This window comes from Saccostrea cucullata, unplaced genomic scaffold (assembly GCF_032062105.1).
Source record: "Saccostrea cucullata isolate Sc308-1 unplaced genomic scaffold, CSIRO_AGI_Scuc_v1 ctg297, whole genome shotgun sequence".
NCBI lineage: Eukaryota > Metazoa > Mollusca > Bivalvia > Ostreida > Ostreidae > Saccostrea > Saccostrea cuccullata.
In genome coordinates this window covers 673119-745207 of record NW_026929962.1, presented here as the reverse complement: position 1 = coordinate 745207, position 72089 = coordinate 673119, and the positions used below count along the sequence as shown (strand labels likewise).

Here is a 72089-nt window from a genome sequence, read left to right as displayed (position 1 = left end):
TTGGTAAGTACTAAAAGTATTTTACTATTGATAACTTGTGACTTTAGAATTTAATTCAGTTCGCAAGTACATGTATCTAAAATCAACTCGAGAATGCCGCCTTCGGTTGGAGGCGGCGATTTTCCAGTTTTCGTAATGGCGCCGCTTCTGATGTTTTCCTGTACCGTAAAATATCAAAATCGTTATAAAAAAAAGCCTGGAAAACGCCATATATGTCGAACTAGTATGAATGTTGCAGCCATACTCTGCCTAATCATTTCTTGTTTGTAAAACCAATTAGGTGGAAAACATCATAGCCTAATTTGCCTTAACTCCTGATATTTCTTTGGTTCTCTCTCACTCTCTTTTTTGTTTTGTTTTAATTTTCATTTTTAGGGGGTTTTTTAAAGTTTTTTTGAATTTATTTCTGCTATTCAAATTTTTGCTGATATTTAAAAAAATGAATTTTTAGATTTTATTGATCAATTAAGGTATCAATTGACTATAATGCCTTTAATTACATGTAAATGAAAAATAAAAGGATATTTTATTTATAGATTACCTCTAGAATTTAAGTGAAGATATTTTATTTTTTGTTTTTCGTGTATTTAGTTCAGCAATTAAAATTTTTGTTGATTTCTGCAATAAATTTGGATTTTTAGATTTTATTGATGAATCAATGTATCAATTGATTATAATTCTTTAACATATTTTTTTTTAGATTAAGATGACTTTAAAAATTTAAGTGAAAATTCAAGTTTCTTTTTGAATACCAGTTTTTTATTTAAAAAAAAAATTTATATTAATTGTCTTACCATAAGCCTAAGAATTTTGGAAATCATTCCGTAAATTTATTCATAATATTTTGCAGAATAAAAAGGATTTTTTAATCTTATATACTGGTTGTTATAAGTAAAAATTTATGACATACTCACTTAACCAACATAAAGAAATGTCTCGTAATAAGGAAGCCGTGTGAACAAAGTAACTTCCTGTATCGAAATCACCTGTATTTCCCAGGTGATCCAGCGGTTTATGCGGTAATCCCCCCCTCGCTAGCTGATTAGCCAGAACCAGGATTTATGGTGCTTTCGCGCAGTGATATTTCAAAAATAAAAACCGTAAATTTTGTAATAGAAATACATTGTACAAGCTATTTGTTTACAGTGACTATAGGCTAGATTATTCTATAAATTGATAATTTAAAATTTTTATTTAAATCTTTAAAAAAAAAAAAAAGGATCAGAAAGAAATCAAAGGAAGGCGAACCTTTTAAAGCAAAATAATGCCAGACAGTTTATTAGTCATAATATTGATTCCAAGGTCAACTTATAATTCAACTTAAAACTTGAAAAATTTTAATATTTTGTTTTAAAAATTATAAATATTACAAAAAAGTAAAGGTTTTCTATTTATCTTTTGTCATTTATATTTCAACTAAATTTTAAAGCTTGAAGACGTCAACATTCAAAGATAATTGGTTAAATTGAAATATCTTTTTAAAAAATCCTTTTATTAAATCTAAATATTATAATGATATCAGGAAAAGCTAAATTTTCATACATTCTTGTATGCTGAAATTTTACGAGTCTGTATATTTTTTTTAAAATGTAATTTAGGAGAAATCTATTTTCAAAAAATCAACAAAACATTTTTAAAAAAAAAACTTTCAGGATTTCGCCATTTCAGTGGTAATTTTATGTCATAATAAAAGGGACTTTGAGCTTAAATACAGTATCATTATTATTTTTAATTAAGAAACAATTCATTTTTTTTTTTATGTTAGAATTATTTTTGGCTTTTAGTTCGAATTTAATTCAAAATGTTGGAAACTTGAAATTAAATTATTTTTCAATATTTGGAAGGTCATAGTTGTCATATCCATACGTTGATATTAAAAACATACAAATATGGACTTTTGATGGTGATTATGGTTTGTTATTCTCTAGAGAATATCAGTATTGACCTAGGCGAGGTCGTACGATGATAGGATTGACAAACAAACTTCAGGGATAGCCATAAAAGTTTTATCAAATAGTTTTTAGGACAAATTTCACAAAAAATCTTCTGATAACATTGGTCGAAGGGAAAGTTTGGAAAAATCAAAGAATAGGGGGGTATTCCCTTGTTATCATCAATATTTCATTAACTTTCCTAACTTGCTCTTGCTTTCTATGCCAAACAGAAACGAGAAAATTCAAAGAATTGTGTTCCCCTGCTTTTGGTGTATTTCTGAATGAAATATTATTTTATTTATAGCATATTGTGTCAAATATGAACGCCCTATCATATATCATTCAAAAGTTATCACAAAAGTTGATTTTTCTGAAAATTAGATCAAACATGAGGATCAAGGCCAAGAGGTCAGATATCATAGCATGCTCGGAAATATCTTGCCACGGATAATGAACATGTCAAATAAGAATGCCGTATCTCTTCTCTATCAAAACTTATAAAGGAAAAAAATATAAAATTTTTGAGAGGAAGGTCAAACGTAAAGGTCAATGTCATGGGATAAAAGACCTATTTAGAAAGGTATTGTCACAAGTAATATGCAAGTGAAAGGTGGAAGCCCTAAATCTTCCCAACTAAAAGTTATGACCAAGGTTAAAGTTTTCGAAAAGAATGTAAAACTTCAAGGTCAAGGTCACGAGATCAAAAATCAGAGTATTTAGAAAGGCCTTGTAACAGGTAATACCCATTTTTAATATGGAAGCCCTATTTCTTCTCATTTAAAATTTTAATTTAAAGTAAAATTAAAATATTTGGAAAGTAGGTCAACCTTCACGCTGAAGAAACGACGACAGACAATGGAGAAATAGTGATTAGAAAAGCTCACGTGAGTTTTCGGTTCGGGTGACATAAAAAATTAAAAATACAGAAAGGATATCAACTATGGCACGCAGACAATGCCTCTATCCTCTATCCAGGGGAGGGGGGAATGTTTATATAAACTCATAGCTACTTGTTAACGAAGTATCGACTGGGAATTGTCTCACTTTTGAAAGTGGCACCAAATGGAAATAAATTGAAAATCAATATTAAGAAAACAAAAGTTATGTCATGAAAAACCAAACAAACAACAAGAATACAGGTAGATGGAAACAACCTGAGCAGCACAACAACATTTAACTATCTTGGAAGCATAGCAACATTAGAAGGGGGTGCGGACAGAGATATAGAGGCCAGACTAAGTAAAATTGTGGGTGCTTTCACCATCTTTAACCACTTGATGAGACAAGCACTAGGAATACGTTAAGTATTTCAGTGATAATTTCTTTTCAGCTCTTTCAGGGGTGTCAGGAGCAAGACCGGGCTAATTATTAGCTAACCTGAAATTTTTAATATTGTAAACTGAAATAGGGTACAAAGGTTAACTACGTTTAATAATGTTTCGAACAATTAGTGAGGCAGCAAAATGGGTCCATAGAGCTATTACATGTAGAGTAATATGTTGTGGTGGGGTCACCAGGTGGTAACAAGAGCATTTTAAATCTTTCAAGCAGGTATAATACCCTTATTTATGAAATGTCCACCAAATCATTACTGGGGCAAGGAAGAGGGAACCTAAGGCGATCATTCCCCACTTTCAGAATGGGGCTGCAGTGGTACCTCCAAGTGGTGCCAAGTGCGTGGGGCATATTTCCAACATTCATGTTTTATTTATTGTTGGCCTACTGAACTATAGATCACTGGGGATAGAATAAGGGCCTTAGGGAGTATCCTTTAACAACGTTTTGGGGGATTTTAAAGACTGGAAAGGGCCTGTTAGCTAAAACTTTGTTGTATTTTATCATTGCATATTGGGAAACGGAAAAATATCAGCTATTATAGCCCTTATCTTTGAAGTGTCCACCGAATCATTATTGAGGCAAGGTAGAGGGGACCTAGGGCTATCATTTCCCGGTATCAGATTGGGGTACCACTGAATGGTGTGCCAAGTGTGTGGCGCATATTTCCAGCATTCATCTTTTATTCAATATTGGCCTCTTAAACACCCAATTTTATGTTAACACCCCCAAAATCTACCTGATTCAAGATCAATAACTTACCGCCTGTCAATCATTAAAAAAAACAATAGCTTCTGATTTGATTGACAGGCCAGCTACCCGTGCTACCTGATAGTCTGAGTTTGTGTGTTTTGGAAACGATTGCCAGGTCACCAGTCTAGACGAACTCCAAAAACGGCGTTAACGGAAGTGAGAATTTCAGTCCAGAAAAGACTCCAAAAAACGAGTCCAACGCATGCGCAGTTATATAAAAAACGATGAAAAATCGTGAAAAGTGGGCTCTTACAAAAAGTGTTTTTGCAAAAAATTGGATTACCTTACAATAATGTAAGTTCTCAGAAATGATTAATAATAAATGGTTTTAGAGAACGTATTTGTTAGAATTTTGATTTCATGTGCAAATAGTTTTTAATTTCAAGTCAAAGTTGACCAACTTCGAGGTTCAGCCAGACATCGTACAAGTAGGATACAAAATACAAATTAAACAGTCTTAATCTTATGAAAACATCTCTGTGGTTGATAATTTGTTTGTAGTGACTAAGTTAGTCATTTTAGAACTACTTTTACTGATTTGAGAAGTTTTTTTGTAATTAAGGAACGCTTGCGAATTTTCAGTTCGAATTTCCTCTGTCTTTCATGTCTATCGTTTAGGAATGAATTTCAGCATGTTTAGATCAGCAATGAGCAACTGCATTGTAAATACATCTTATCAATAATCAAAAAAGTACTGAATTGATGGTTTTTATCATAAATAAGAGTCGATTAGGTGACAGTTACATGAGAATCCATTCAGTTTCCACATTTCTTCGTAGCCTTTTTGAAGAAAGTTCACGTTTCAAGTTAGATCAAATACAAAGAAAAATAAACGTTTGGGAATTAAATATATAATAATAAAAGGGGAAAATATGTAAAATTGAACAATGTAATATATCTGTTGTAACTGTTAAACATTGACTGAATTTTTACATATTTGTAATATAATATTTCGTCACATAACCCTGTATGACATCTGAATACTGAGAGCGTTAGTTATCAACATCGCTATATACCTAATATTTTCACATATGAATAGATATAATCATGAAATATTTTTAGAATTATGATCTATGAGTTTAAGAACGAAAAAAATCATTCTTTTAAAATTACGGTAAAAAAGTCTTCTCAAATCGAACCTGTTAATATCTCTGCTCCGCCGCCAAAATTGTGCAGTTTTTCATTAAAAAAATACTATATAAGTGTCTTAGAAATAAAATATAAGTATCTTTATAGTGGGAATGGCATAAAATTTAAATCAATGGGACAATGAATTAAGTTAGAAAATTAATTCTTACCGACTTTATTGAATCCCGGTGTCGTAAGTATATCCCAAATCACTATTATGCAAGAATACAGAGCGATAAATAAATCAATAACCACTAAATAATTTAATGGGTACAATTATTTATTCAACAAAAATTAAAATCCAGTCACAGTTTACTTAATACAGCCATTATTCAGTCGTATTTGTGGAGAAAGCGAACGACAATCTATCGTTTGTTTACACCGGAAGCCATTTTGCCGCAATGCATGACGGAGCCAAAGACTTCTTTTTTGGAGTTCACGCCGTTTTTGGAGTTCGTCTAGACTGGTCACGCATCAAACACTTTCATGTACCCGCCTTGTATACACAGGGGTTAAAAAAAGAATCTTGGTTAAATTTTATTTCAAAAATAATTTAGAGTAGATAATTAAAACTTGACTTCAAAAAATATTTTCTTTCAATCTCAGCGGCTGTATCGTATATTAGGCGATATGTCTTCCAAGATATCTTCGTAGAATTTAGACGGTCCGTGTACAGAAACGCTATTTGCCGATTAAAATTATAACAAATTGAAATATGATAAATACGAAATATATTTAACACAAGCATGTATAAAAAATTCTTTCATCCCATGTCTTATCTATGTATATATGAATACAATCTACACCTTGTTCCGTTGTAAAGTTCTGAAATGTCAGAAACATGAGTTTCGAGATTTTAACTTTTAGTTCGAATATCCTAACGTCTGTCAACACCCTATATGCAAAATAAAAAAGTATATATATAAAGCCAAAGATCAATCCTTAAAAGTATAAAAGAAATCCTGCAAACAATAAAAAATTTTAAACACACGAACACCCGGAAATGGTGAATATTTTCGACACTATTGTTGGTCAGAATGTAAGCAATATTCCTATCGCGGTACATTGAGTATGTTCACACGACGGATAGGCCTATGAATGGATTTTTTTTTTTTAATATTTACACAAGTTTAATTAAAAAAGATATGTTTACTTTGTAGTTTTCTTTTCTTTAATTTCACAATATTTTTTAAAAATATAAAAACGATATATATATTTTTTAATTTTTTTTTCCTCATAAGATATCGCTGAAAGTATTTATAATTAAATTTTATATAGAAATATTTCAATTATTTCAAGTAGTTTCACTCAAATTTAAACACGAAATACGGAATGTTGACCCTGATTACCACAGACAGACTTCCTGTGTAATGTTACGTATACACAGATTTTTGACATCTTGGGTATTGGGGGTCTCCAGGTAAATAACACCACTGTTACTTGGACCACTCCCCCTCCTCAGGTAACCGTACGGTAAAAAAATTGGGTCTTTAAACAAACTGTCACTGGGGGTGGGTTAAGGGCCTTAAGGGTATCCCTAAAGCAGCGTTTCTAGGGATCTCAGGGACTGGAAGGGCCAAATAGCTCACCTGATTTTTTTTTAAATTATACACTGAGATACCCATTAAGTTGAGCTATTATACTCCTTATCTTTGAAGTGTCCACCAAATCATTACTGGGGCAAGGTAGAGGTGCCCTAAGGCTATCATTCCCCGCTATAAGAATTGGGTTGTAGTGGTAGCACCAAGTGGTGCCAAGTGGGTGGGACATATTTGCAGTATTTATTTTCATCCATTATTGGCCACTTGAACAAGCTATAAAGGGCAAGTAGTCTCAAAATCATTTACAGCAAGTAATCTAACATGTGAATTATTGCAATTAAAAATTGTTGATTGATTTTGACACCCAGAAATGAATTTATCAATAATTATAGATTGAACATTAGTTACGTCTCAAAGAATCAAATATATATGTATTGTTCTGGTGTATTTGTACATATAGAATCATAGTTTTTATCAAAAGCAGTAATATACTCGCATAAAACTAATATTTAGAAATCAGGGTTAGCCACGGGAACAGGGAAGATCTTGAAAGGTCAACGCGAATGGGTGAATTAAACCAACATAGTTCACACGTTGACCAACAAAATAATCAGTAACAGCCAGTTTATCTGACCAGAAGTTATATTGGCGATTATATCGGTCAAACTTTATCTATTGGTCCCTGAGGAAGAACTCGTGCTTGTTTCTAAGAATTCAGGTGATTTTGACCTTTACAGCTATATTTTAAATATATTCTCACAGAGAAATTTTACTTCCTAGCAAGATATATATTGCAAACATGTAATCACTATCTATACACTTTAAAGAAGATACAAAACAAGAGGTCCATGGACCACATCGCTCACCTGAGCACATGGGCTAGTTAAAAAACACAAATCAGCTCAGTATTGAAACGTTTACTTGTTGAGGGAGGGGGATTTGAATTTTCTATTACTTGAGAATGTCACTATATCAATATCAATAAAGCATACATGTATAATTTTGCCCCCAGACAATTTTTCAATAAATTTAAATCTTAAAGCACTTGCTGATGCTTACATGTCAAGATTACATGAGAAGATTTTTTTTCCCTATATATTCTTATGGAAAACTTTGATCCCTCATTTTGGCCACAACCTAACCCCAGGGGTCACGATTTGAACAAACTTGAATCTACACTGTCTAAGGATGCTTCCATAGGAGTTTCATCTTTCCTGGCCCAATGGTTCTGGAAAAGATTTTTAACAGATTTTTCCTATATATTCCTATGTAAAACTTTAATCAGCCATTGTGAGCCCCCCCCCCCCCCCCCCCCCCCCGCCTACACCCGGGGATCATGGTTTTCATGGTTTGAACAAACTTGAATCCACACTACCTAAGGACGATTCCACATGAGTTTCGTCTTTCCTGGGCCAATAGTTCTGGAGAAGATTTTTTCAAGTTACCATTAATTTTTCATTAAATCATAATTATCTCCCCTTGGAAGAGGGTTTGGCCCCTCATTTGAACAAACTTGAATCCCCTTCACTTAAGGATACTTTGTGGCATGTTTGGTTGAAATTGGCCCAGTGGTTTTGGAGATGAAAATGTCAAAAGTTTACGACAACAATGCCAACAGACAACGGACAAATTTTGATCAGAAAAGCTCACTTGAGCCTAAAAATTAAAACCTCCAAATTTTGAGCTCCTGTCCTTCTCTGCAATGGAATTTCTTTTTAACCTATGACCTTGTCCTTTCCCCATAACATTTCTTTTCATAACCTCTATTATTATAATTATTGCATTTGAGAAAGTTTTAATTTCGCTATATCAAAGTTGCCATATGGGGATATCAGTGTTTCACAAATATATATTGTTTTCAATTCAAAATACCCTAGTATTTTGTCGAAAAGTATACCAGCACACAAAAAAAATCATTCCATCTTTTATTCAATATGATTAAGATATAATTAAACATTGACATCTTCAACATATTCAGAATATGAAAAAAAATCTGGTACAATTAAAATATCATATTTACTAGCATTGAAACAACACAGATCAGACATTATAATGCAAAAACATGTAGTAGAAAACCTTCAATCATATTTTGTAAAAACTTTACTCCAATAATAAACTCACAAGGTTTTCTTCTGAACATGTGACATGAAATTCATGACATGACTGATTTGATTGATGTACTCAAATAAAATTATGCAAAAAAAGAATGAAGTTTGAATCTCAATAGCAGAATTTATTTGTTTGGCCTTGAAACACTTTACAATCACTGACAGAGCATAAAGTCTGCCAATTGACAGAATTTACAAATTTTTTACTTCTTAAGTTGTATTTATACAAACAAATACATGTAACTACAAATAGAAATACATTAACAAAATACAGACATGTTACTGGGGATACAATGAAAACAAGAGATGTTTGTAAAACACTTATGCCCCCCTCCCCCCAAATTGGAATTTTCCAAGTCCAAAGGGGCATAACTCTGTCAAAAATGATGCGATCGTACCCAAAACAAGAGGCCCAAGGGCCTTGAATCGCTCTTCTGATAAATGATACAATCTATCCGAAGACCCAAGATGCATCAACTGACACAGTTTGATGATTCTTAGCTAGTTAGGGCTGAAGATATTTAAATGTAACTATAAAATACTATAAGTAGGTCATGGTGACCTACTTTTTGATGGAAATTTCCTGAGGACACAAGATGCATTAATTGACAAAGATTGATGATTCTAAGCCAATAAGTACTTGAGATATCCAAAAGTGGGTCACAGTGACCTACTTATTGGTCAACATTCTCTGAAAACCCAAGGTGCATCAACTGACAAAGTCTGACAATTCTTAGCCAATAAGTACCCTAGAATACTTAAATATAGCCATAAATGTCACAAGTAGGTCACCGTGACCTTTTTTCGATGATCATTCTCCAAGAACCCAAGATGCTTCACATAACAAAGTTTGATGATTCTTAACCAGTAAGTACCCGAGATACCTAAATATAGCCATAAAATGTCAAAAGTAGGTCACTGTGACCTACTTTTTGGTCGACCTTCTCCGAAAACCCAAGATGTATCTACTGACAAAGTTTGATGATTCTAAGCCAATCAGTACCTGAGATATTCAAAAGTAGGTCACTGTGACCTACTTTTTGGTCGACATGCTCCGAAAACCTAAGATGCATCTACTGACAAAGTTTGATGATTCTAAGCCAATAAGTACCTGAGATACATAAATCTAGCCATAAAATGTCAAAAATAGGTCACCGTGACCTACTTTTTGATTGTCGATCTCCGAAAACCTAAGATGCATCAACTGACAAAGTTTGATGATTCTAAGCCAATAAGTACCCGAGATACTTAAATCTAGCCATAAAATGTCAAAAGTAGGTCACTGTGACCTACTTTTTGGTCGACATTTTCTGAAGACCAAAGATGCATCGACTGACAAAATTTGATGATCATAGGTCTTATAGTATTCAAAATATGCCTTTTAAACAATTTGAAAACAAAAGCCTGCAAAGTTCAAAAAGTAGGTCACAGTGACCTACTTTTTAATAAATATGTCTTAAGGCCCCAAGATGCATCAACTAACAAAATTTGGTGATTCTAAACCTCTCGGTGTCTGAAATAATGGGATTAAATGTTTTACAAAAGATTACCCATAAAATTCAAAAAGTAGGTCACGATGACCTACATTTAAGTTAATGTTGTTTGTGGACCCAATATGCACCAACTGACAAAGTTTAATAATCATAGGCCTTAAAGTGTCCAAAATATGCCTCAAAATCAATTTGAAAACAAAAGCCCGTAAAATTTAAAAAGTAGGTCACCGTGACCTACTTTTGTATTAACACGATGTGAAGTCCTAAGATGCATCAACTTACAAGATTTGATGATCCTAGTCTTTATAGTAAGCAAAATATCAACGTTTTTATTACGTGTAAATTTTTGTCAACTTTGAAGTGACCTTGAGACCACACCCTTTGCCCCAGGGTGATGCCTTGAACAATTTTTAATCTTCAACATATCCTGACCCTTGTATGTAAGTTTGGTGAAAATCTGCCTGGTGGTTCTGGAGGAGAAGATTCTTTAGCAACCAGTACTTTTGGTTTCATTTTCCTGATTATCTCCCCTTGTTTTAGGGTCCCACCCCTAGTTTTAGTATAAATGGTAGCCCTTGGGCCAAGGATACCCTGTGACAAATTTGACAATGATTGGCCAAGGGGTTCTTGCGTTATGGCCCATATTCTAAAAAGTTAACGCACACCGCACGATGCACACCGCACAAATGGCCATAGCATTAGCTCTTTGAGCCTTTGGCTCAGAAGAGCTAACAAAACTTGACCTAGATATTCATTTGATTAATCTGTATACCAAATTTCATTTCAGTATGTGCAACCTCTGCATAGAAAATGAACAGAAACTGCAAATAATTGGAATTTTTCTAAGTCCAAAGGGCCATAACTCTGTCAAAAATGGTGCAATCATACCCAAAACTACTTGACCAATATATTCATCTGAAAAATCTTTATACTAAATTTCATTTCAGTATGTGCAACCTCTGCAAAGAAAATGAACGGAAACTGCAAATAAAAGGAATTTTTCTAAGTCCAAGGGGCAAAACTCTGTAAAAAATAGCGCGATCGTACCCAAAACAGAACTTGACCTAGATATTCATCTGAAAAATCTGTATACTAAATTTCATTTCAGTATGTGCAACCTCTGCAAAGAAAATGAACGGAAACTGCAAATAATAGGAATTTTTCTAAGTCCAAGGGGCATAATTCTGTAAAAAATGGCATGATCGTACCCAAAACAATACTTTAGCTAGATATTCATCTGATAAATCTGTATACCAAATTTCATTTCAGTATACGCAATGGTTGTGAAGAAAATGAACAGAAACTAAGTGGACCGACTGACAGCAGCAAAGCAATATGCCCTCTCTTCTTCGAAGGGGGCAAAATTATTTTTGAACCTTACTCCCTTGTCAAAAGGGCTCAAATATTTAAAGGAAAACACAAATTGTTTAGCAAATTTGTAAGCAGGTATAAAATAAGGAAAATAAAATTGGGGAGAACCCTTTATACAGTAATAATGCTTGCTCATAGTATTGTTGTATAACATTCCATTTCTAAAACTCAAGAGCATTTGCATATGGCACATACCTGCTAATATGAACATCTAGATCTTGTTTAAATTGTTCAATACATTAAAGCAAACAAAAGACCATATTTAGCACATATACATGTAATTTATAAGAAAAAATAACAAAAACATACAGTGCAAGCATTTGAATGCATTACATGTGCACTGAGATCCTAGGTAATAAAGCATTATTTCTCACTGTTCTTAGTACACTTCTCTCCTGAAGTTACACATTTTCTAGGATCTGGAGAAATCTGGGGCTGGGTGTCCCCGCAGTGTCTGAACACTTCTGATTGGACCTGTAATCAGTCCTTTATCACCTGTCAGTTATTTATAACACTTCAGTCCTTGGCATCCCCGATTCCATCAGCGTTGATAGCAAACATGGCTTCGGCCTCAGGTAAACACGGAGAGTCATAAATTTTACAGATCCTTGTCTCTCCTCTCCCTTTTCTAAGATATAACCTAAAAATAGCATAATAAAAACAGCATAATATGCCAGTCAAATAATTTCAATTATTTTAAACAGTTTTGAGTGCTAGAAAATCATGTCAATGACTTGATTCAAAGATCTTCATGCTTTTTCCATTCCTTAAAGTATTTGCTGTTTATACATCTCCTGTGGTGTAGGCATTAATCATAACAAATATTATATCATAAATTTCTATACAGGTTGTGTTAGACCTTGTCAAATGCCCATCGTATTTAACAAAATCTACTAAATAAGTCTTGACAACTTAATCTTTCCAAATTTATTTTGAAAATAAATTTTAAGGCTGGCCATCAAATGACATATGCTATAAAATGACCAGCAGTTCTATTGTCTAAAACTTAGGCTAGCCAACAAGAAATATTAATATTTTGATTCAACAGGCTGACCCATTTGCCCAATTCCCAAGAGATATAGATAACACCTGCTTCATCAGAGACGCTCTACCATTTAGCTCCTCACACTATAAAACTCATTAATTTCTCTCTAATTTGACTGCAACTTTCTGTTATCAAATTTTTCTTGACCAGTGCTTGATAATTATACCCATGAGAGAGATAGAATTTCTCTTATAACAAACATTACATTTGTTATAGATTGCTGTAAAGTATATGCTGAAATTTTCTTTTTTTAATTAATATTTTTTAAATAAGGATACTGCAATACTCTTACATTTTTCTGGGATGTGTATATGAATAGTAAACAGACACAGTTTTTTTTTTCTTTTAAATTTCACTTAAAATATGTCGTGACACACCTTCTACCTTAGATGCATAAACTGGCCAAGTTTGATGATTCCAAGTCTAATAGTTTTCTAGTTATGAGCCGGAAAGGATTTTTCCATATTGGGCTATAACTTCTCAAGTAAAGGTCAGAGCAACCTACTATTAATGTGCGACACACCTTCTAGCCAAGTCCCAAGATGTACAACTCTAGGCCTAATAGTATTAAAGTTATGAGCCAGAAACGAAAAAGCTAACAGATGGACGGACATGAAGCCTATAACATAATACGTCCCGTCTTAAGACGGGCATATAACAAAATACTGTAAACCAACTATTATTCGTGTCATCTTTTATTTGCAATTCTTCAGTTTTAAATCAGTCTGGGATGATTAATTTTCATGAATAACAAAACATTTGCTACAAAAACAGAGCAAAATAAATGGTTCATGGCGATTAATATTCGTGATTCAAAATAGGTCATGAAACTCACGAATATTTCTCGCACAAGAATAAGAGTTGGTTTACAGTGATGAAATTAGATGCAAGTTCATGCAGGTTCACTTTATGCATAAAATGACCCTGTCCTTATATAAATTAAATGGCTATGACCCACTGTCTCATTTCATATCTCAAAATAAAATAGACTTGTTCTCATTTCCTAAAACAAAATTTCTACTTGAGAATCCAGCTATTGGAAAACAGGCTTTGTGAAAATGCGTGGTTCTTGAATTTTGCGGAAAACAAGTGTATTTATCAATCTTCAGCAAAGAATTAAAACATGAGGATTGCCCTTGATCCAAAAATGAAACGTTTTATGCTCTTTTAAAATCCTGCATCTAAGCAAATTTGACTGTTCATCTCTTACTACATCATCCATGCAAATTTGATAGGCCTAATAGTTTCTTAACAATAGACGTGCACCCAAAACTAAAACCTGGTCCATTATCTAGGAAATGTAGGTTCAGATCCAGCAAGTCCATTAGTGTGAATCCCTAGATGTATCATTAGTGTGCATTCATGCAAGTTAAGTCAACATAGGTCTTATAGTTACTTGGAAATGAGGACTGCACCAAAAACTTTAACCTGTATCAAAAACTTTTATCTGGTCATTTCTTTGCTGAAATTGCAGCATCTGAAGCACACTTGAAGTATCTTCCAAGCCTCTTTGATTAATGTAGGGCAGATAAGTACTTCAAAGGAAAACTGCACCTAAAACTTTAACCTTGGAAGCAGATGTCAAGGTTATAACATTCATCATTGAATTGAGCTATTAACAACACTGAAAGCTCTTTTTTTATACAAGTTATTATAATAAAGTAAATACCTAGTAGTTGAAGCATGTGCTATGATGTTTCCCCCAATAGGCTTTTTAGGATCAGCAGTAAACATGGCAGCTCCATCAACCTGTGCTACAACCTGATTGGTTATCACCACAGCAACTCCGAACTGAAAGTGTAAGCATGTTTTTTTGAATCTTGCATAGTCTTTTAATTTTAAGCTACATTTTAAAATGCATTAGAAAAAAATATTTGGCCTAACATTTTTTTTGTAATAAACAAATAATTGCATGTTGTTATGTGTGATAAATGGGAAGTCAAAAAAGACTTAAGTCGTAATATCTTCTCTCTTATTCTTTTATACATGTACGTATATTTAGTCCAAACAATTCTATTCTCCTTTCCTCAAGAATACTATTTAATAATCCATTGTATTACTGAGAGCATCAAAGATTTTTATTCACCTACTGATGAAACTAGAAAGGACTAGTTTCCTTCTTTTCCGTCTGTCTTTCCCATTAGGGATTTCTATATTTTTTTTAATGCTTGGATATTGCGCTGATTTTGGGTGTGTCTGTGTGTTTAACTTGATGAGTTATAGACTAATTTTGCATTCTGTTCCGCTTCCAATGATTTTCGATGGAATTATAGTCTTTTTAATGTTCTAAGGTATGGAAATCTGGTTCCACTTAAATACTACATAAGCTGTCATTCCATAAAATAATCAATGAAGTGAAAAGAATGCAAAGAGTGGGGTGAGGGGGATGCAGAATGGGACAGAATGACAAATGAACAGATGGAAAAACTGACAGAAAAGAAGGAAACTTAAATCATCAACAGAGGTAGCAGTAGAACTGTAGCTCTCTAATTGAGAAAATTCAGACAGAAAAAGCAAAAAGCTACAGATCAATGCATTGTAAAAACCTTTGATTTATGCTGCCGATTTTTTGTCACTCACTTCAGGTATTATTTCTTGTAGTTTACGCTTTTTTACACTTTTTAAATGATATCTGATAATTAATCATAAATTTTACTCTAATTATTGATACTTTATTTAACTTTCAATGGTCCAAAACAGTCCTCTGTGGATTTGTAATGTCTGTTTAAAAGATTCCCATTTTTACGTTCACTTCCACAAAATACCCTTCTTGAACCGTTGAAAGGTAAATTAACATTTAGGAATAGGAATTAAATGTATGGTTAATTATCGAATATCATTTAAAAAGCTGGGAAAACATCAAATATAAGAAATGAGCCTGAAGTGAGCAACAAAAAAATCAGTGGCGTAAATCAAGGTTTTAACAATGCATGGGTCTGTAGCTCTCCGCTTTTTCTGTCAGAATTTTCTCAAGCAGAGAGCTACAGTTCTGCAGCTACAACAGAGGGAACTAAAAAGAATTACTTTATCTCTCTTATCCTTCCACAATTAACAATTTTTGTAGGCAGAATACTCTCATGCAATCAAATAAAAGTTTTAATTATCATTAAAACAATTCTGACTTATTGACAAGTAAAAACTGAAAAACATTAAAAATAAAGTTTTTTTTAACAGTATGTTTAGATCAATTTTACCTCATCTGCTAGTCTAAGAAGCATCCTAAGGAAGCGGGCCAAGTGCATCTGTCTGGCTGACAACTCCCCTCTCCCTGAGTAATCTGTTCTGTATAGAGCTGTAGCACTGTCCACTATCAACAAGGCATACCTAGAGACGAACAGGCAAAATAGAACAAAAAACCTTCAAATATATATCGATAACAAACCCTTCAAATATATGTAAGTAACAATGTTATTGATATACATTTGAAGGGTTTGTTATTGATATACATTTAAAGGGTTTGTTATTGATATACATTTGAAGGATTTCCTAGAGATTCATTCAAAGTACTGGTTTACAATAGAAACTCTTTAAAATTAAAACTGTGACTCGTTACAGAAATCTAATTGACATTTTAATTAGAATATTCCCTACCTTGACTCTGCCATCATGGCAGCAGCTTGTATTAACAGTTGTGATTGGTGATCACTGTTGTAAGCTCTGGCATAAGCCACATTGTCTAGTACATCACTGCCCGACAGACCATACCTTCAAGTCCAAAATTACTTCATGTTTAAACAAATCTTTATAAGTTAATTGAATTAAACCTTAATATAATATAAGCAAGGAACATAAACTTCTATAAGCAAACATTACTTTATCAGTTATTACACTGTACTTCTTTTCCATTTTGTCAATAAATAAAATGTGATACAATATTTTACTGAAACAATTACAACGAAAAAATAACTTCAGAACAACGATCAAAATGAATTCAAGTAAAAACCTTTCTGCTACAGCAAGCAAACGCTCTGGACGAAATGTTCCTTCTGTATCAACATACATAGCCTTTCCTTCTCCCCCTCCCATGTCTATAGGAAGCTAAAATTGAACTTCTTCAGGTTTTAATAATGTATTGAATTTCAAACAAATAAACTTCATTAAAATAAATATGTAATTTTGACAAATTATGTAATATATTTCCCCAAAAACATTTAGTGAATACATACATAACAAAAACACACAGAATATTCAATATTCTTTCAAAATGAATTTTCTATTTTCATTTTTTCTACTTTAACATGATTTTTCAAACACAAAAATTTGAAAAGTAAAAATGGATTTTGAAAAAAATTTTAAAAGTTCTTTTAAGATAGGTTAATTAAACATCCTAACTAGTGCTAAAGCACATTGACACAAACCTGACAAGTTACAGCAAGTGTGTGACAAAGCTGTGTCTTCCCTGTTCTGAATTCACCAAAGATTTCTGTTATGGACCCTGTCTCTATACCTCCTACAAAAATAACATGCATTGAGAGTTTATGTAGACATTGAGCTTTTAAAAGAGGGAATCTACCTGGATTTCTAACTTGGTTGGCAGACTCAACAAAAAAGGAGGGCCTTTGCATGAAAGTTTTTCTGCTAAATAACCAGCAAAAAACCTATTCTAAGAAAGAAATTGCTTTGACATGAACTTTTTAACAATTTATTCCCAAGTTTTGGGAGAAAAAATTTGACTGACATTGAAGTTTAGTAATATTCAATGTTTAACAGTATTTATGCAGATATTTTCAAAATGTTTCCTTAAAGGAAACAAGAGATGTTTGTAAAACACTTATGCCCCCCTCCCCCACAAATTGGAATTTTTCTAAGTCCAAAAGGGCATAACTCTGTCAAAAATGGTGTGATCATACCCAAAACATAGCTTGACCAAGATATTCATCTGACTAATCGGCATACTAAATTCCATTTCAATATGTGCAACCTCTCCAAAGAAAATGAATGGAAACTGCCAAAATATGGAATTTTTCTAAGTCCAAGGGGCATAACTCTGTCAATTATGGTGCGATCGTACCCAAAACAGAACTTGATCTAGATATTCATCTGACTAATCTGTATACCAAATTCCATTTCAATGTGTGCAACCTCTCCAAAGAAAATGAACGGAAACTGCAAAAATATGGAATTTTTCTAAGTCCAAGGGGCATAACTCTGTCAATTATGGTGCGATCGTACCCAAAACAGAACTTGACCTAGATATTCATGTGATAAACCTGTATACCAAATTTTATTTCAATATGTGCAACCTCTCCAAAGAAAATGAACGGAAACTGCAAATAACTGGAATTTTTCGAAGTCCAAGGGGCATAACTCTGTCAATTATGGTGCGATCATACCCAAAACAGAACTTGACCTAGATATTCATGTGATATACCTGTATACCAAATTTCATTTCAGTATGAGCAATGGTTATGAAGAAAATGAACGGAAACTAAATGGACGGACAGACCGACAGACCGACCGACAGACAGCAGCAAAGCAATATGCCCTCCCTTCTTCGAAGGGGGGCATAAAAAGTTTACTTGTCTGAGTGGACAAGTGTTTTTGAAGATTAACTTCCTAAACTCAAAATCAACTGGACACAGAAAATTGGAGATATATTAATGTTGAGCCATCATGATGTTCCCATCATGCACAAAACAAACATTTTACAAAATGTTTTCAATATTAACATTATATTGGCCTACATTTTAAGTCAAGGAGTACATAACTATGAATACCGGTGTGAAAATATTTTGTTGTGAGAACTACATGCATGACCATACATAAACATTTTAACTTCTGATTTGAAACAAAACCAATGACCAGAAAAGAAATAAATGGAGATGGCAGAGATATTACTGTGTATAAATAATACTTTGATTTACCTCTTTTTAGTTATTTGCAAACTTTGTTGAAAAGGATACAGGACCTGACATACATTTGCTTTTCTGTCATTTTCAACATGTAAATATGGCCATGCTTTAGTTATCCTCAATTAACAAACCTTGAAGAAGTTTGTCAAGTTCCTTTGACCCTGTTGTAACTTGAATGATTTCTGATCGCTTTTGGTGGAACTCTGTAGCTGTGGTGAAACCCATCGGTACAAGTTTAGCAGCTTCTGCCTGAAAAAAAAGAGGATAGACTAAAATGTGAGTTTCATTAAACTAAAATGTAATCAATAAAACTACAATGCAATAGTTCTAAATTGTTCCGAAGCAAGTCTGGTAGTGTGCATCCCTAGCTGCATCATCCATGCAACTTTGGTCTACGTTACAATTTACTATTTTGGATAAACATGTTCCAAAATTATAAACTGTTTATTCATTGCAAAAATGTAGATCAGATATAGCATCTGAAGCCAGTTTGGAAGTATGCATTCCTAGGTGTATCATTATGGAAGCATCATCAATGCAAGGTTGGTCACAACTCATAATAAGGCTTACAGTTTCTTGAGGATGAAAAAAATTTAACCTGGTTACTCATTTAAAAAAATATAGGTCAGATTCAGATCCAAAGTCATTGAGGAAGACTTAAAGTGCATACCTAGATCTTATCTGCATTACCTTTTCAAGAGTAGTAGCCATACAATTTCACAGATACACTGAATTAAAACCTGTATTTAAAGCTTAAACCTCTTCCAAAACCTTAAACCTGCTCCAAAAACATTTAACCTGGCCTGGGGGCCATAAAACTTAGACGAGCTCACTTTTGAGATCTCAGTCTCACTTCTCCCCTATTAACTGCTTTGGAAAAAGTGAGACAGATATCAAAAGTGAGCTCATCTAAGTTTTATGACCCCCAGATGTGGTCTCTCATTATTTTCACATTCTTAAAATAAGATATCAAAAGTTGCTTGAGCAGAAATTCTGCAAAGGTGTCTAGAGCAGTTCCAAATAAGTTTTCTATGTACAATTTATTCACCTCATAACCTGGAGCAAGTTCTTTTTCTGTATACCCTACAACAAAAGTGTTAATTTAAAAAAAAAACCCAACTTATCATGTTCTCTTACCAAAATTTTATCAGCTTTTGCTTCACTTATGCCTTTGATTGCAAGTAAACTTTTCTTTGGTGCATATGCAACTGCTTCCACAGTGAAGTATCCAGCCTCCTCCATTTTCTTCACATCAGCAGCACTAATACCATTTGCCTGCAGTTTGAGAATTCAATGTTATTTTAGACAAGTTTCCTCCAAACTTTAATCCATGTTTAAACATTTAAACAAGATTAAATCAGTAAGTTTTTTTTTCTTTCAAAATGTTTTCCAAAGTGAAATACCGATGCTTTTCTATGGAATGAATGGCATAGCAAAGATTTAAGTTTTTCAAAAGTATCACTATGTTAAATTCCAAGTCATAAGGTAAAACAAGAGGCCCATGGGCCACATCGCTTCCCAGTAACTTTGTTTCACCTTTTCTTGTAATACCTATTGTAGCCTCGCCATACCCCCCCCTCCCCATGTCACAATTTTGACAATTTAAAATTTAAACTACCCCAGGATGCTTCCACATAAGTTTCAGCTTTTATGACCCAGTGGTTTTTGCAGAAGAAGATTTTTAAAGTGTGTTCCTATTTATTTCTATGTAAAACTTTGGACCTAGCCCTTCATTTTAACAATTTAAATTTCCCTTCACCCAAGGATGCTTTGTACATAAGTTTCAGCTTTTCTGGTCCAGTGGTTCTTGAGAAGAAGATTTTTAAAGTTTTTTCCTATATACAGCTTACTCCACTTATATTGAACTAGCTTATTTTGAAATTCCGCTTATTTTGAAATGGAAATAAATCCCCAGTTTTTGCCTGTCATATCCTTTGCATTAAAATAACGGTTATATTGAAATCGGATATATTGAAATTTCGCTTATATTGGTCCCCACAGGTGATAATGAGTTGTTTTCATAAGGTTATATTAAAATATGAAAGATTACGGTTGGTGGCAATAATTATGCATGATTGACAAGGTGATATACAAAGGTGTGAATAATTAAGTTTTCACCTTATGTGTTTTTATACTGCATGTTCTTACAAATAAGAGATTCTTTAAAAAATTCTTTGCGTCCATGTATATATGATACGGACATATCGAGGCTAAACAGCTAAACGTAATATTATAATAGTGCCCCCCCCCCCCCCCCACAGGTCTAGAAAAAAAACATAACTTTGAAATTAAATGCGTGCTGTTAATGGCTATTGATATGCCTAAATTCGAAATAACTAAGGGATTACCCCGAGTACACTTACGATGAAATACAAAGCGTTAATTTTTTTTTTTTCTCCAAGCAAATTTCAATAATAATGAAGTTGAAGATTGTCTTTTCGATGTAACAGAAATAAAAAAAAAATTTAAACATTCAAAAAATTCTATGTTATGTTCACTGTTAAAATAAACAGAGAAAAAGTTAATTTGTTTGGGTTTGTTCTTCTTTATTTTAGATCGGGATTGAACTGGTAAAAATGGCGGCTTCACGATTTCGCTTATATTGAACTACGGATAAATTGAAATAATTTGCATGGTCCCCTGAATTTCAATATATATTCAATATATAGGCTGTATTTCTATGTAAAACTCTGATTCCCTATTGTGGCCGCGCCCACCCCCAGGGGGTCATGATTTGTACAATTTAGAATCTACACTACCCCAGGATACTTCCACATAAGTTTCAGCTTTTCTGGCCCAGTGGTTCTTGAGAAGACGATTTTTTAATGACCCCATCCTATTTTTGTCTTTTCTTGATTATCTCCCCCTTGTGAGAAGACCTGGCCCTTCATTTTAAGAATTTAAATTTCCCTTCACCCAAGGATGCTTTGTACCAAGTTTGGTTAAAATCGTTTTCTTGTGAAGAAGTAAAATGTGCAAAGTTGTGTGTTGTGATCGCTCAGTTGAGCCTCAGTGACAATAATTACACCAAAGATTTCGGCACAAAGAATATACATTTAAAATATGAAAGATTTAGAACCAATAGCATCAGTTAAATATTATGGACAAGGTTAAAGTTTTCATTAGTTAGCCACTTCCAAGGTCATGAGAGTAAAAAAATTGATTATTTTATGATACCTAAAGAAAGGCCTTGTTGCAAGGAATATACCTGTGAGATAAAAAAAAAAAAAAAGAAGTCCCTGGCTCCACAGTTCCAAAGCTTCAGGCAAAGTTAATTTTTTTTTAAAGTATTTCAATTCTAATGTCAAGACTAAGGTCAAAATGTTGACAACTACAAAAAAGCCTTGTCACAAAAAAAATAAACAGAGAAAATAAAAGCCATAGCAGCAACTGTCCAGATTTTAAGAAGTAGGTTAAAGTGTTTGCAGAGAGACAGACCCAACACTATATGGCTATGCCCAAAAATGTCATGGGGCATTATTAAGTAAACTGTTAAGTTTTATATAAATATCAGGAATAAGATTCAATTCTAGGCAGTGCTGCAACAAATTTATTGACCAACCTCCAAGCGATTCAATGGCATAGGGCCAAAGGTTTCATCCTCCACTTCAACAGCTTCCTGTTGTTGTCTTGCCTGCATTGCCATCTCGGATCAATATTATGAACAACAAACTATAAGTAGAGTTAAAATACAGAAAAAATGTCAAATAAGTATGCAGTTCTAAAGTATTACCAGTAATATGAATCTCAAAATTATGTATTTTTATTACAAATTTTATAGGTTTAAGAAATAAAGTCTGTGTTATCTTGAATGTTGCATGATAACCTCCAAGGTCGAGAAGTGTTGTTTGCAATATAAAGCTGGGCCCAAGTTTTGCTTGCCTATACAGGTGTATTAAAATTTGGGACCCCAATTCTCATGCGATACACATAGTAAATATATAATCTCAGAGAGAAATGCTTTATTGTATAAAGTTTATTTATTTTCTATTTTTTTCTGCCAATTTAAACTTGTATGAATATCAATGTTATTATTCAATTCAAGACATGTATTTTGAATTACATGTTTCTATCATAAAATTACGCAAAGCGTACTCTTATGGCTTCAAAGTTCAAATGTGGAATATTTTAACCTAGGGTAGCAGCAAAAAAATCATGTCTCAGACTTATTCTTATGAAAGGAGGCAAATAAATAAATATAAAACAATACACAGGATGTAGACAAAAACCCTCTAAAAAACCACTATCACATTTTTTTTTTTTTTTACAAAAACTGCATCTTCGACACGACTCTGGGTCTTAAAAATGGGAACTTTATTTAACTAGTCCAGAAAAAATTGCTAAAATGTAGTGTCCCCATTGAAGCTGAATTATGATCTTGCAAAAATTACAAGAGCAAATATTTCTTAACTTATCTAAGAGAACGATTTACTAACCCTGATCTCTCGGATGGTATGCAAGGACTAAGACATTTAGACGAAATCTGGATGATACGGCTCTACACTAAATAAATCACACCAAATATTAAAAGTAATTTTTTCTACTGCATTAAAATTTATCAAAACCAGTCTTTACCAAATCTTTTTCTCAGTACATGCCCTTCGGCCATTTGTAACCTCTAATTACACTAGCCAGAAACAATATTCACATGCCCAGAATTTTATCAAGTAATTTTATTCTTATTTGCCCTTTCACGCGAAAGAAATGACACAAAATCCATTTCTATCAATCTATTCTCTTGCCCTTAACTCTATTCCCCTTAGACCTTTCCATCCGTTACCCCTTAGCTCTTTACCCCTATGTAAATCTGTGTGCTACGACATCTCGCTGAGATCATGATGATTAGGTAAATAGTTGTTTGGAACCCTGAGCATACTGCATTCTTTAAAGACCCAATTTTTTTACTGTACGGTTACCTGAGGAGGGGGAGTGGTCGAAGTAACAGTGGTGTTATTTACCTGGAGACCCCCAATACCCGAGAATGTCAAAAATCTGTGTATATGTAGTATTACACGGGAAGTCTGTGTTTGGTAATCAGGGTCAACATTACCGTACATGTTTTGTTCTGGTTTTGAGTGAAACTACGTAAAATAATTATTTTAATATGAAATTTATTTGTAAACTAAGGCCTAAACGCATTCAATCGTAATCATGGTAATGTTTTGAAGGGGAAAAATAATAAGATACATGTATATCGTTTTAGAAAATGTTTTCCTTACATAAAAGAAAAAAATCATGAGTAAAAACTACAAATCAATAATATTTATCTTTTCTAATCTTTAATAAAAGAAATCACTTGATTAAAAAGTCTGAATATTGAAATAAAAAGAATTATTAATCCACCTACAGTATCGACCAGACCCAACCTGACACCCAAGCAGTCCCAGAAAGCAGTCCCCGGGACTGCTTTGCATTTGGGACCGCTGTGGGACTGCTCTGGGACCGCTATGGGACTGCTCTGGGACTGCTCTAAAAAGCAGACCCAGCAGTCCCAGCAGTCCCAGCTGTCCCTGGGACTGCTTTGTTCACTCATGTGTGAAAAAAGGTTCTGAGTGACATGATAGCTCCGCCCCCTTGTGTATTCTGAATTTGCAGGCCCCCTGTTGTTTTGTTTACTTGCAGCAGAGATGAGTTTAATCTGTTTAAAAAGCAAGGATTTCTTACAATCTTTTAATAAGTAGAGATTATTATAGTTAATTAATATTTACCTAGACTGTATATTTACACAAATGTGGTTTAGAAAATTTTTTTTTAAAAATAAAGTTGTAAAATAAGGAATTTAGGAGAATATTAATTTTTTTTCTCCTAAATATAAGATAAGGTTTAGGAGAAAAAATATCAACATGTAGGCCTTTTTTATTACGGGGGTATTTAATGTAAAATTAGATACTAAAAATTTGAATTGCTACTATTTAAAAATAATTATTACACTTAAATAAAAGATTTTTAATTGAAAAAGGAACATGTTTTTAACCCTCAAATAGAAAACCTCACAATTTATTAAATGACCATAAAATAAAATTAATAAATTAATGCTACCATTCTTCCGTAACATAAACAATGTGGATAATCACTGGGGAAATTATTTATGAATTACTGGTAGTTTTTAATTTATAAACAAGTTATTAAAAGAGTACATTAATTTTAAAAATAAACAGTTGAAAATACCGGGAATTGTGATTTATTTCTTTTTTGTTTTGCTTCTGTTTACCTGGCCGATTAATGTGTATAAAAATGGTATCAACACTCGCGGTTTTAATCGCCTTTGGGCAGAAAATCAATTCATGTTATTTGCGTATACATATCAGCGTTTCACATCATTGAACATGCTGGTCAACAATGACCCTAATTTCAATCTATGTAAAGCAAAAATAAAATTGAGAAATGAAATGTGTATGAATTTCTTTCAGGATTAATTAATTTTGAACATAATCTGAGGGTTCCATTCTGGTGATTTACAGATATACACTCTAACATTTACAAATAATAAAGCACTTAAAACTTAAAGCACAGTATTATAGAGATAGAGAAATTTAAATTAATTAAATTGACATGAAAGTAAAAATAATCATGACTGAAAAATAATACTGGGCAAAATTAACAAAGATTTTTTTTAAAAGCCCCAATACTTAAGAAAATTTATTAGAGTATCCGGATAGTATGGAAATTGGCCATATAACGATAAGATCTATTTAAAGCTTGTTCTGGTGGAAAATAAATAATTCACGTTTAATTTTCTGTAGAAAAAATTAATATGGGAAACAGTATCAATCAAAGAAAATAAAGAAATGGAATTATTTATATACCAGATAATTTTGATTAATTTTAATTAATAGATAATAAATTTAAATTTTAATGAATTTTAATTTGGGACTGCTCTGGTGTAATATTCATGTTCAGTTTAATTTTATACATGTAGGTGTGAAAGCCTTCTTCCTTTGATAAATATTATTCCAAATTGGTTCTCTGCGCATACTGTTAATAAATGACCTTCGCATTCATGTAAGGATTCCTGGCATACTACCCAGAATAAATTTCATCTGCCTTTTCTAATCCCATTGTTTATTGGAAATCTCATTTCTGAGTTAGCTCCGCCCATTACATTAATAAACCCCGCCCTCTGGGACTGCTGGGACTGCTTTCTGAGACTGCTGGGACTGCTCTCTGGGACCGCTGGGACTGCTGGGACCGCTCTGGGACTGCTGTGGGACTGCTCTGGGACCGCTGTGGGACTGCTGTGGGACTGCTGTGGGACTGCTTTAGCAGTCCCAGAAAGCAGTCCCCGGGACTGCTCTGGGACTGCTTTGTGTCAGGTTGGGTCTGGTCGGTACTGTAATTGTCGTGCATGTGAACATGCATTTACCGCGATCAGAATGGGTCTATTTCTGGCCAACAATGTTGTCCAAAAAATTCCATATTTTTGATTCTACGTGTGTTAACAAAATTTTATTGTTAGAAAGATTTCTTTTCAGAATCGATCACTATTAATTATCTTCACATTTTCATTACGCATATATACAGACGCTAGAGGAAATTTAATTCTGACATCAATTTCTGTACAATATCGTGCGGATTGTAGCCATAGTACAAAATAAAACATCTTTTACAGGGGTTCAAAATTCCTCAAGCCCGACGTCCCGGACTAACAAATTCCAGATCCGTACTCGACATTTAGAATTTGCCAAAGTCCTGGGACTTGGCTATGTTTCTTGTTTATCTTTTTTTTAAGTTGAAAAAATGATCGTAAAGCTAAAAATAAAGCTAATTCTCAAACGTATTAAGTAAAAATGTGGGTTTGTGGGCGTTTAAATACCCATAAAACATTATGAACGTTTCGAAAATACAATCCATCTTTTTATTTTCCGTTGCGGTTAGACTCTTGCTTTTACGCATTCCTCATGTTTCCTCCTATATGACAAACGGCAATGAGTTTGTTAAATTTCGGTTTTAACTGTGACTTACAGCACATTCTAATTTCTATTTATTGTAACAGATGGTTTATTCAGTAGTGAGTATCTGTAAAAGTTATTGTAATGTACCAATAATCTATCAGTCTGGTATTGTGTTGAAATACTTACGTATGACTATATGACAGTTTATGGAGGAAAAATAAAACAAATATTAATACATATGGTCTTTATTCATTCAATGTAACAAATGAAAATAAATTATAAGCAACATAAATTTAATGATGTATAGGTAAATGTGGACTCTGAAATTTCTTCCTCGGACTTGCCTAGAATTTACTCTTTAAGTCCTGGACTTGACCATGACAAAAAAAATTTTTAACCCCTGTTTTACAAACTATGCTATGCCATTTATTAGTGCTGAATATTTTTCTTATATCCTATTTCTTAATAATTTAAATTGTCGGACTTCCAATTACAGCAAATAGAGTCGGTTTCTGTGGACGCGGTCTTTTTTTCTACAGATAACGTGGACGATATACAGTCATTTTACCAGTAATGAATATTTGCTAGTATCGAATATTTTTTTTATCCAAATATTCTAGAAAAACACAGTGACGTGTTTTAAAAATCTCTCTAGGTAAATATATTATTAAAGGATGAATATTCTATTCCTGTGTTGTGTTTTTGTAATATCTGCATGATTATTTCCCACAGTATTTACATTTTGAAACGATGACCTAGATTTTAACACGTGCAAGTCAAAGAAAACAAAAGTGTGCCGACAAAGGCGTCTATATAAAAATTTTCGATATGTTGGCAATCCAGATTGAGTATGTAATCAATATTTAGGATAAATACAAAAAGAAAAAAAAAAAAATACCAAAATTGACTTTTGAATGAAATTTAACATCTAAACTAACAACGTTTGTTTTCTTAGTTACGAATCACAGATTTCCGGAGAACAAAAAATGCCGTTGTGCAAGATGCAAAAACAAAACTAGAACTGTCCAAACGGGAAAAATACCCCCCACTGGTTTTTCAGAAGTAAGTTTTTCCTTAATAAAGATATGTATCAAACATGAATTATGAAATTTTTCTTCCAGTGCCCTTGAACTTCCCCAAATGACCTTGGGTCAAGGTCATGACACACCCTTGGGCCATGGGCAATCTTTGTGTGAAATGAGAACCTACCAAGTTTATCCATAAGAAAGATATGGACAGGACTCAAATTATGAATTTTGTCTTCCAGTGACCTTGAACTTCCCCAAATGACCTTGGGTCAAGGTCACGACACACCCTTAGGCCATGGGCAATCTTTGTGTGAAATGAGAGCCTACCAAGTTTATCCATAAGAAAGATATGGACAGGACACAAATTATGAATTTTGTCTTCCAGTGACCTTGAACTTCCCCAAATGACCTTGGGTCAAGGTCACGACACACCCTTAGGCCATGGGCAATCTTTGTGTGAAATGAGAGCCTACCAAGTTTATCCATAAGAAAGATATGGACCGGACACGAATTATGAAATTTTTCTTCCAGTGACCTTGAACATCCCCAAATGACCTTGGGTCAAGGTCATGATACACCCTTGGACCATGGGCAATCTTTGTGTGAAATGAAGAACCTACCAAGTTTATCCATAAGAAAGATACATTGTATGGACAGGACACGAATTATGAAATTTTTCTTCCAGTGACCTTGAACTTCCCCAAATGACCTTGGGTCAAGGTCATGTCCCATCCTTGGACCATGGGCAATCTTTGTGTGAAATGAGAGCCTACCAAGTTTATCCATAAGAAAGATATGGACCGGACACGAATTATGAACTTTTTCTTCCAGTGACCTTGAACTTCCCCAAATGACCTTGGGTCAAGGTCATGACAACCCTTGGGCCATGGGCAATCTTTGTGTAAAATGAGAGCCTACCAAGTTTACCCATAAGAAGGATATGGACCGGACACAAATTATGAAATTTTCTTCCAGTGACCTTGAACTTCCCCAAACGACCTTGGGTCAAGGTCATGACACACCCTTGGGTCATGGGCAATCTTTGTGTGAAATGAGAACCTACCAAGTTTATCCATAAGAAAGATATGGACCGGACACGAATTATAAAAATTTTCTTCCAGTGACCTTGAACTTCCCCAAACGACCTTTCAAGGTCATGACACACCCTTTGGTCATGGGCAATCTTTGTGTGAAATGATACCAAGTTTATCCATAAGAAAGATATGGACCGGACACGAATTATGAAAATTTTCTTCCAGTGACGTTGAACTTCCCCAAACGACCTTGGGTCAAGGTCATGACTTGGTTTGCAGGGGGTATAAAAATCTAACAGAAGTGAAAACACTATCAAAACGATTTATAAGCAAAGATATTCCATGAAAATTATGTCTCAGAGATGGTTGATTTAATTTTAATAACGCATATCAGTAAATTTTCTCATAAAATGCAACATTTTTCATATTGTTTAGTTTTACAAAAATAATCATTCCAATCAACAAGTAATGCTTATATAGTTTATGCAGAATTTTCTTGAAGGTATATGTCTACAATAATCATGATAATTTCAAGCAACCAATTTCAATTATTAAGTCAGCAACAATAGAGGGCACCTGATTCGATACTGAAAAATCGATTTGAAACTAGGAAAATAGGGGGGTGTTGTTTTTGACAACTTTGTCCTTCTACCATTTTTATTTTGGAAATTTTGGTACCACTTATTTGTAAAGCTTTATATAGCATACATTACGCATTAGCAATCATAGATACGCATTACACCACGAAAGTACTGCGTACAACAAGTTGAAGAATGCAGGAACGACTTACTTAATGACACCAATTGAGGTTAACTCTTTGTTTGATTTTTCTTAAAACAAAGTACAAATTTAAAAGCTTTTTAGTAACCAGGAATATTCTAGTAAAGCACAACGACGATCTCCATTTCGGGAGGAAGAATCGGCGATTTAGATTAAAATCAATTTCTATGTAGAAAGACTACGCACTAGGCATAACTTTTTTTTTAATATGGGTTCATAGCCAATTTTTCATCTCTCTCAACTTGCCATATTAACCAAGATTCTTTCAGTATACTCTTGATACGATATCTTAAATGAAGGAAAAGTTATCTGTGTCTCTGACTCTATGTTACAGTGTACCATGACCTACTGTATAATCTTTGTCAAAAAAAGAATGCTTCCCAATCTTAGCAAAAGTCTTGTTGAAATTTACAAAATTTATTTAAATAATTGCATTAACTGACCTTTGAAGTTTTTTCCCTCTTCAAAAACTCAAACTTCGATTACAAGCTCAAAATAAATATACATAAATAAACAAGCTCTATATAAACAAAATACTCTTTAATCATGTTGCTGAAAATCAAAATCTGCATTGATTTGGAAATCAGGGAGTAAATACACTTTGGGGTAAAAAATTATCTGAAGCTCTGTGTACGTTTATAACACTTACAAGTAAACCAGAAGTCTCTGTCGAGACTGTAGCTCTACTGGTTTGTACTTATCAAAAACCATTGCACTATTTTATGTATCTTTGTGTAGTCTACTTGTGTGCCAACTTATTTTGAAATCAAACTAGAACTGTAGAAGGAGTAGCGTTTTTAAGGAATTTCACAGAAAATTCTATTTTTAGTAACCATGGTAATACCGTTAATCGAAATCAGAAACCGATGCACTATTCTATGTATCTTAGTGTAGTCTACTTGTGTGCCAAGTTATATTGAAATCAGACCAAAACTGTAGAAGGAGTAGCGTTTTTAAAGAATTTCACAGAAAATTCTATTTTTAGTAACCACGGCAACTACGTTCATCGAAATTAAAAACCAATGCACTATTCTATGTATCTTAGTGTAGTCTACTTGTGTGCCAAGTTATATTGAAATCAGACCAAAACTGTAGAAGGAGTAGCGTTTTTAAGGAATTTCACAGAAAATTCTATTTATAGTAACCATGGCAACACCGTTCATCGAAATTAAAAACCGATGCACTATTCTATGTATCTTAGTGTAGTCTACTTGTGTGCCAAGTTATATTGAAATCAGACCAAAACTGTAGAAGGAGTAGCGTTTTTAAGGAATTTCACAGAAAATTCTTTTTTTAGTAACCATGGCAACACCGTTCATCGAAATCAAAAACCGATGCACTATTCTATGTATCTTAGTGTAGTCTACTTGTGTGCCAAGTTATATTGAAATCACCAAAACTGTAGAAGGAGTAGCGTTTTTAAGGAATTTCACAGAAAATTCTATTTTTAGTAACCATGGCAACATCGTTCATCAAAATTAAAAACCGATGCACTATTCTATGTATCTTAGTGTAGTCTACTTGTGTGCCAAGTTATATTGAAATCAGACCAAAACTGTAGAAGGAGTAGCGTTTTTAAGGAATTTCACAGAAAATTCTATTTTTAGTAACCATGGCAACATCGTTCATCAAAATTAAAAACCGATGCATATTCTATGTATCTTAGTGTAGTCTACTTGTGTGCCAAGTTATATTGAAATCAGACCAAAACTGTAGAAGGAGTAGCGTTTTTAAGGAATTTCACAGAAAATTCTATTTTTAGTAATCATGGCAACATCGTTCATCAAAATTAAAAACCGATGCATATTCTATGTATCTTAGTGTAGTCTACTTGTGTGCCAAGTTATATTGATAAAAAACAGAAGGAGTACGTTTTTAATTTCACAGAAAATTCTATTTTTAGTAACCATGGCAACACCGTTCATCGAAATCAAAAACCGATGCACTTTCTATTATGTTAATGTATCTACTTGTGTGCCAGTAATATTGAAATCAGACTAAAATTGTAGGAGGAGTAGCGTTTTGAAAAATTGTTTGAAGCTCTGTGTACGTTTATAACACTTACAAGTAACAAACAGCAGTGAAGATAGAAAAGAAGTATTTTATTATGTCAATGTTTTAATAATCTACTTTCAATCATTTTTTGAACCCGGGACCTCTGGCTTGCCAGTTCAATGCTCTACCAATAGAGCTAAAGGGTTGACCCACTAGCCCAAGCTAGTAGGATGCCATGTATCTTACACTACTACATAAAATTCAAAGATACTGGAGTTTTCTAACCCGTGTGTATACTATGTGGGTACATGAAAGCTTTTGACGCGTGACCAGGTAATTGTTTTCAAAACATGCAAACTCAGATTATCAGAAAGCACAGGTAGCTGTCCTGTCAATCAAATCAGAAGCTATTGTTTTTTTTTAATGATTGACAGCGGTAGGCGGCGCAATTTATGCGCCGCTTTACAAATTAGCCGATTATTAAGCTACAACCAATAATTAGTTTTTGATTAAAAAAAAAACACTTCCAACGTGTACGAACAAAATTAGATCTGAAATTTTAGGTTGAAAAACCTCTGCACATTGTTCCAAATTAATGAATTATTTTTATGAGTCCACGTGAAAATATATTTCCAAACTCCCAATAATCCTTTGCGGTGCATAGCAACATGGTGGCTAAAACATGCGCAACAACTTACTTTTTGAAAAAAAATTACAAACAACGATTTAATACATTCTCCATGCCACAAAACTAATCGTTTGCGGCCTAATGTCATTAGTAAGCTATCTTTTTTCCTTGGATTGTTCATACATGAATTCGTCACTTCGATGGTTCGGGTATTTCCGATTTTGTCAGGAAACACGGGCGATAGTGCATTTACTATCTAGAGAGTCCCGATGCTTTGAGGAAGAAATTTTTTTTTTGGATTTACGTATTTATATGGATTATTTTTTTGAATTATAGGCAGTACATGTGTAAGTTTATGATAGTACATAACTGCGCTCGCCCCAACGGTCACACCGTAAAACATATTAATGATTGACAGGCGGTAAATTATTGAATCAGGTAGATTTTGGGGGCATTAACATAAAATTTGGTGTTTAACAATTTATGTTTTCCTCACTTTACAAATTAGCCGATTATTAAGCTACAACCAATAATTAGTTTTTAATTTAAAAAAACACCTCCATTTTCTTCCATCAAGTGACAGTCTTTTAATCAACAAAATTAGATCTGAAATTTTAGATATTACTTTGTTCTGTAAAAACCTCTCTATCCTAGTCTTTTACATAACAAATAACGTCCCTTATAATTAATGGTTAATTAATTATTGTTTACCTGATAATGTTATATAATATTTATAGCGTGTGAATTTAGACAGCACTGCAGTCACTCCACTTGCAAAGCAGTAACTACAAAGTTCACAGTGTAGAGGTGATTCTTCTACAAGTTCAGTAAAATCAAGATTTCAATTACTTTTTTATAAAGTAATATTTTTTAACCCCACAATAAAAATACACGTGTATTTTTATTTAGTCAGGGGTAAGCTTTTTAAAAAAACTTGTGTTATATAATATTTATAGCGTGTGACAAGCCCCAGTGCAGCAGTAAGTGGTAGACTAATCGATAAGGGGGTTCGGACAACTACTTCGCTAATTTAGAAGTATGTCACTTCAAAGTAATTTTTAAAAAATGATATTTTGCTGAGTTTATGTACTGATGGCTAAGTCTAAGCGGTTGAAACAAACCCTCTTGCACTTACCAAGTGCTACCAATGTTTCTTTCAGGCGACGCGCCAAATGTTATACGCAAGATCCGGCGGGGCCTAATATTTAGAACAAAAATGTATGCAACTTATATTTCCGTAAAAGTGGGTAAATAGTGGGAACTCGAGATAAAAAAAAAAGGATTGGCCCAAAATATATTTCTTTACATGGATAATGGATTATTAACATCTTCTTTTACTTTCAACTATTAATAAATATGGAATTTGCACTTACTATATTAATTTTTCCATTGATTAAATGGTTTCTTTAAAATTCCTCCCATTTTCCTGCAAACAATGATAAATTCAGTATTATTCAGTATTTCATTAGAATATTTTTTGATAAGCATTATCTATTTATTTTTTTAGATATATATCTTTTTTTTAAAATATCAGATGTAGTCTCTAAGAAATTTTGTAAGGTTAAATTAATTAAGGGCTGGGTCAGGCATAAATCATGGATAATCGATCCACCCCAGTCCTAAAAAGAATACGTACAACAGAAATAGAGTGGGGTGTCACTTCTAAAGCTTAATTCATAACTAGGACTTTTCACACAAAACTTAGCATAGGTCACTTTTTTTTTCTTGAGGTGGGGAAGGGGGGGGGGGGCATTTTTAGTTGGTTTGGTATTCAATACATTTGATATATCTCTTCAAATTCCCCAGACCCCCTTTTTATCTGCACATGAATACTTAATAGTTGACAGATATCTATCATAGCCATGGGGAAAATCACACTCTCTACATAAATAAATTAGGAACCCCTCGGAAAATTGACTCTGAATGATGTTGAATTTCCATAGGAGGAATCCTAGCTACCATAGAGGCATTTTTCCATAGGCGAAGTCTTCCCCCCTTTGAGTCCTTTTTTCTGTTGGAGAAATCCTGCTAAAGCCAGTTAGTATTCCAAGGGGAAATATTTTAGAGGAGAATTTAAGCTAGGCACTTTATAAGTCGATCCAGCTTCTTGGATCATCATCAGCTTCTCTCAAATTACATGTATTAAGTCCAAGGCTGCATTCAAGATCATAGCAGCTAACCTAGCAGTTAGGTGTTAAATATCCTTCTCTGTTGAACAGACAGTTAGCTTAACTGCAAAGTGTCAGATAAAAATATTTCTGTAAAAACTTATTTTTGGAACAATATAAGATTTCATTTCAAGGGAAAATATTGTGTAAATTTATATTTAATTCTCTTGGATGTAGAAAATAATACCCCTTTTTTGTTAAAACTGAATGTGTTGTGAAGTTGTATTACTTCCATCTTGGATTTGGTACTTAGCATCAAATATTTATGTTAGCTATCACTAGCAACTTGGTTAGCTCTCTGTTCAAGAGCGTAACTTTATGTAGCAGCTACGTATCGCTTGGTACCCCTGAATTAAATGTATACCTTAAGGACATACGCAAGGTACCTTACCTACTACAAAATCATATATATTTTAACACTCATAATTTTTCTAAATAAAGATATTCTTTATTTAAGATTATGGTCCATCAGATATTTATAGACAAAAAATCAGCATGCATTACCAGGGGTTTTTGGATTATCTTAAATTATGAAAATTTTTGCATTATTCAAAGAAAAATATATAAAAATTACAAAACATAAATTCAAAATTTTTTTCCATCAAAATTTGTTTTAGAAGAGGTGTACAAATCCATATATAGGCATCAAAAGTATTGTACACAGGTCCTTCATTTATAGAACTCTTCAACTCCAGGGAAGAGCCCAATAAAGTTCAAACTACGTTGCGTATGACCTTAAAGTCATTTAGAGGTGCTCTTGAAAGTTCAAGTTTAAGAGTGAACATGTTTTATTCATGTGTATATACGATATTTAATTCACAAGGTGAGGTAGATATCTACAAAATCATATATATTTTAACACTCAAATTAACACATATAAATCTAAAACATATTATATGATGAATTATGCTCTTCATTTTTTTTTATATTTCTATTAAATAATTTGATTGTATTTGTAAATAAATGTACAATTGCATGTGCATGCAAAAAAAAAAAATCACCAAATGAAGTCCCCAGAAAGACATTATATCTGCTAGTCCAGTATTGAGCATAAATTTCAATTTAAAATATTTGTAGATTACAGTGATTATATATGTATTGGCCACTTAATAACTGGAGGATATATCGGGATAGTTACACTGTATATATATATCAGAATTTATACATGATCATTAAAATTGTTAGACTAAGTGTATATTATAATCATATATTAACAAATCAAAATAAATTATACTCAGATTAATACTTTAAAAGTTTTTAACAACAAAGAATAAGCATGTTTATAAATAATACATCGAGATTTCATTTCCTCCTAAAATATACCGGTACAATAAATAATACTGAATAATTCATGATTTGATATAATCAAAAAAAAGATTTTTGCTAAAGACTGCATGTCAAATTGTACAGTATTTAAATTTTCATATGAAGGAAAAAAATTTGATTATTGTGTTCATGCAGTTCTATAAACTTCTTGCTATAGAGGATTTTCATGCAGTGTTATCATTAAAATTTACAAAATAAAAAGATTAAAAATTGACTTTTATCCTTCAATAAAAATTACACTGTGTGAAGATCTTTGGGGAAAAAACATATATAAAGTCAAGAAAACAATGAGATAATGTGGCATCCTCTTTAGAGTTTGAATGTTTTTACCAATACCAGGGTTAATTTACATGTCTTAAATTGGAAACAGCAACCTCTTTTATATAGATTATTGATTTGAATATTATATTATGAATAATTCAAAAATATATCAAAATATCTATGCATAAAAATTATTGACTCATTCAGAAAGTTATGTACTAGTAGATACCCGACACATGTATCATAAATATTAATCCAAAACTTGTGATTCACTTTTCAATCTGAATCAAGGTAAAAATTGGCACCAAAGTTAAAAAAAATATGTGCTACATGTATTGCAATTTTTCTAAAAAAAAAAAATCACTAGTGCACTATTGTGTTGCAGTAGTCATGGTCTGTGAGCATACAAATAAATATGGCAGTTTAAACAATGATAAGTAAGGCAATCCTATTCTTTTACTCCACCAAGTAAAAGTCACTGATGCGCTTGGCAAGAATAATGCAGTTCATCTGTGGTGAAATGAGATGGCGATGAAGCATGCGGACGGTGGCTCCCGCACTCTGACCCCAGGACTGGAGCACATACTCCGCCGGATTCTCTACCTTCCAGCGCCGCCATTGCTGAATGGTCTCCAGAGGAATCCCCACCCTCTCTCCCAGCATTCTCCAGTCAGCACCTAAAACCACAGATAAAAAAATCTTCAGACCAGCGGCACTGTGATAAAAAGGGAAGTAACTCATATGCAGGTACAAGTTAATTCAAAACTAGAATGACAGACATTGCATCAAAATAAATACATGTATGTTCCAACAACTTGTGTTAACTTAATTAATCAACTGCAGAATTGTCTCCAACTTTTATAACACCCTCCCAAGAAAAATGTCTTTAACCTGGAAAAAATGTCCTAATTTTGCCATAGTCATGCAAACAAGCTTACCATTTCCTTTGTACATGCTGAGGTTTTGTATGATATACTTCTTGAGGTCAGGGTTCATGTTCTTGATATGTGTGTCTCCAGCAAGCTTTTTCAGGGGCTGTAAAGATTAAGAGATTTATATAGAAAGGTCAATCTTACAACAGAGTTTGAGGGGATATAGTAGAGCAATTGTGTGTGTTTGTAGGTGAGTTAGTGCTGTACTAAACAAAAGTGACTTAATTCAAAACATTTGTACCATTATGCTAAAATTTCCACTTTATATGGTAATTGAAAAGGGAATAATTTTCTCAGCTTACTGGTGACAGACTGACGGGTTGGAATTCTTTGACTAGGGACTGCCTGGGTGTGTCCAGCGGAGGGACTGTTGTTGACACTGGATGGTCAGCTTCATTGGGAGGGATTGTTGTTACATCATAACTCTCATCTTCTTCTTGTTCCAAACAGGAAAAGAGACGATTTCCTCCTGTAGAAAATATTGAGGTGGCTATGATGACAAATAATAACAATGCCGCCATTTAACTTTAAATAAAACTAGAGGTACTGTGAGCACCATATGAATATAATGGCAGTGTCCATGTTTTGCTATGGGAAACCCAAAATATGTGTTGGATCAAAAAATAAAATATGAGGTACACATGCAATGGCAATATGTAAAGTAGAATCTGTAAAAGTCTTATTGAATTTCATTAAGTGGTATAAGAGGAGTTGCGGATATGAGATGGGTACCCCAAAGCATAACGGACAGTCTGACGAACACTCCATCAATATATACACCCCTGCTTTACAAAGGTGGTGGGGGGATAACAAACAACCGAGAACAAGTCCCTTACACTTGTATTACATATTCGTTATACTCCCCGCTTGAAAAGTGGGAGGGTATATAGTGATCGGGATGATTTAGTGAGCTCAGTGCTCACAGTACCACTAGTTTCTTATAGGAATGTGACTTGAAAATCTGGGTTGCCTGAACTTCTTATTTGTTCTCAAAAAAAATTTCCTAAAAAGTTCTCAAATAAAAATTATTTATAAAGAGAGGTACTGTGAGCAATATGAGCTCACTGAATGATGTCCCCTGCCTCCCATATGGTTATTGTGATGAAGTCCATGTTTGGGAAACCCGAAATAAGTGTCAAATCAAAAAGTAAAATAGAAGGTGCACAATGGCATTACGTAATAAATAATCATTGAAAGTATCATTCAGTTTTATTCAGTGGTATAGGAGGAGTTTCAGTAAAGAAATGGGAACCCTTCAAGAATATAGAAAGAATGGAACTGACCATGTTTTAAAATGGGAAACCCATAATTTGTGTCCCATCAAAAAGTAAAATAGGAGGTGCATAATGGCACTTTGTAATGAAGATTCTTCGAAAGTCTCACTAAATTTCATTCAGTGGTAAAAGAGGAGTTGTGGATAAGAGATGGGTACTCCAGGGGATGTAAAATTGTGTTGTTTTTATGTAACAGATGGACCTACAGCTATACATAGACTAGCAGCCATGATGAAAGGTCATACAGATTTTCCATGGACAGACACCCTGATCAAAATGTTATGCTATATACCCTCCAAAATTAAATTATTCACTTTTCAAGCAGGAGGTATAAATATAATTTTTCATAGGTAATATTGATAATTTTTCTAACACTTAGCATGCCAGTTTAATATATTCCAATGAAAATTCTAATTTTTAAATTTCCCGATTAAATCCCAACATTCCCATGCATATATATCTGAGTAACATTTGTATTAAATTACCTATGAGTTATCAATCCATATATTAATATTACTTGAGCAATAAAAGTCTACCCATCACCATGTAAAGAATCAAGCAGCCTATAAAAGGACTTAGAAGAATTATCATTTTACATGAAACTTTACCCTTGGAGGAATCTAAACTGTGGCTAAGGAGAAATACAGATATTTTTTAAAAAATGGATCAAACTTTTGAGAAAATTCAATTGAAAAGCATGCATTCATTTGACCTCAAAGTAATACAAGTATTTTAAAAATTCTGAAGTAATATTGACTGCAGAGAAATCCAATGCCCAAAAGAATGGTTAGAGAGGTAACAGAATGTACCAGTATATGGCCATCTATCATTGAAGATGTGATAAAACTAATGCATAACGTAGAAATTCTAATGGCTGATGGTTAATTCTAAAACTTACGGAGTTCATATAGCAAAAACCTAGCCTTTGTTTTAGCATCTACAAGCGTCTCACAAAACTCTATATCCTCTAAGCCATTTTCTAGACTCAGCCTTAATTGTACCATCTTGGCAAGTTCCATATTCAGATGAGTGATTCTTGTTTCAAGCTCCTCAACTCTCAATTCCACGGGTCCCTTCTTTTTACGCTTGTCTCCGTTTGTAATTAAATCTAATATTTGATTCAAATTCTCTACTGATACATTCAGTGGCATCTTAGATTTTTCACTCTCAGATAACTCATATCCCTTGCTTTGTCCGTATTCCACAATTCTTTTAGAAAGGTACTCCACTTTGTCTCTAAGTTCACTGTTTTCCTCCTTATATCTTGTGATCATCTTTTGTAAATCTTCATTTTGGCTGGTTAATTCTTCTAACTTTTCCTTATTTATTAATTGTTCTTTTAACGATGCTGATATTTTCGCAGAATTTGATCGCGTTTCCTTCTTCATGCTTGATTTCTTCTGTTTACTTGCCATGGGTTAAGACATGCAGTACATGAATTGTCCCGACTGCTAAAGTAAAAAAAAAGATACATGTATATACTTCTAAAATAAAAAAAAAAAAAGATTCTATACATATAAAAAATAGACATGTATATAAGCTGTGAATCATAGACAATGAAGTGTGAACACTCGCAATACTGAATCTGTATAATTATTAAATGTATACATGTATACTGATAGCAAATAAAATACATGTATGTCAATATGCATATAAAGATTTGATTGCTTATTCTTTATTATGTGTATAGAAGATTTTTTTATATGTCTGTTTATCACACTGTAATGATGATTTTATAACCACATAAATTATTTATAATCACATGCTGAAAATTGTATTTGGAGTAGAAAAGTATTTAAAAAAATTTCACAAAAAAAGAAGGATTTCTATTTTTAGTAACCACGGCAACACCGTTCACTTGAAGCGAAAGACATATACCACTATTATGTACTTACGGAATCGCTTTACGCTTGTGTGCCAAGTTATACTGAAATGCAAAACTGAAGTCACATACGTGTATATATTCATGTTTTCATGTTCGGCAACACCGTTCATCGAAATTTTACACAATCCATGGCGTTTGAACTGTTATTTAGCCTTTATTAAACAGTGTGCTAATAGATATGTAATAAGAACATAAAGTCCGCCGAGAGCATGCTTTATACGAATTTCAACTTCCTATTTTTGCGCTAAAAATAGCAACATGTAATACTATAAATACTAAAAACCAAACAGGGCAGAACTTATGTATCTTAGATGTCCTAGTTACTTGTGTGCCAAAATTATATTGAAATCAGACTAAAATCTGTAAATAGGAGTAAATGATAGTATTACACACAGACAGAATGTATAAATTTACGTAACCACGGCAACTTTGACCTTTTGACCTCAAAATCAATAGGGGTCTTCATTAGGCCACAGGGAGTTGTTATGTGCCAAATTTCATTGCAATAGCTCAAATGGTTCTAGGAGTATATTTGGAAACGAATGATTTAACAGAAATTTGCTTATTTATGACCACGGCAACCTTTGACCTTTTGACCTCAAAATCAATAGGGTGTCTTCTTTAGTCCATTGTGTGCCAGTTATATTGCTAAATTTCATTGCAAAAGCTCAAAGGGTTCATTTTGAGAATTTCACAGTTTCTATTTTTAAACCACGGCAACACCGTTCATCAGACAAAAAAGACACAGAATTATGTATTTTAGTGTAGTCTACTTGTGTGCCAAGTTATATTGAAATCAGACTTTTCAAAACTGTAGGGGATTTTGAAAAAAAAAATAGATTCTATACATATAAAAAATAGACATGTATCTAAGCTGTGAATCATAGACAATGAAGTGTGAACACTCGCAATAAAAAAGAGAGATGACATAATCATATTTCAGTTTTACTTATTGGTACCATTCGACTGTGTTCCAAATTATAAGCACAGACAAAGAATCCAAAACCATGCATGATCAATATTTTTTTCAGAAAGTATTGGTAAAAAATGTTCCCCGATGAGTAACCAAGTGAATATGTGGATCATTATTTTAAAAGCCAACTACGTGAAAAGAAGAAACATAAACTTTAAATACATAGGAAACACCTGACAATCAAACAGGAATATTTGTATAATGGGGCATTTAAACATTTACATGTCGCTCTTCTTTTCCTTCCTATCTGAGTCTTTAAAATGTTTGCCTGATTGTTAGAAGTAGCTAGACTATTTAAATTCCTATGTAAATACATTAATAACAGATTGTACATAACATCAAGGCTTCAAGTTTTTCTAAGATCTCTAAGCAAGCTAAGTCTATAAATATGTCTTTTTAAACCTTTGGTTTAGCATTTCAGAGGCCAATTTTATTACTTCTACAATGTTAAGTACAATACATTACAGCCATGAGTACCTAAAAAAGAAATAGATATAGATTTTTCATTTGTGTAAATTTACATAAATTGAATTTTTTAAGAGGCTTTGTTCTGTAGATTGATCTTAGTTTACTTTTTATAATGGTTGTGCTTTACCGATTTCTAAATAGACCATTGATGATGACCTTGAAAGCAGGTTTACTATTTTTGAAATATATATTACATACCAATTCTCACATTATCCATCCATAATACCATATGCAGCCTAATGTTCAGAAAAAAAGGATTATTTAGGGGAAAGAGTTTGTTTTGAATTCCTGTTTTTTACATATATATTGTCTTAATTAAAGTTGAAAAAACTCCCTCAAATTATTATAAACAGTACTTACATTTTGGATTTCAATTAATCCTTGGTGTTCACCACAGGTGACTAGAACTGTAAAAAGCATATCAATGATCATATCTTATCTTAAAATATTATGCAAAGTGATACAAAATAGCATACAAATTCATCAATATTTGATTTATCTTAGCTGTTAATTCAACAAACATGATAACAATCAACAAAGAACTTGAATATAATATACATACCTCCTTACAGAAAGAGAGAGAAAAGCTGACATATCCAGAAGTATTGACTGGAGGCTTGGTTCCTGTGACCTGAAATATACAACAGTACTTATAGACTGGTTGATAAATGCTTGGAAACAAAGAGCCAAATTGTAGTCAAGGTTTAACTTATCACTAACACTTGACTGAGATAAAGTTTACTTCTTCAATTACTATTCTTCTACAACCATTCTAAAGTCCATTTAATAAAAAATTATCTTTTTTGAAAATTTAATCAAAGTGGTAAGACACTGCCTCTAGTTAAATTATTAATGAATTGCATGTTGATTATATACATTTCAAAGCATTTAAATAGCTATTTAATGAAACAACATTAATAATGTGGTGTTGAATGTGCTAGCAAAAGAATACCAGCTAGATAGCAACTCAATCATGACAGAATTTATTAAAATTCTTCTCTCTCCATGGATCCAATGGAAAGTAAAATGCAAACATTTAAGCTCAGGTATATTTAAGTATTCACACAATCATATCAAGATACCTGTCTGGGATTCTATTAATTGATCTAAATTAAGTTCAAGAATTTTATCCAGAATTATATTTAGTGCCATTTAACCTTTTGAATGAATAAGTTATTTTTAAAAAAAGTTATAGCTGCCAGAGGACAACCATTGGGTCCTGGCTCCAATTGTGAAAAAACCATTATAAAGTCATTAGTACATTGGAACATTAAAAACAAGTAATTACAAGAAGTGTTTTGATCTGATTTAAAATAATCATTTGAAATAAGACTATGCAGATGAGTTGTTAGAGCATTTGCACATGCAGTGATTCATAGAGAGTCTGGCCTAAAAATGCCTGCCAGGGGTCAGAATTTTATTCAATTAAGTTCATCCATTCCATCATTTTCTCAGTCTTCTTGTTACAATATTTTAGCAGTGAAAGGAAAACATATAATCTTGAAAACATGATAGCCAAGTTTAAAGACTTTGATTCTATTTCAATCAGACAGTTGGTATTAACTACCATCTAGTTTATACCCACAGAGAGTTCTAAATGACTGACTGCATGATGTGGAAAATTGAAGAGAGTAAATAATTGATGATTTTTTTTTCTTTACGTGGATTGTTTTCATATTTGACATATTATACTTTACATTTATAAATTCAATTTAAACATGTATATATGATTTTCATGCATGATCACCTCTATTTTTCACATATTGCTAGATGTACATGGAACGGTGAGTGCTTATTCTGAGACCCAATTAATTGTTTTAACAATTAAGTAATCAGATCATAATAAACCAGGAACTGGCTACTAAGTCAAAATTTTGATGATAGTTCTAGATCTATTTTTGATATTTTGACTTCAGACTACTCTCACATTAGGGGTTAGTCCGAAATATCTAACGTTTCCAGGCTATTTTTACGATTTTGATATTTTAGGTGCTATAGACACATAAAACATCAAAACCGTAAAAAAAAAAGCCAGGAAGATATTTCAGACTAATTATGGTAATCCCTGTTGAGATTCTGCTAGGCTAGATATTTGGACTGACGTCTGCGACGGCGTCAGTCTAAATATCTAGCCTAGCAGAATTTCAACAGGGATTAGTATTGCATGAAACCTGATCCTATTATTATCATATTTTTTATAAATAAAAAGATTAATTATGTTTCAACCATAATTCTGGGGAAATAGAACGTTTCCTCGTAAATCATTTGTTTAACATTGTTACTTACTTATTTCTCCAGAAACTGTTGTAAGACACAAACTTTACAAATTTGGTGAAACGAGCACATGCTCAGCAACTTGTTGACAAGGAAGCCAGACATGCGCATTCATGTTTACAACATATCCGTTACGTCATTTCCGTAAACACTTCCAATGGAAGAAAATGATAAAATGTCAGAAGCAGAAATTCTGTTAATCGATATCATTATATATTGAGCGTTTTCCAGCCACCTGAAAGAGCAAGAGGGAAAGATTCTATTCAGAAATGAAATCAATAATTTTTCTTACGTTTTGAGGCTGAAATAACTGTAATGCTTCACCACAAAAAAAAACGTTAAATTACTCACAGTTCACTTCACATGTTGACAGTTCAGTATCATCATTAATTAATACGTAACCTGTAGGACTTTGATGATTCACTACATATAAATGCGAATTATCTAATAATGTAGGACATAACTATATTTTTTATACACACATGTGTAGAAATTGGTTATCTTCGGAAAATGTATAGTGCTTTGCAATTTCGCTGACTGTGCCATGTAAATCTCCACATACCAACTCATTGTCTAAAACTGGAGTGGTGGAAAGATGCAATTAATTAATACCGACAGAAATATATATCTCAGGATGAAAATGTGATTAATAAACTTCTTCTAACCTGGGATATATGCATGTATATTATCACATGTGGAGGTGATGTCAAACTATTGATTTTACGGAATTATATATACTGTTTTAGATAATGTTGCGTCGGTAAACTTCAGTATACTTACATTTCATGGATTTCTGCAGAGTTATTTCTGGAAAATTTAAGTGATGCAGTATTATTGTTTTGCTGTCATTCTATATAAGGGAGCAAATTATTCCTGGGCATAATGCAGAATGACTCATCTCGGGCTCCCTTAGCTTCTTTTGATACTATTGACCTTGGAGAAGAAGAAAAGACTTTCAGAGGCGTTTCTGTGAATAATAGAGCATTGAAAACTAACAATCAACATGAAATTAACCCATCCATCAAAAAGTCAGGAGATGAAAATGTGTTTGATGAATGTGATTCTAAACTCAGAAAGAAAATTGGAAAATTTTTAACCACCAAAACGTACAAAAAAATAATAGAAACCAAAGAGGAAAAGAATTATGAAGGTGAGAGAGAAACTGTTTTAGGACCTAATGATGAAGCCTTAAGCACAGCTTCTCCTCCACCATGTAACAGTTCAGATTCAGGCTCTGATAGCTCCGACTCAGATAGTGGGTATTTACGCTCTGGATATGTGAAGGTGGAAAGTAGACAGTCTGGTGATTCTGACTCTGGACTTCACGTTGAATCATCTTACTTTAAGCATATTTCAGATTCTATCCATTTTAATAATGATGATAGTTCCTGTGAACCAACACCTACATCTTCTCCATTATTACCAAGAGTATCAATTTCTACTTTACTTGGAGAACTGCAGAATGAAAAGATTCAGTCCAAAAGAAAGGCTTTAGAGAAAAAAATTAAGAGACTTCAGGTAACCAATACACCTGTTGAAAGGCCTCGGAGTACAACTCCAATAAATGTCCACACTTTTGAGGAATATGTCAAGGAATTCGATTCTCCGGAGAAAAGGTTGTGTTCTGAAAGCGGAGAAAAATTACAGATAAAACTTCCTGGAGAAGAATTCAGTCACAAGCATAAAAGTCCAAGGAAACTAAAATCTTGTCAGAAAGATAATTTAACTGTGTTTAATTTTAATGAAGATCAGCTATTTTCCCGGACAAAGTCTGCTGTTGTTGTACAGGATGATGGGGTAAGCCCTACCCCTTCACCCAGGCGGGTGCTTCTCCCTCCCAACCTGACCCCAACAGCAAGTCCTGTACTCTCAAGGGGTCATGTTGAAGTCAGTCCAAACCTTTTTGAGAATAAGAGTCTTAACAGTGAAAGTAAATCTACAGAGAATTCAGGATGGGTGGCATTTGATCAAACAAAATCATCAGAAGCAAATGACATTTGGTTTAAACAAGACTTAATCAATGCTCAACTTGTTGGAGACCAATCATCAATTTCAAACTCTGCTTCATTCAGTGCTTTATGTGGTGACAAACCTTTTAAAAATGAAGAGGAAGATGTGTTAACTGTAAATATTGAAGAAGTTGATGGGAGAAAAGTGGTGGATATTCAGTGTCAGCATCACAGAAATGGTGAAAAAGATGGCAGAGACTTAGGACAGGCAAACCATCAATGTCAAAGTACCCCTGAATCAAACATAGCTTCAGAGACCACAGCTTCATCAGATGTTAAATCTGAACAGGTACAATACAAACTTTACTTATATGTGGTCAGTAAGATAAATGGTAGTTGCAAGATGTGTAATTGACTTATTACAATCAAATGTATATAAAACTCAAAAAATACCCCAAAAATTTAAATGTTTTCATGACTGGGTCCATAAAAAGGGGAGTCAGCCTTTCAATGAATATTTTTAGCTCCCATTCCTCAAAGAAGTTGGGAGGAGCTTATGTGAATCCTTCTGTGTCATTGCTTTCATCCCACTATGATCCCAGGATAAAGTTTTGGAGCACTTTCCTTTGCCCTACAGTAATGAATGAAGCATAGAAAATACGTCTAATGACTGTTTCACAATATCTAATTACCAGGTATCAGTCAATGTTTCAGATGCTGCAATTTCAGCTAAGGAATGACCATGTTAATGTTTTTTGAAGCAGGTCTCATTTCCTTGAAACTATAAGACCTATATTGAACAAACTTGCATGGATGATATATCAAAGGATGAACACTACCAGGCCTGCTTCAGATGCTGGTTCTGACATATTTTCTGGATGAGTGAGCAGCTTAAAGTTTTTTGAGCAGGTCCATAAAAATACCAAGAAACTAATTAAGCCCTGTGTTGACCAAACTTACATGAATGATGCATCAAGGGATGAACACTGTCAAAGTTAATTGCTTCAGATGCTGAATTTGTCAAATCCAGCATCTGAAGCAATTAACTTTGACAGTTCAAAATGTTACATAATTGTTCATCCAGAAAATGCAAATAATTCAATTATTTACATTTTTTGGATGAACAATTATGTTACGTTTTGAAGAGTTATTTATTCTTAAGCTACCAAAAGCCCTAACAGATCAAAATTGGAGAAATGTTGCATCTCTGGATGTACACTGCTTGTGCTAGATTATTAAGTTTAATGTGGAACTTTGCCTCTCTTAAAAACATCATTTATTGAGATGAGCTCTGTTATAAATCTCTGATTTCCTATGTTTTAAGTATATATATTATATAAATATAGCCCTTTGATGAGGTCAATCCATATATATATCGACTTCACAGAAATGCATATCGACCGAGCACAGCAAAAGGGAGCATCCCATATCATGCTAACTAAAAATCAAGACAGCATTTGACATGATTCCAAAGCAAATTATGTTACTCCTATTTTTACATGAAGAACAAACTAACTAACTTACAAACAAACACTCATAATTATGGAATCCGGATAGGGCCACGCAGTTCACTATCGCATCATCGCACCATCAGGTCGATAGTGCGATGAAGAGATAATGAGATGACGATGAGGCGATGGTGCGATAGCGATGAAGTGATGGTGCGATTGCGCGATGACGATGATGCTATGGCGCGACAATGCGATGACGCGATGGTACGATGACGCGATGGTGCGATAGTGATGATGCGATGACGATGGTGCGATAGTACGATGACGATGAAGCGATATTCACTATCGCTCAATCGTGCTATCGCACCATAGCCATCGCATTATCGCGCCATAGCATCATCGTCATCGCGCTATCGCATCATCGCTTCATCGTTATCGCACCACCGTTTCATCGTTATCGCGCCATCGCATTATCGTGCCATCGACCTTTAAGTTGATGCTCGATGGTGCGATAGTGAAGTGCGTGGCCCTATCCGGATTCCATACATAATAGAATGATATCTTCTACTCTCTAACTCCGTTGCAAGGGTATAAAAATTTACATCCACAAAAAAAGTTACCATATATTAGAATAAACAATGTGATATACTTTTATCCTTGTTAGTATTATCGATAAGCTGATAAAAGTTCAGTTTTAATCAATAGCTTCTGTTGCATTTCCAAAGACCAGCTAGAAAGGGGTCTACTGTAATAAACATGTAGCTCCTGATGTTAGTGCTACATGAAAATGGTGTGTCATTACAGGCTAAGCTCTCAGTGGTAAACCCTTCTTTATAACACATGAATTATATATTTACATTTATTTATTTTGAACTATAAATTCACCATAAGCTGAAGTATTAAGATTAATACCTTATAATCCCTATTAACAGCCCCGGGCGCTTAGAAAATTGCGAAAAGGGGGCAGTTATTTTGGTATTCTCTTCCTAAAATTTATTGTCATATTTTAATTTCAAAAAATCTTTTGAAAAAAAATAATAAATTCAAAGAAACACTAAAATATGTGTAACTTTACTTTAAGTGAAGATAATCCATCCACATTATGCTAAATGATTCATTTTCCACCAAGAAATTGGATTATAGAAATTAATTTTCATTTTCACTTTCTTCAAATCTTGGCAGAATTTGATACAATTCTAGATTATTTTAATCACTGTACAGGGGGCCCTTATTTCCTGACAATTAAAAAGGACCTAGAGGGGCACTTATAGGGGTAGGGGCGGTTAATAGGGATTATACGGTATAGTGTATACAGGGTAATTTTTACTCTATGATATTTTCACCCTTATATTCACACTTGCAAATGTTTTTGCAAGCTCATATAAAATTCACCCACAGACGGCTGACCCGTTAGTTCTTGTGTTATTACTATGTCTTCGTTGAATTTGCTATTTTAAATTTGCCTTCATGTAACAAGGATGAAAGGGGTTAAAATATATGGGGAAGGTATAATAATATCTCTTTTTACATAATATAAATAATGATTAGATATTTGTTGTGAATTTATTAAGGCATGCCTATAAAGTAGATGTGCATGTGTGTTCATTTAGAAAATGAATTTATTTTGAACATTGAACAATTTCTAAGAAAATTAATGACAAACAAGAATTTCAGCTGTCTGGTTTAAAGTCATCATTTCGTAAGTTCTAAGGTCGAATCGGGAGGTCATGAGTTCGTATCTCCGGCCGCAACTGCCCTAGTCGTTAAAATGGGTAGCAACTGTTTCTTCGCCATGCGCTCGGCACTTTGAAGTGAAAGTTGCGGGTCCTTTAGACGAGACCTTAAAAACCAAGGCCCCGAGTCAGCGGCAGGCATTGGCACAATAAAGATCCCTCACTGCTCAATGGCCCTGAGTGCCGAGTAAAGGTCAAAATTTGAAGCTCTTCACCGGCATATGGTGACGTCTCCATATGAGTGAAAAATTCTCGAGAGGGACGTTAAACAATATACAATCAATCAATCTAAGGTCGATACAATGACCTTGTCAGCAAATGCAATTTATCACTGAGTCAAATGCTGACTGACATTTTTCAAACTAATTGTTAGACATTATTTATGAATTGATTTTTCCATTATTTCACGATCATGACAAGGAGCACATGGCGGGTGTGACTGTTTGGCAGGGGATGCTCACTCCTCCATGGCACCTGATCCCACCTGATGTTTTGGAGATCCATGTTTGCTCTGCTCCTATTTTGTATTGTTTTATGGACTTTGATATTGAATACTGTTCATTATCTACATATCCTTCATTCATGAGGACATAAACTAAATGATAAATATGCAGGCATGTATTAAAGTATCAGCTTCTAGTTTATATACCCCATGAATTTTCAGAAATTAGATTCATATCTTAAATTTAATAGTATTTAACTGATTCTAGCTTCAATGAAAATTTTGTCACTGAAGTATCTTTTTATGCTAGATGGGTGTTTAAAAATGAAATATAAAACAGTTTTAGTTGAAAATGGTAGATTTAGGGGAGGAACAGCTAAAGTCGGACAGCATCGAATGTCGGACACTCTTCTCTTTCAGAATAAAATCGTTTCTAAATTTAGTGTCATGTGTATTTTTCTTTCAGTATCTCCGTCTACAGGATGCTATTGGTTGTTTCATGCAAACATAGTCGTGAAAACGTTTGAAATAATGTCTAAAATTAAGAGGATACATACGCATCTCATGGATCCGGATAAAATTCGCATGCGCACCGAGCGCGCACCTGTCGGCAGTGACCTTAGTTATCTCTGGTGAAATCTTCAGTTTGCCGTCGGTACTCCGTGATTGCCAATATATTTTGTAATTAAATCATACCTTTAAATGAATAATATTACTTATTCCCATAATAATAATTTTTTGGTGGATATTTATTTAGTAAACCATTAAAATTAAAATGTACGAATTTACATTCTCGGTCATTTAAAGTTGGACAGGGGATCGGACAGCACATTATATTGAATAAATTGTTTTTTAATTGTCATATTTTTAAATACTAGAACAATTTATTATAATGTTATTAAACTTACTGGCAATTTAAGAGTATTTTAGCTTTTGAAATCAAATTTTGCCGATTCGCTGCAACTTTTTGGAAGGAAGAATTTGCAAAAAAAAAAAAAAATAATAATAATTAAAAAACGTTTTATTACTTGCCTTATAGAAATTGTTTCATTTCAGAAAAAACAATGAAAAACACGTAAAGTAAAAACCATCTCATTGAATTTTAACAGCAACAGACTGATATAATATTGCAGATAAATAAAATACTGTAGACATAAACCGAGGAAAATAAAAGAAGAAAAGGAAAACAAAGAGAAGGAAAGAAAGTCTATAAAAAAATCAACAAAGTCAATTTTTTCGTGGCTTTATTCGAGTTTCATGTTTATAACTCATCACTCACTCAGGAAAAGAAAAGGTTTCCTTCTTGAAAATTAAATACGTTTCAGATAACTGATTCTAAAGTAAAGATTGTATAGGATAAATAGTTTTCTGTCTATAACCATTTAATAAATGTATAAAATGGGATTTATTTTGGGGACAATTTAAACCCAAAAATTATTCACACGATAACGCATTGGTTTATAGATTATAGATCGCATAATACATGTACTATATGCTAATTCAAATTTCTTGGTATATAAATGGAAAATTTATCTAAATAATCCACACGATTATACTAAGTATATTACGTAAAAAAAAGTTTAAATGTTCACGAATTTTTTCCCGGGCACTTGGTATCATTTTTGTACGCTGGGGAGGGGCTAAAAAATTTAACACAAAAATCAACTTACCTGAGTGAAGAAAAAAAACCGACAAGATAGAAAGAGTGGATAATTGTCCAAACTCAAAGAAAATTCTATTTCAGAGGTTGATGGGAGGTATACGTACGTTCAATTTGATTACATCTTTCAAAACCGAATTTTATTCATACATTACCAGATTACCCTGATTTGTCGGTAATATAAAGGTAGAGGTTTTCAATGAACTTGAATTTTCAATTGTGTAAAGTAAATGTTTAGGGGGGGGGGGTTGAGAGGTCAGCCCCCCCCCCCCCACCCCACCCCATCCCTTGATACTTTGTGCATGCTCCACTACAATCAACACCTAAAAAATAAAGTAAATTGGACTTTAAATGCCGAAACCAGTGTGTGTCCGACTTTAAATTCTACATGTCCGACTTTCACTGTCGCTGTCCGACTTTATCAGCCTCTGCCTTTCCGTGTTTGGTTTTGATTTATAGCAATACAAAGCTTTTAACCAATGAAAATTAAGAATAGAAAGAGGGTAAAACCATCATTTTATGTGACGTAAAACTTTCCGGTTATGTGTTACGAGCTTGGAGCGTGTACCGAAGGTGCATACGAGAAGGTCCGAAAAACCGTCCGACTTTCGCTGTTCCTCCCCTAAGTCATGCAATTTCAGTAACTTAGCTCTTTGATCTACATATTTTCATTAATACAAAGTTAATACAGTAAAACTTGGTTATAGAGAACTTACCTAAAACGAAATCTTGAATATGAGGAACTTTTTAAGAATCGTTTTATGGATAAAAAAGGATCTCAGCTGTAAAGAAGTAAAATTTGAGGTCCTAAGGACTTCTTTATAATGGAGTTTTAATGTGATATGAAATTTTATATTGATATTGAATTTAGACACGTTAAACATTACTTTTATATATTTTACTTTCGCAGGAGAGTGGCAGTTTTGACCTAATTCAAGAGATAGAGTTAGAAATGAAGAAGCGATACCAGTCAACTTCACAAACTTTCCAAAAACAAGATGTATCAACATCATAGCCCAGAATTAATGAACCATAATGAACCATATATTTATTGTTGTGGTAAGTTCTGGTATCATACTAATGGATGTCAATTTTGCAGGTACACATACCTCTGTATAGATCTTAAGTTTTGAAAGTATTTTTTGAGGATATGAAATGAGATTTAAGAAATAATGTAAACCAACTTTTATTTGTGTCAAAATTCTTTTATTCATGATTTGTCAGTTTGAAATTTATCTGGATTAATTAATTTTCGTTACTAAAAAAATATTCTCTACAAATACAAAGCAAAACTAGAGGTACTGTGAGCAATGAGCTCACTAAATGATACCCCCCGCCTCCCATATGAATAAAATGGCAGTGTCCATGTTTTGCTCTAGAAAATCCAAAATATATGTCATATCAAAAAGTAAAATAGGAGGTGCACAATGGCAATATGTAATAAAGAATCTGTGAAAGTTTCATCAAATTTCATTGAGTGGTATGAGAGGAGTTGCGGATAAGAGATGGGTACCCCAAAGCGTAACAGACGGACGGACGGACAGACGTATCCCGATTATAATAATAAATGGTTATAGCAGGTATTATTGTACCCCCCGCTTGAAAAGTGGGAGGGTATATAGTAATCGGGATTTCCATCCGTCTGTTACGCTTTATCTCTTATCTGCAACTCCTCTTATACTACGGAGTGAAATTTAATGAAACTTTCACAGAATCTTTATTACATATTGCCATTGTGCACCTCCTATTTTACTTTTTAATTCGACACGTATTTTAGGTTTCCCATAGCAAAACATGGACATTGCCATTATATGTTTACCTATGACGTCACATATAGAAGCTTCTGGATAACATTTGATAGGACGAGTTATTCCTCTTTACACATTACCATAAAACAATATATAGCAACACATGGACATTATGGGAGGCGGGGGGTATCACTTAGTGAGCTCATTGCTCACAGTACCTCTAGTTTTTTGGATATTCCTGGCATGCAAATAAAAGTTGGTGCAGATTCATCCTGTGAAAAAAAAGAATTTTTAGCTCACCTCAACGAATTTGGGGGAGCTTATGTAATACCCTCGGTGTCAGTGTCGGCGTCGGCATCCCAGGTTAAGGTGAAGTTTTTTGGAGCAGTTTTCTTTTTAAGTACTTCTATGTCCTATATTGATTAGACATGCATGAGAGATGCTTCTAATGTGTTTCACTGTACCAGTCAAAGTTTCAGAGGAACTATAAACCCTATGTTGACCAAACTTGCATGGATGGTACATCTTAGGATGCACATTACCAGGCTTGCTTCGGATGCTGAATCTGACCTACATTTTTCCGGTTGAGTGAACAGGTTAATGTTTTTGGTGCAGGTCTCATTTCCAAGTAACTATAAGCCCTATGTTGACCAAACTTGCATGGATGATACATCTAAGGATGTACATTACCAGACTTGCTTCAGATGCTGAATCTGACCTACATTTTCTGAATGAGTGAACAGGTTAATGTTTTTGGTGCAGATTTAATTTCCAAGATACAATGAGCCCTATAATGACCAAACTTGCATGGATGGTACATCTTAGGATGCATGCTACCAGACTTGCTTCGGATGCTGAATCTGACCTACATTTTCTGGATGAGTGAACAGGTTAAAGTTTTTGGGGCAGATTTAATTTCCAAGATACAATGAGCCCTATAATGACCAAACTTGCATGGATGGTACATCTTAGGATGCATACTACCAGACTTGCTTTGGATGCTGAATCTGACTATATTTTCCGGTTGAGTGAACAGGTTAATGTTTTTGGTGCAGGTCTCATTTCCAAGTAACTATAAGCCCTATGTTGACCAAACTTGCATGGATGATACATCTAAAGATATACACTACCAGACTTGCTTCAGATGCTGAATCTGACCTACATTTTCCGGTTGAGTGAACAGGTTAATGTTTTTGGGGCAGGTCTCATTTCCAAGTAACTATAAGCCCTATGTTGACCAAACTTGCATGGATGGTACATCTTAGGATGCATACTACCAGATTTGCTTCGGATGCTGAATCTGACCCACATTTTCTGGATGAGTGAACAGGTTAAAGTTTTTGGGGCAGGTTTCATTTCGAAGTAACTATAAGCCCTATGTTGACCAGACTTGCATGGATGGTACATCTTAGGATGCATACTACCAGACTTGCTTCGGATGCTGAATCTGACCTACATTTTCTGGATGAGTGAACAGGTTAAAGTTTTTGGGGCAGGTTTCATTTCCAAGATACAATGAGCCCTATAATGACCAAACTTGCATGGATGGTACATCTTAGGATGCATACTACCAGACTTGCTTTGGATGCTGAATCTGACCTACATTTTCTGGATGAGTGAACAGGTTAAAGTTTTTGGGGCAGGTTTCATTTCGAAGTAACTATGAGCCCTATAATGATAAACCTGCATGGATGATAATCTTAAGATGCATGCTACCAGACTTGCTTTGGATGCTGTATCTGACCTACATTTTCTGGATGAGTGAACAGGTTAAAGTTTTTGATGCAGGATTCATTTCCATGTAACTATGAGCTCTTTAATGACCAAACTTGCATGGATGATACATCTAAGGTTGCATTCTACAGGCTGGCTTCATATGCTGAATCTGAACTACATTTTTTTCTGGATGAGTGAGGAGGTTAAATTTTTAAGCAGGTTTCTTTTCTAAGTAACTATTAGCCCTATATTGTGTAAACTCGCATTGATGATACATCTTAGGATGCATACCAATGGACTTGCTCTGGATGCTGAATTCGACTTGTATTTTCCAGATAATGGACCAGGTAAAAGTTGTGGGCGCAGGTCTATCACCAAGAAACTATAAGGCTTAAATAAACCAAACTTGCTCAAATGATGCATCATGGGATGAAAACTCTTAAACTTGCTTCAGATGCTGGATTTGATCACATTTTCGTGATGAAGAACTAGTGTGAAGTTTTTATATAGGTTTATTCCAAAGTGTCAGATCAAAATTTCATAAATGTTGCATTTTGGATGTACACTTTTTGTTGGGTAATTGTGTGACTTTGCCTTACTTAAAGACAGCATTCGTTGAGGTGAGCTCTATAATCTCTGATTACCTATGTTTTTAAGTGTATTTAAAATGGTTATTCCTTGTGCTCACATACACATATAAGCAAAACATTTCATATAGATAATTAAATGATATACAAATACTGTATACAGGGTTATTTTTGCCTCATGTTATTTTTGCCCTTTTCCACATGCCAACAATTTTGCCCCATTTTAAATTTTGCCAAGTAACAGTTTTGTTTAAGAAATTGTACTGTGTAAATTGAATTCACCCAGTTTAAAATTTGCCCACATGTGATTGAGGCGAAAGGGGAAAAAATAAAACGGGGACAAAATCTTCCCTGTATACAGAAGTTAATTGCCATTCTCTGTAACCACTTAAACTTTGTTGCCACGCATGGTCACCGATTTTGATGAAACTTCACCCATGCTTAGTACTTGACACCAGAAACAAATATCAAACAAAATTTTGTTGCTAAGTGTCTTGCTCAACAGCCGGAAAAGTTTGAAAAATCGAGATTTTCAGCCACTTTAAATCCTGACTGTGGCTTAATAAAAACTGAAAAAGCAAACAAACCATTCTATTTGATGTCACTTATACTGTGAAGAAACTGTTTAGAATATATCTCTAAGTTGTGGTAACCAAGGGTACATTTGGATACATTTAAAATGCTGACTATACAGGACTTAAGAAAAACAATGAAAATGTTTGACTTAAGTATCAAAGTATAAGCAATATTATTCTATAAATAACTTTTATGGTTGCCATGGTAACACAGTGTAACCATGCAAAACCAGTAACTAAGATTGGGTTAATGTTACTGTCTTGAGGAAAAACATGAATATTCAAGACTGGCAAATATGCATCCTTAGGACCTTGCAACACCAAAACCATAAGAAAAATTGGGTGTGCTACTTTGTTTTTATATACCAGTGCTTAAAAGTTTTTTTCCAAAGTGTTTAATCAGGAAAAATTTCATAAATGTTGCATATATTGATAAAATTTGATACACTTTTATGTTACCAAGGTAAAATGTGTGACTTTTTGCCTTTATATCAATATTAAACCCTGTGTGCATTCCACTTAGAGATTGGATGATAGTCAAAATTAAAAGTCAATCTGTTAATAAATATCAATCATAAAAGTTTTGGGAATCTACATTTAAGTGTATTTAAACAAAATATTTTTCAGGTTTTTAAGGTATATTTCCTTATTTCCATAGCACATACACATTTTTTGAAATAAAATTTGGAGCACAAATCATAAAATTGATCATAGTTATGAATTAAAAGATGATATATTTAAACATACATAGTGTTACTTTGAAGGCTCTCTGGGGCATATTTTTGCCAACCAAAATGAAATATATTTATGTGTTTCAAGGCTCTTTTTTCTATTATTTGGTAACATTTCATCCTATAATTGCTTTTCATTTTTACCATAAAATTCAATGAATATTTTTTTTATTTTGAATACTTTGTTACCATAGTAACGTAGTTAGTTGATTTACCAAACATGTTTATCATGCATTTAAATTGAAGTCATTAACAATTGTTTGCTTTGCCGCAAATGTTAACTAAAACATGTTAAAAAATGCCATTTTTTGAACTTTACATGTTGCCATGGTAACTATAAAACATAGCAACCAACTTTTGCCTGAAAAAATGCCTTTTAAAGAGAGTTTGGAGAAATTCTGAAATGCTTCCACAGCTCCTATATAAAATTTCAAATCATTACAGTTAATAATCACAGAGCATTCATTCCTGATTTAAATATATATCAACACACAAGAAGACTAAGAAACTTTTAAAATTCTTTTTTTCAGTTCATGATTTGGATGAGCAATGATGCTATGCTTGTGAAAAATAAAAAAAGCAAAACAAGATAAGCTTGTGAAACACAGATGCCCCTGTATTGCAACATAGCAAAGATTAAACTATTCTTAAATGCAAATTTGATATATTGGTACCTAAAGTAGGGTATTCTAACTGAAAATACAATTGTGGAATATGAAAGTAGGCCAAGGTTTCGGGTTTTTTTTTTCCATAAGTACAGAAATCTCCATTGGTATCCAATGAAAGGTCTTACCACAAAGAATACATATGTGAAGTATGGAAGCCCTAGCCCTAAACCATTCAAAAGTTATTGCCAAGGTTAAAAATCTTAAAAAGTAGGTCAAACTCCAAGGTCAATATCAAAGGTTCAAAGTTCTTATTATCAAATGAAAGGTCTTGTCACAGGGATTAAATATGTAAATTATGAAAGCACTAGCCCTAACCCTTTAAAAGTTATGGTCAAGGTTTGCTTTTTAAAAGTAGGTCAAACTCCAAGGTCAAGGTCAAAGTTCTTGGTATCCAATTAAGGGTCTTCTCACAAGGATTACACATGTGAAGTATGAAAGCACTAGCCCTTACCTTTCATAAGTTATGGCCAAGGTTAAAGTTTTTCATAAGTACTAAATCTCCAAGGTCAAGGTCAAAGTTGTTGGTATCCATTGAAAGGTCTTTCCACAAAGAATACATATATGTAGTATAAAAGTCCTGGTATCTACTGTTCTAAAGATGTGGCCAAAGTAAAAGTTTGGAATTTTTGTGTAAAAGTGGGTCAAACTCCAAGGTCAAGGTCAAAAGGTCAAATTTGGTGGTACCCAAAGAAAGGTCTTGTCACAAGGAATACACATGTGAAATATAAAAGTCATAAATCCACTAAATCAAAAATTATGGGCAAGGTTAAATTTTTTCGGACAAACTAACAAACAGACAGACAGATAAACCGACAGACGGACAAATGGACACAACAAAAACTATATACCCCTGAAACTCCATTTACAGGGGAATAATTATGAAATTCTTTTCCAAAACACTATTTCTCCAAAAATGTTGGTCTGATTATAATTTTGCATGCAAGTACTTTACACTAAAATACAGATGGATGAATGGTTGCTGTGATTGCTTAGGATAGATATGTCTGATTGCAACAAATCCTGCCTCAAAAAGAAACTAAGGATCTTAATTAATTCTGTAAATCTACATGCACTAAACTAAGGATCATATTCTGTTTATTGCTGTTGCATATATAGTTTCAAGTCCAAGTGTTACTTTCTTAGCTCACCTAGACAAAGTCAAGATGAAGTTATGCTATACCCACAACATCAGCATTGGTGTCTTTGCTAGCGTCGACGTCCAGGTTAAAGTTCTTGGAGCAGGTCCAATCTCAAGTAATTGTAAGCCCCACCTGGACCAAACTTGCATGGATGATGCATCTAGGGATGGACACTACCAGACTTGCTTCAGATGCTGGATCTTACCTACATTTTCCAGATGAGTGACCAGGTTAAAGTTTTTGGAGCAGGTCCAATCTCGAGTAATTGTAAGCCCCACCTGGACCAAACTTGCATGGATGATGCATATAGGGATAGACACTACCACACTTGCTTTGGATGCTGGATCTGACCTATATTATCAAGATGAATGACCAGGTTAAAGTTTTAAGAGAAGGTCCATTCCCAAGTAAATGTAAGCCCCACCTGGCCCAAACTTGCATGAATGATGCATCTCAGGATGGACACTTACCACACTTGCTTCGGCTGGATCTGATCTTTACGTTTTAGATGATTAAATTTTAGTATACTTCATTATGGATAGTTTATCTTGACTGATGGAGTCTTCTTGGCCAGCTTTGGATGCTGAGAATCTGAGATGCATTTTCCTGATGGGTGACCAGGATAAAGCTTTTGGACTGACTGAAATCACTAATTTTCGTAGGGGTTTAATTTTTGTTGTTTTCAAGGTATGAAGAGACCCACGTATTCATGTCCACCACAAAAAGTAAAATGTCACATCCATGACTACTAAAACATTCTTCATCCATGAAATCAAATCCCCATGAACCCGTAGATTTTTCTCAAACCATGAAAATTTGACTCCATGAAAATATGTGATTTTACAGTAAGTGAATATAGGTTTAAATTTTTGAAGCATATCCATTCTCAAGTAACTATAAGTTCTGATCAAACCAAACTTGTATGGATATTGTTCTCAGGATGCACACACTTACTAGAAAAAAATGATGTGATATTTGCCTTTCCAATAGATTATATTTGTCGAGGTGAGCTTTCTAATCTTTGATTACCTATGTTAAATTTCATCCTTTGTTTTAAGTACAAAATCAGTAGAGCTACAGTCTCATCAGAGTCTTCTTTTTTTGGATTGTTGAGGAGAAGGAGTGCAGCATAAAATAACCAATGACAATTTAGAGCAAATCTTCAATGCTTAATATTGGAGGACTTTTTAATTGTCCTTATGCCTAATTTATATCATAGCTTAGACATGGCTGTCATTTCAAGATGACTCAGAAAGCTTGAGATTACCAGTACATGATTTGTATGGTCTCCTGTAGTTCTTGGTAACAAAGAATGAATAATACTAAGGAGACATTATAATCAATACTGAACTAACACTGTAGAAGATGTTTGAAAAGCTATAGGCAGACTCCCTCCAATATCCAGCACTGAGTTACTGAGATTGAATTGCAGTGAATCCATGCATAATTAAAAGATTTTCCCCCAATCTAAGATCTGTTGATCTTCAAAATGTGAGTTATGTGCACTTCACTCTGGCATAAATATATTTTTTTGTTTGCATGTGTTTTGGCATTCCTTGTAAACATGTACACTGATGTATATGTACTGATGTAGTGTTGTAGATTTAATTATGGCCCATGGCTGAATCCAATTAAAGTGCAGGGACCTGAGGGTAAAGGCTAAACTGATTGTCTATTGAAAATGACTCGAACAGGTTGTCCCATAGACCAGGGAGCCAGCCCCGGAATTCCCTGCCTATTTAGATGGTTATTTTAGATTAGTTACCTCTACAGTCCCTTTTAGGGGAGGAACCTTTAAAACTCCCTTCTTCTCTATATATATGTATGTCCCCTCCTATATTGATTCTTAGGGACAACCATGTTTAAAGTTGTTTTTATTTTGAAATCTTCTTAAAAATACTATACAGTCATGAGGCAACCATCTTCATGCATATAATGAGCTGCCCAGTTAGTCCTCCTCCAAAGTTGAGATATTCATGCCCCTTAAGGGCTGGATCAAGCTAGCTAGCTGATATAGGGTTCACATTTTATTTTTTTCCCAATAACTAATTTATTATACCCCATGCAACAAGTTGTGTAAGGTATAATATTTTTGACCCGTCTGTCAGTCAGTCAGAGTGTCAGTCAGTCAGTCCTGTTTTTGTTTGTCAGCGCGACTCCTCATAAACCGCTGCACAGAATTTCATCAAACTTTGCAGATATTTAGGACACAATGTGTAGATGTGCATATTACCAGAAAATGAAAATTCCTATATTTTTTCTGGGAATTTTTGCACTTTTTAATTTAAATTTTTGGCCATATCTTGAATATAGAGATGAACAGTTTGTCAGCGCAACTCCTCATAAACCGTTGCACAGAATTTCATCAAACTTTGCATATATTTAGGACACAATGTGTAGATGTGCATTTTACCGGGAAATTTTGATTCCTTTATTTTTTTCCAGGATTTTCAGCACTTTGAGTTTTGGGGGAGTGTGGGGTATGTGAGCTTGCTCACTTTTCCTTTCATTTTTTTACCATTACTTGAATTATTCACCACTAACTTTACTAAAATCAATAATAAAAAAAAAAGTTTAATCAGATTTTATATTCCAGTCATAAAATTATGTCTCAGTCTACTTAGTTTGTATTCTCTTTCTCAGTGATTCAAAAACCTGTCAATTACTGCTGGAAGGAGTTGTCTTTCTTTCCTTGTGATTTGTTTCAGTCACTCGATTAATATATCATAGTATTTGATAGTAATTTCTGTAATTTTTATGAGTGTATAGTACTATAATGTAATACAGTAAAACAAAAGAATGAACTTTTTGGTTAGCTGATGTACTCAGGTATTGCTTTTTATCCCCTTGCAATGGGGTTGGAGGGGATATAATAATATGTGGTGATCAGCTGGATTCGATCGCATGGCTGGATAGCTCAGCTGGTAGTGCACTGACTGAAGATTCAGGAGTCCTGGTTCGAATCCCGTTCTATTCAGCTGCATTTTTACCTCTCCCATTACATTTGGTGCCATGCCATGCTCTGGAACTGAGATGAGAGGCTTGTCAGGGATGAATCTGGGTTGGGGTCTTTGAGGAAATTTAAAGACCTTAAAGGAGAGAGGAATGTGGTGATCAGCTGCATTTGATCGCTGGTGGATGGATAGCTCAGCTGGTAGAGCACCTGACCGGAGATTAAGGGGGCAGGGGTTCAAATCCCGATCTGGTCAGCTGCATTTTCTCCTCTCCCGTTACAAATACAGTCGTGTGTATGTTTGTTTGTAGGCGAGTGCGAAATGTTGTAATTTGCACAGTGATCTATGTCAACAGTTGCCTTGATTTATAGATATATGCTCTTTGTGAAGGGTCATGCTCCGGGCCTCTTTGTGCTACCCTTGTTTTGATTGTCATGCTGCGATAAACATTTCATCATTTTCAGCTTTTTTTCTGGAACCACATGCACTGAATCAATTTCAACTAATTTGGTTTTGATATTGTAACCATCTATTGGCAAATGAGAACAAACATTGTGAATGAGGAAATCATGGTCATTGCTCCACCCCCCACCCCCCAAAAAAAGGTCTAAGGGGTTACATTTATGGATTTACAGTGGTCTTCTATATACTAAGGTTGCCTCTTTATTGTCCAAAGGAGGCATTGAATAGTAATATCTGTTGATTGTGCCATTTAGCTTAATATCACTTTGATTCATCAATTGCTGCTGAAAAAAATGATATTATGTTGATCAATTCAGCTGGATAATAAAAAGAAATTGATTATTATTAGTTTTGTAAGAATAGGCAAGTGTGTCAATTCCCAAGTAAATTAAATCAATTGATAGAATGGGGTTCCTCTGTTCTGATGAGACAGTTGGATCTATAATGGAAGATCTATGGCATCACTGAATATATGAAAAATACACACTGGATCAATATAAATTGATTTTTTGTTTTACTCTGGCTAGCAGACACATTTCAGAGGAAGAATCGTCTAGGTACAGTGTAACAGTATATTGTCTGACACATGGTTGGATAATGCTCCCTTAGTAAATTGCAAGGACATCAGAAATACTGAATAACTTGTAAGAACCAAAGTTGTAGAATATTTCTTGGAGAATGTGTCTAAGACTCATGGTTTCAGTTTGGATCATTGGATTTTTTATTGATTCTACTGCAAGACCTCCATTTAATGTGCAGTTTGTCTGAAGCCAACATTTCAGTCCAGAGGAACAATGCTAGGGCTGCTAGTCCATTGATTTTTTGGTAAGGGTTAGTAAAACATATATCTTTGAGGTTGGAGGTTTATAATTTCATCTCAAGTTTATCTTTGTTTATGAAAATTATGATTTTTCTATGTTGATTATCATGTTTATGCTTATTCTTTTTATGAATAAATTAATCGAAAATTGACATATTTGGCATGCCTAGCATGTTAGTGTTCCCTTAAATGCCATGGTTTCATGTTGTGAAATGCATACAGAGAAATTTTATATTTAATTTGATTACAGCAGTTAAAAAAATTAATAAGACTATAAGGAGAATATTCTTTCTTGGAAATGTGTTTTAATATCCAGTTATCATTGAATATGGATTTTTTATTGATTCTACTGCAAGACCTTTTAATGTGCATTTGATAACTCATGAAGGAGGAACAATGCTAGGGGGGATTTTTTGGTAAGGGGTTAGTGAAACAATACATCTTTGAGGTTGGAGGGATTAATTTCATCTCATGTTTATTTTTGTTTGTAAAAACTATGATTTTTTTATGTTGATTATCATGTTAATGCTTATTCTTTTTATGAATAAATTATGGGTTGTTTTGTGTGTTTGAAGGTTAAATGCATGGTTTCAATTTTTAATGCAACAAGAAATTTTATATTTAATTTGTTTACAGCATTAAAAAAAACAAGTCACTAAAATATTGAAAAATTCAACCCCCTCAGTATATAAATATAGAGGGGTTAGAATTTTTTGATATTTGGCTAATTTGGTGACTTACTGATAAAAATTCAGGTGCCTGTTGGTTAACACAGATCCTGTATTAAATGTCTAATTGTCTTCAACATAAAAATTTATCCCTGGCTGCCTGAGCCCCCAACCCCTCCCCTGGTCAAACCTCAAATTGTATTTGCTATTGATCGCAAAAACAAATATTTTATCCAAAAAAACCTTGTAAAACTTAAAAATGCCTTCCTTCTTATAGAAAAATTCTGAGCAAATAATTTATGAAAATACCCAGTTAATTAAGACATGCTCAAATAAACTGCATGACATTGTCTTCAGAAAACAGTGATGAAATACTCAGGAAGTATCGCTCAATGAAATTGAGCCATTCTTGTAGTATTAAAGGTGTTACATTAAAGTTTTGCAATTTAATTTTATTATATACTTTAGATGGAATGAATTTCTGATATTTGTGACAGATGTTTAACTTGATGACACATATTTCTGATAATTATAGATCTGATATACTTGCTGACAACTTTTGTGGCATTTCCTTAATCAATTTAATGATGATATTTTTTCCTTCACTAAGTGCATTTCAAAATGTTTTTATAGTTACCACTTCAACAATAATTTCCAATTTCTCCAAATAATGTGTTTATCATTTCCAATTTCTCCAAATAATGTGTTTATCATGGGAAAGTTAATTACACAGTTTTTGTTATACAGTCTACTTTAAATACTAGGAAGATGCTGAAACAAGTATGTTCAGATCAATAATATGTTTTTTAACAAAATATCGATGAATACATGCTTTTTGTTCATTTAGTGGTATATCAAGCAATGACTTCATCAAGAATTACTTGTCGAAGGTAGAGATACATGTAATAATTTTAAAGGAATCAATGCATGAAAGCTTATATGATACTTGATCTTAACCAGGGCTTCATTGATGAAAAAAGTTTGTTCTTGGTAGTCTTAGCACATGTATAAACTTTCTGAATTCTTCGGGGTAGGGGGGGGAAAAGCATCAGCTCTTATGATAAAACGTGAAGAAAGGTAGTAGCAAATTTTAAGATGAATCACTGAAAAAATATGATACATATAGAATTGATTTACAGGCACATTAATATTTTTGCTTTAAAATATGCTGCAGTGAAGTTAACAAGTTATAGCCTTTGAATCAAGATGGTTCGGCAACATGGACACGCAATTTTTTATTTACCGTAATGCACAAAATTTTTAAGACATAAATTGAAGAAACTGTATCTTCAGAAATCCACTGTGGTAGCATACATTATCTTAATTATTATCTCACTTTGAAGTGAAATGTAAATTTTATACATTTAGTGCTTTGTAGCTCAATTGGGTCTGACCTTAAGTTTAAAGCTCTCTGTCCAAGACATTGAAATGGGGATTGGCACAGATAGAGGGTAAAACCATCTACCGCCTACCGGTATTTAGCCAGTGATCTTTCAACATCTTTGGTTTCAAGTTTTTTGAAACTTTTCCATAAAAATTACGAATCTGCTCTGAATCTACTGACAACTCCAATTATTTTCATTAACATTTTGACAATTTCTGCCATATTTATGAATGAAAGGGTTCCATAAATAAAAAAAAAAAATATCTTTCATAATATAAAAAGAGTTTTTGATATTTTTACATCACTTGAAAAATAGTAATCAATAACAAGAGGAACACAGTCGCAGCAGAAGGAAATTCCCCTAGATTTAGAATGCCAGGCTGGAAATCAATGCTGTAAGATAAATATATGGGCATGTCAGTACTGGGAGAAAATCATTGTCTGACAGCTCAGGTCCACCTATTAATGGGAATATCATAGTTCCACAAGCATTAAAAGACACTCTCAGCTGCCTCTCTGTGCTGTACTGATGTTCCCGCATGGTTACTGGATATACTGAGCAGTCTTCATTGATTTCTACCAGACTAAGCTGATATATTAGTGGTGCTGGTGTTTACTCTGTGTTGAGGTTTAGGAGCTTTCCATAATCAAATTTTAATTTTATCAATATCATTTGCTAAAATAGCAGCAGTCTTTCTGATGTTATACTGTTGAATGCCATATTTCATGTTTTATGTTTATTGGATATCCTTAAATGTCTTCTAAACCGTAGGTACAGTGCCATATTTTTATTTGTGCTTGTGAATTTATCCTTCATGTATTATCAGTGTTTCTTTTGTTTTTCAGGTAGATAGTTTTCTTAGAGATGTCCTCACAATCTTTTGATGAGTCCTCCAACTTAGTGATTAAAGTAACTTCCCCGACAGAACCAGAGAGCGCAGGTGCTGAATCTTCAGATCCTGGTGAAACAGAAAAGTCTAATTTCAAAGAAAAACATAAAGGTGGACTCCATTTCATCAAAAAACGAGCAAAATCACCATTTCGTAGTCCATTGAAGTCACCCATTAAGTCACCATTCAAGTCTCCCAAAAGTTCATCCAAAACTTCCAAATCTGATCAAGAGCTCTTGACTGAGGACTTCAAGGATATAGAGAAGAAAATAAGTGAGAAGAAGTCAGAGGAATGGCAGGTGTTTCAACAGATGCAGGATAGAATTAAACTGAACATGCTGAAAACTAAATCCAGTCTAACAAAATTAAATTCTGAATCATCTGAGGATCATGCTGATGATGCAGAGGGAAAGAAAATTTCAGATAGAGATCAAAATACTTTGACCCTAGATGAGAATCTAGGAGCTAATAAGGAGATTTGTGATAATGATGAACTGTTAAATCTGGAACTACAGCAGCTCTCAGTAACTCCTGTCCCCTGCCCAAGAGCAATTCCCAAACCACCAGCAAACAGTTTACGAACAAGCATGGAAAATCTTAGTAGTGTGCAAGCTGAGAATACTTCTGGTAGTATTGAGGGAGATTTACTAGGTTTGTCAGATGATGTGGACAATGGAAATCAGGAAATTCAGTCAACAAACACTTACATTAACCCAGACCTTCTAGAATTGGATGGCTTCATGTCATCCACAGACTCTCAGTATGGAAGCAGTATGCATAGTAGCTTTGATGAAGGGGACATGACTTACGGAAGCAGCATGCACAGTGCTAGATCTTCAGCACGGACCACTCCTCTTGGATTTGACCAGGGATCTTGGGTGGAATCATCAACACAATCCAGTTCTATGACATCAAAGTTTGTCAGTGACCTTGTAGATGAGTTCCTGCAGCTGGATACCATGAAAGAGGCAGCAGCATCTGTTGAAACAAAGCCTTCTTACTCTTCTTCAAAATCAGCTGATTTGCTTGACTCACTGGATCCATTTTCATCAAATTCTGCTATCCCAAATACCTCACAAACTCATGCAATAAATGTAGCTTCAACATTTTTAGATACATCAACAAGCAGCACACAACAAAAGCAGACTGATCAAATTTCATCACTAGATCCATTTGGATTTGGCAACACAGAGAATCTCTCAACAAAAGGAGAACTTCAAGAGAATGCTATTGAAACTGGGTCACCATTGGGTGCTGATGGTGCTCCCATATTTGATCCTTTTAATGGGTGCAAGGATAATACAATTGGTCGCTCAATTTCTCCCCATGTATATGATAATTTTGGATTTGGGTTAACAAATGCCTCAGATGAAAAAGTAAATGAAGATAATGTTGACCACACAAACTCACAATTTGATTCAGAGTCTAATAAGTGTGGGAAGTTTGATAACCTTAATCCATTTTTAACAGATGAAAATTCCCTGAGGACAGATGTTTTTGAAGAGAAATTTCTAGAACTTGCGAACAAGTCTAATTCATCCAGTACAGATTTAGCATGGGGCTCTCAACATGACAATGTAATAGAAAAGCATTCCATCAATCCTTTTAAAGATGACATTTTTGCTTCAGACAGTGCAATAGAAATTGTTAATGAACCAAAACTGGGAAAAAACAACCCTTTTCTTGATGACACATGTGAAGTTGTGATTGGATCTGACATTAGAAGCAATCCATTTCTAGATTTAGACTCCACAGCTCCACAAACACAGGATATGACCGATTTTGGATTGTCAAATGTCAGTGATTTTTTAATGGATAGTGATAGTAAGAAATCTGAGCCAAAAGAATCAGGAGTTGATGAATTTGATCCATTCAAAACAATACAGGAATCTCATGAAGACTTTATTACATATGAAAAAGCAGCAGGGTTTTCAACTCAATCAGAATCAGAAGATAAACAAAGAAATCAAGCAGAGATTACAGAGAGAAAAGATGACAAAGAGGAAGAGGAGGATGAGGATGAAGATAAAGATATTTTCAAATTGAAAATCAAACCCATTGCTGCAGACCCCAATAAACCCAAACCTCCAACAGATCTTGGAGCAATGCCTTTGCTGAAGCCACCTCCAAAAATCCCCAAGTCCCCCCAGCCCCCCAGAGTAAATCCTTTTGACAGGGACTCACCACCAGAGGAGGATTTTGCTAAATTTGAGATCATGCACGAAAAGGAAGTAGCAGAATCTTCGATGCCAGAGCAGTCTGTCAGTTTTTCCACCACTATATCCACAACAGAGAGTGTCACTCCAGAAGAGGAACAGAATTTGGAACCTTTAGAACCTTTCTATCCTGAGGAAGAAAAGGATGGCTGGAAACTCATGCTTAGACAGCCCACTAAGAAAAAGCTTACCACAAATCGATTCTGGAAAGGTGTTATTGTGCGTTTGGTTAAAACAGAAGAAGGTCCTGTCATCAAAGTGTTTAGTGAAAAACGCACTGATGAGTGCTATCATGAGCTTCCTCTCCAGCCTTGTTATTCAGTATCTGATGTGTCTCAGCAGCATTATGATCAGTATGGAAAAATTCACACCTTGAAAATTCAATACATCTTTTATCGTGAACGTGTAGGAATAAAGACAGACAGGATAACCCCTTCCTTTGTCAAAAAACCAAAGGCAACAATGATCTTAGATCATGCTCCACAAGTCTCAGAAATGATGAAACTTGGTTCCTTAGATAGAAATGAAATCAAGTCATTTGGAAGGGCAATTGAAAATGCTCTTATGAATCTGGAGGCCCATAGAGAGAAAACTTTGACATATGTAAAGGAAGAAGTGTGTGCAGAGGTGGTGGATGAATATGAAGCAGAGCTAGATAGGGCAGGTGTTCTTCTAAAGCAGAAGGCAAGAGTCCGAGTTTTCTTCCTGGCTTTTGTCACTGGGATGCCAATGTGTGAAATTGGTTTGAATGACAGGCGGAGAGATGGAAAAGAAGTTGTTGGTCGCCACGATATCATCCCAATTAAAACCGAAGAATGGATCAAACTGGAAGATGTGGAGTTTCACTGCTGTGTAGATAAAAATGAATTTGAGAAGACAAACAACATAAAATTTCATCCCCTTGATGCCTGTCATTTCGAGGTTTTAAGATACCGCGTGAGGTTACGTCAAAATAAAGAACTGCCTTTGCAACTGAGAATTCAGCAAACTTTGAAAGAACAAAAATGTGAAATACGCTGTGATTTGTTAGTGACAGGTTATCATTCTTTTAGTAAAAAGCATGGACAATTTCCCTGTGAGAACATTGAGGTCCATTTTCCAATTCCTGAACAATGGATTTACTTGTTCCGATATGAAAAGAGGTTCAGATATGGCTCATTTAAATCTTCCACTCGTAAGCCTGGTAAAATCAAGGGTCTTGAGAGGCTGACTATGATTGCTCAAGGACTGCTGACTCCGACACTAATGGAAGCTGATGTAGGAAGTGCCAAATATGAACATCTAAACAGAGCTGTGGTGTGGCGTATTCCCAGACTGCCAGAAAAAAATGAAGGTATGTAAATTAATAATGTAAAATAAAAATGAGCAGCTTCATCTTTTATTGAGAATAGTATTTTGATGAGTTTTATTTAAATTTTCATTTGGAAGCTTCTCGCCCCCCCCCCCCCCCCCTTTAAAAAACGCATTATGTTTTGGTAACACTGAAAAATTTCAGGATTTGAAAAAAAATGTACCCAGAGAAAAGAAAGATCCAAAGAAACCCTATAACCAATCCTAGACCCCCCCCCCCCTCAAAAAAAAAAAAGATTTTCAAGTTTGAAGGAGAGTTCGACATTGTTTTTTGTTGTTGGGGTTTTTTTTTTGCCCCTGTACATGTAATTGAAGAATGGTGGTATGTAGTTTTTGCCTTGTCTGTTTGTCTGTCTTTCTAGCACTTATATTAGATTGCAAAAGATATTCAAGGCAAGTAGTTTTAAAAGTAATCTCTAAATAAGTAACGTCAGAGGAATTTTTGCTATTAGTTATTTCTGAATTATATTTTGACAGGTGCTTATACCTCTCACTTGTTCAAACTGACTTTGGAATTTGGAGCCCATGATGAGATGCCAGACTCCTTTGAGCAGTTCACCACGGTAGACTTTACCATGCCATCCTGTACAGTGTCCAAGTCACAGGTCCGCTCCATCTCAGTCGAGAACCCCACCCCACCGGAAAAATGGGTCAAGTACCTCGCCAAGTATCACTACAAGATTGAGATAGACCACAGGGATGAGAGAGTTCCATCATCCAAGGAGAGCCCTGCAGCTAGCGACAGTGAATGATATTAAGGTAGGACCAAATAGATAGGTCAAATTTTTTCCTCAAATTCAATTTTTCTGAAACTTTGATATTTTGTTCTTGGATACAAAATCTCTCTTTATATATGATATGAAAGAAATTCAACCGCACATTTTTTGCCCACATAGTCTGAAATATGGCCTATCAGACCCCTGTAAGAAGATTGTGAAATCAGACATTCGACTTGAGAATGAGCCTTATTTTAGAATTTTCTATTGATCTATTGCAAATTTGTGTAATACGTTTAATAAAGATAACCTTTTTGTTACTTTAAATCAGTAAGTCACATTGATACTGAAAAATTTGGGTAAAATGTTAAATAAAATGGAACATACACTGTGTCAGAAACTGAAAATTTACATGTAAATATCCGACAGTTTAAGTTTTCTTAAGAGAAAATGTATAATTCAATTTTTACAAAAAATCAACAAAATGATTTAAATGGGTCCTAGAATAAAATGTGTAAAAATAAAGAAAATTGAACCGGTGGTTTAAGATATTTTGGCAATTAAAAAAAATTCAATGGCAAAAAAACTAAAAGATTCAGTAGATGACGTCACAATATTTGACCTTTGTCCTCTTGATATGACCTTGACCTTTGTAGTACATAAAGAATGAAGACTCCTTATATATGTGTCCAAATATCACCCCTCTACTTTTTATGGAACAAAAGTTGCACTGCATTTTATAACAGACTGTTACATACTTCTTTATTGCACTTAGATAGCATAAACACATTCCAAAATGTAAGCTCCCAAGTGACCAATATATAGGATTCTCTGATTTTTTCACAAAATATTACGCAAATATGCCAAAACTTATTATTTTTTTTTCAGGGATCATTCATTGTTGTCAATGGAGCAATATTATTCTTTTTTCCTCCAGTACTTTTTAAGAAATGGATTAAAATAGAATCCACGGGTGTTTTGTCCTACCTTAAGTGGACATACATTGTGTGAATGACTGTTGAACCCTGTTGAATGCTGCCTCAGTGGTTGTGATTGAGATTCCAGGTATTTCAGGGTTATTTAGGGTAACAGAACTGTATTTGGTCAGCTTACACTGTTGGCTTGATAAACATTTCCCAGGAAATTTACTTTGATTAGATGATGATTAAGTATTTAATTATATCTGTGGTTTCTGTGTTTGCTTTATTCCAAAGAATTTTTGCAACAAATTTACTTTACATTACTCACTTGATATGGTTGTTTTACTTGTGCTTTTGTATATCATGTAGCGTATGTATATGATTTTTTAGGGGGGTAGAAATAACTTTATTATATAATTTAATCTCGGAATGTTTTATGTGAATATACAAACCTATTACTGTTGATTACTAAATTTTTGGGACACTTTATCTTGCAAGATATTCATTCACTTTATTAGCAAGACAGAATTTCTCCAATTGCATTTATTACTCTATATGTACTGTATACAGGGTTATTTTCTCCCCCATCTTATTTTTGCCCTTTTGCACTTGCAAACAATTTTGTTACATTTCAAATTTGTTTTGTTAATGAAATCATGCTATGTTCTTTGAATACGCCCCATTTTAAATTCATCCAACCGTGAAGAGAGCAAAATTAATGGATGAAAATAAAAACAGAGGCGAAAATTTTCCTGTATATAGTAATCTTTAGGAAAACTTGTACGCTGCAAAAAAGAAATTTCCGTGACCACACTGTCTCACATAATTATGCAAAAATTCTGTGAATAAAAGTTATTTACAATAATGTTATTATATCATGAAATAAATTTAAATAATGTGGCAGATAGTAGGTTGATGTAAAATTGCCAGTTATGTTTGGATTAGAGTGAAGACAATAGCTAGAGCTTAACTGGAAACAAATGCTGCAATATTCAGATACATGTTTTAACTGAATTCATGGTTGAGCTAAGAAATGGTAAATTTTACTTGTAAAGTTATCTTGTTTTAATGAAAATATTCAAGCTAGAGAACTTTCAATTTGTTATTATATATTTACAAGCAAAGTTATGTTTTGTGTGTGTAGTTGTTCAATTTGAATTTTTATAAGATTTATTTATACAGTTGTATATTTTTTTGTGGTAAATGCTGTGATACAATTAAGGTTTATTTCTATGGACAAAGAGTGATTTGACCTTTGAAGTAACTTTCTAACCAAAGGACAAGATTAGTATGGGCATGCATCATAACAGAGATAAATTTGCATAAGTAGATGAAAAATTGTTCAAATGGAATCTCATAACACTTATATTTAACTTTCAGTTTCTGAAACAGTGTTACTTTTTGTTGCTTTATATACACAAAGATGTTTAAGTAATTCACTGGAGTCCGTTTTGTTATTTTCAGTATACAGTGGAATCATCATTGTTTGTGGGGTACCAGTGTTCCTGGGTTTTGTCTTGGGTCTTTTTTACCCTAGGATTTACATCCCAGTGGAGAATAACTTTGTCAATCTATTCATTGAATCTTCTGCATATAAAAATATGATATCTTTAAAAGTTACCTCTGTATAACCCAGCCAGTAAAACTTTCAGTGCCCTGATGTTACTTATTTTTCTTTTGATAAAAAAAATATACCCCCTACCTAATCTGTTTATTATTATGTAGGGGGTATTTTCTTTAATAAAAAGAAAAATAAGTAACGTCAGGTGCCTGTGATTGACTCCTACAAATTAAAATGATTCCACTAGATTTTTATTTGCAGTATTCACTTA

General features: G+C 33.8%; 3 protein-coding genes across 3 annotated transcripts; 1 reads left to right on the top strand and 2 right to left on the bottom strand.

Moving 5' to 3' along the window:
- Positions 1 to 10230: 10230 nt before the first annotated feature.
- LOC134282575 (DNA repair protein RAD51 homolog 1) lies at positions 10231 to 22249 on the bottom strand. The gene is made up of 9 exons (XM_062764978.1): positions 22123 to 22249; positions 19698 to 19835; positions 18692 to 18809; positions 17067 to 17158; positions 16652 to 16746; positions 16300 to 16413; positions 15903 to 16032; positions 14378 to 14499; positions 10231 to 12303 (listed from the first exon to the last, which is right to left on the bottom strand). The coding sequence occupies exons 1-9, from the start codon at positions 22204 to 22206 to the stop codon at positions 12180 to 12182; spliced, it is 1017 nt and encodes a 338-aa protein (XP_062620962.1). The 5' UTR covers positions 22207 to 22249; the 3' UTR covers positions 10231 to 12179.
- Positions 22250 to 36004: 13755 nt separating this feature from the next.
- On the bottom strand, positions 36005 to 44358 carry LOC134282583 (uncharacterized). Its single transcript, XM_062764984.1, has 8 exons — positions 44259 to 44358; positions 43491 to 44051; positions 41767 to 41835; positions 41565 to 41611; positions 38777 to 39329; positions 36907 to 37073; positions 36611 to 36707; positions 36005 to 36349 (listed from the first exon to the last, which is right to left on the bottom strand). The coding sequence occupies exons 5-8, from the start codon at positions 39291 to 39293 to the stop codon at positions 36129 to 36131; spliced, it is 1002 nt and encodes a 333-aa protein (XP_062620968.1). The 5' UTR covers positions 39294 to 39329; positions 41565 to 41611; positions 41767 to 41835; positions 43491 to 44051; positions 44259 to 44358; the 3' UTR covers positions 36005 to 36128.
- A 17604-nt stretch (positions 44359 to 61962) lies between these two features.
- LOC134282579 (protein stoned-B-like) lies at positions 61963 to 70686 on the top strand. The gene is made up of 4 exons (XM_062764981.1): positions 61963 to 62118; positions 65012 to 68604; positions 69099 to 69380; positions 70331 to 70686. Exons 2-3 carry the CDS (start codon positions 65031 to 65033, stop codon positions 69371 to 69373), a joined length of 3849 nt encoding a protein of 1282 aa, XP_062620965.1. The 5' UTR covers positions 61963 to 62118; positions 65012 to 65030; the 3' UTR covers positions 69374 to 69380; positions 70331 to 70686.
- Positions 70687 to 72089: the final 1403 nt, after the last annotated feature.

Bases quoted from the DNA above. Each gene is read 5' to 3' on its own strand.
- LOC134282575 (XM_062764978.1), bottom strand. From the start codon at position 22,206: ATGGCAATGCAGGCAAGACAACAACAGGAAGCTGTTGAAGTGGAGGAT. The intron at 16,414-16,651 runs GTTTTTACTTGA...TTGGACTTGAAG, and splicing joins TTGCTTGCTGTAGCAGAAAG to GTATGGTCTGTCGGGCAGTG. The intron at 16,033-16,299 runs GTAGGGAATATT...GTTCGTCTCTAG, and splicing joins GCCATGATGGCAGAGTCAAG to GTATGCCTTGTTGATAGTGG.
- LOC134282583 (XM_062764984.1), bottom strand. From the start codon at position 39,293: ATGGCAAGTAAACAGAAGAAATCAAGCATGAAGAAGGAAACGCGATCA. The intron at 37,074-38,776 runs GTAAGTTTTAGA...TATTTTCTACAG, and splicing joins GTTTTTGCTATATGAACTCC to GAGGAAATCGTCTCTTTTCC. The intron at 36,708-36,906 runs GTAAGCTGAGAA...TAATCTTTACAG, and splicing joins AACCCGTCAGTCTGTCACCA to CCCCTGAAAAAGCTTGCTGG.
- LOC134282579 (XM_062764981.1), top strand. From the start codon at position 65,031: ATGTCCTCACAATCTTTTGATGAGTCCTCCAACTTAGTGATTAAAGTA. The intron at 68,605-69,098 runs GTATGTAAATTA...ATATTTTGACAG, and splicing joins ACTGCCAGAAAAAAATGAAG to GTGCTTATACCTCTCACTTG.